Below are 72,089 nucleotides of genomic sequence, written 5' to 3'. Positions count from 1 at the left end.
TCTTGTGCTTTATTGTCTTTCTTTTTTTGTCCTTTGATGCTTTTCATTTTGTTTTTCATTCCGTCCTTTGATAGATGGTGGGAAATGAAGTTATTACTTAATTACCTCTACTTCTTCATTTTTGATTGACATTATGGTGGGTCGTGAAAACTTCTTGTCCTCTTCAAATAACTGCCACTGTTAGCCATGAATTAAATAGCTGCTCTGGAAAATCGGACAAGTATACAAATATTTAACCTGGGGGTTAACATGGCTCACAAATCTCATCTGTATTACACCCGAGTTTAATTATTCTGGACCAGTCTGTCTGCGAAGACTGTCCGTGTTGAACAAACGTCTAGAGCCAAACAATAGCAAGGCGTCCCCAAAGTGGGGTGGGAGGTCAAAGACTATTTCACGATCCTTCAAATTTGGCAATTCTGGTACTGTTTCTAATACTGACCATACAACTGTATGCGTACTGACAGTGCGGATGATCTAAAATAGCGTTACCTTTTTTGTTCTATTTTTAAAATGACCGTGAGTCCATGATACTCATGGACCATGTTTGCCACCCTCTTATTGCAGATTCATCTTTTGTTAAGACAGTTTCATACGCCCTTCTCATGCTTTACTTGTTTTGGCTAACCTGTAGGCCAAGGGTAGGTAGAAAATGTTGCTCCGACTGTATTTAAGCTTCATTACTATTTTTAAACCCTTCCTAACCTCTTACTCGATTCTATCTTGATGTCGAATTGCAGTTTTCCAAATTGTTTCATGTTTGTTGAAATGAATAAAAATAAAAGAAATACTACAATGAAATTTTTAACTTTATGCTGATTATTAACAGTGACTAGTCAACTTTTATTTAATCAAAGAATATATTTTCATTCTCATCATAAGCCGCCAGTAGTTCCCAAGGTTTACAAGGTTTTAATGCAACACCATCATTGTGTGTTTATATAATTATTTTGCAGTTATTTCACTACTATTATTCATATATTACACATAGGCAAGTATAATTATTATGCAATATATACATAACATGAAAGTTCAATATTTCATTTAAAGAAGTTTATGAAGGAAACTGCATTTTTGTCCCCAAAAATAAAAATAAAAATTTGACTTATGCTATGTTCGTAAAATAAGATGGTTTCGTTTTATAGAGAGCCTCATTATCACTTTATAATTCATTATATTATGATCTTGATTAAAGATACGCAGTATTTGTTGAACCTATACAGACATACGCAGTACTTACATATACTGTACTGTGCTGTACACACATATACAGGAATACATAAAATATGATGCTTTCGTTTCTAGAGAGCCTCATTATCACTTTGATAACTTCGAAGACCACACTGCCTTTCCATGACGAAGATAAAACAGTTCAAAATAGGGATGAAACTTACTGAACCTTTACTGAGGCCAAATAAAGTATATGTCACCTCACCTAAGAGTTATGACCTCTGTCCACGTATTATGTCAGATAAATCTAATGAACCGGAACCGGAAAGGTCAAAGAGATTTGCTTCCGCTGTTGCATTGAAAAAAATAAGAGCAATAAAATATATGTAATAAGTTTATTAGGTATAATTTTTTTTATTTTTATTCATGTCTTTTAGTTTTATTGCTGATGATGAACACTGTATATGTGTTCGAAATATCCAGTTAAATTTATATATATATATATATATATATATATATATATATATATATATATATATATATATATATATATATATATATATATATATATATATATATCACTGTCAATTAAAAGGTTTCATCCCTATTTTGAACTGTTTTACTTTCATTATCACTTTATAAATCATTATATCATGCTCTTGATTAAAGATACACAGTATTTGTTGAACCTATACAGACACACACAGTACATACATATACTGTACATTGCTCTAATACTGTACATATGCTCTTATGTCTGTACATACAGACATACACAGCACTAACATATACTGTACTGTACTGTACATACATATACAGGCTTTTCGTCATTATGCACATTGGATTCATCTTCTTTTTACATTTTGCCCGCACGAGTCAGTAGCATCAACAAATGGGGACCTACCCACCCTACATATTCTGTCCTTCACCCTTAAATCTTAAAAATTCTTGGTTTGGGGGTTTTTTCATTAAAAAATGTATACGGAGTTTGCCCCTCCCTCCCATGATATTGAAAAATATATTTTTCTCCGGCCCGTAGATGTTCGTTAATCAACACTGACATGAATGAACATATTTCAGTAGAATGAACATATTTCATGAATGAACATATTTAATGTAAAGGGACGGGGGGCTTGACCAACAGAAAAGACTGTCTCTTTAAAGTGTCAGTTTGTTTTGATAAGCATATTATTCATTCCACACATTATCTTTGGCCGCCTATTTTGTTATTTTCTTGAACTTTGCAAGAGAACCCCACACGATAATCTATTACTTCTGTTTTTTTTTTTTTTTTTAAATCATTATTCTGGTGGCTGAAATTGAAAGATGGTATAGAAAAAACCTGATATTAAAGTTAATACCAATCCACGTTTTACTTATCACTGAACCTGTTGCCATGGCTCAAAGGAGGGGATACACATACAGCTTGCCACCACTTTCCAGCTTTCAAAGGATTCACATGTTTGATGTCAAATTGGATTTAAATAAGTTAAGTATAAAAGACGTGAAAACAACAGTATCCCCCCAGAGCCCTGGGGCAAGGGCTGTAAGCTATGCCCAAGGGGCATATACGGTTTTTCTGGAATGGGTGGTCGTATAAACCTCAGAAAGGGCTCATTTGATTTGAAATTGGAAGTTATAGTGCCCTTTTTAGCAGTCAAAGTAATTTGAGAACAGTACAACATGGTTGATATTCACCTAACAATAATGTTATTGCGAAGTAGCTCGAATAAAAAATTGATGTAATAAGATGGTAAACTGGAATCAAAATAAAAAAAAATAGTTTTTTTTATTTAATTTTAATTTTCGCTGGTTTTGTCACACTTAGTCTGAGAATTGCCACAGCTAATACGACACATTACGATACCATATGCGGCAAATAACGCCATTTTTAGCAGTTTCTATTCGTCTTTCACCTGCAAGTGGAATAAAAATTGTATGGCTAATCCAGCCTCTATATTCGTTACATGCGAATGTAGCCATATTGTAAAGCAAAAACTACCCGAACTACCTTCTTCACGCTATGTCTTTGTATATTTTGTTTACAGTTTTTATTAATAAGATAACTGAGCGCTCTGCGTAGTGTATTTTAGGTATTTGAGATTTACCAGTGATTGGAATGATATGTAAAACAGAAAGAATTGTACAGAATTAAAAGTTCTAGATCTAACAGCCAGGTTTACCATGATACGTGAGGGTCTGTCTCAGTTTTTTTTTCGAATTTAGAACAATTTCGTATTTTTTCCCATGTTTCTCACTTAGTTAATTATTTGCTCTACTTGTCTTGCTCTGATTTCTAAATAAATATTATAGCCAATATTGTTGTAGGCAACTCCTAACCAAATTATTTTTTAAGGCAGTGAATTTAGCTTATTTTAGCTTAGTTTTGCGGGCAGAAAACCTTTATTGTCATGTTTATTTTTTTTCCATAGGGAATCTAAATCATGTCGGGCTTCTCAGTAGTTTTATTACCCTTTTTAATAACGATACTTTATCTGGTCTTTTACTCTGAATTAAATAAAAAAAAAACAAGTTTTTTAAATTGCAAGTAAAGAGCGACATTAAAACTTAAAACGAACGGAAATTATTCTGCATATAAAAGGGGCTGACCCCTCCTCAACGCCTGGCTCTACGCTAAAGTTTGACTCTTTCTCAAAAGCTCTACTTTTTGAAACAATAAAAAACTAGCATAAAGAGCGAGGCGTTGAGGAGGGGTCAACCCCTTTTATATACGGAATAATTTCTGTTTGTTTTAAGTTTTAATCTCGCTCCTTACTTGCAGTTTAAGAAACATGTTTTTTTTCGATTTCTGAACGTTTTTTAATTAATGCACGTTTTGATTTTGGCTCACCGCACATACATAATTAAAACGAAATTTACATATTATTTTGTTTTTGGCTAAATGGCTTTCTCATAGTTTTGATCAGACGGTTGCTTAAAAATACAACTAGATTTTTTTTACGAACGTTTTTGAATAATAAACATTCGTACCTTACGAATTAGAACGAATAGAACAATACCTCGTTCTCTACACTAAAGCTTGAATTTTGTCCCAAATCTTTAAGAATGACCCCTGAATCCCAAAGGCCTTAGAATAAATAGTTGAAATTACTAAAAAAAAACCTTAGCGTAAAGAGCAAGGTATTGTGGAGGAGACCAACCCCCTTACATACGTAATATCTTATGTTCGTTTTAAGTTTTAATGCTGCTCATTACTTCCAGTTTAAAAAAAAATATTTAGTTTCTCATTGTTTTTTTAAATAATGCTAGAAAATCCTGTACCCCCTTCATAGAAATTCTCTTCCCTCATGAAAAATTCTTCCATGGAAAGATCAACCTATGTAACCTCCTTCCCGCAACCCACCCCAATGCAAAAAAGTCCCCGTGAAGACGTCTGTACACTTCATAATTAACAATTGCTAAATGTATACAATGGTCAAAGTTTGTAACTTGCAGCACCGTCCCCGAGGACTGGGGGTGGGATAAGTCATCCCCAAAGACATATTTATTAGGTTTTCGACTAAGCTGAACAGAATGGCTATCTCAAAATTTTGATCTGATGACTTTGGAGAAAAATATGCGTGGGAGGGGGAATAGATGCCCCCCAATTTTTGGTCACTTAAAAAGGGCACTAGAACTTTCGATTTCCGTCAGAATGAGCCCTCTCGCGACATTCTAGGACAATTGAGTCGATACAATCAGCCCTGAAAAAAAAACCAAATAAACACGCATCCCTGATTTGTCTTCTGGCAAAAAATACAAAATTCCTTGTTTTGTTGATAGAAGCTGGAAACTTCAACAGCAGGGTTGTCTGATATGCTGAATCTGATGGTGTGATTTTCATTAATATTCTGTGACTTTTAGGAGATTTTTCCGCCTATTTTTTAAAATAAGACTAATTTTCTCAGGCTTCTAACTTTTGATCGGTTCAATTAAACTTGATGAACTTACATATTTAAAATCAGCTTTAAAATGCGATTCTTTTGATGTAACTATTGGTATCAAAACTCCATATTTTAGAGTTTCGGTTACTATTGAGCCGGGTCGCTACTAAATCTTATGTGAAATTTGCTTTTGCTAGGTTTTTTTTTTCGCTCGTTCCCTATCGGCTGCAACATACACCAACTAGCCAAAACAAAAACATTATGTACCAGACGTCTTGTTTTTTCGGTCATTTAATGTTGTCTGCAACATCTACCAACCAGCTAAGATACGAGTCTTATGCACAATAAGCTTTTTTTCATTCTTTCTATGTTGGCTGCAACATTTAACAACTAACAAAGTTCGAGTCTTCTTTGAAATTTGCTTTTGTTCCAGCAATCTGGCTGGAAATTGGCCAACTAGCCAAAATACGTGTCTTACGTATAGGATGCCTTTTCTAAGTCGTTTCTTGTTTGGTGCAGAATATATCAATTAGCCAGCATACGAATATGCACAGTGAGCCTTTTTCAGTCTTTTGTTGCCCGCAACATATACCAACTAACCAAAGTACGAGTTTTCCCTTCAATTTCCTTATTTTTTTTTCCCAGTCAATTCATGTTAGGCACCTTGCCAAACTATGAGTTTTATAAGGAACCTGCCCGGTATTATGTTGCCTTCAACATTGACCAACCAGCCAAGATGCAAGTCTTCCGTACAGTGTTGCTTTTTCATTCTTTTTATGTTGGCCGCAATATATGCCAAATAACACAAATGTGAGTCTTCTTTTCCGCAACTTGCTTTTTTTCAGTCAATTTATATTGGATGCAGCATTGCCACACTGGCCAAACTACGAGTCTTTTGCAAAAATGTGCCTTTTTCTATTGGTGTCATGTTTGCTGCAACATATACCATTTTTTTTTTAATCATTCCATTTTAGTAGCAACATTGAATAACCTTCCAAAATACGACTTTTACATGGAATATTCCTTTTTTCTTGTCATCTCATGCTGGCTGCCACATAGACTGACTAGTGAATAGCGATGCTAGTCCCATAATGTGCCATATTCGAAGACTGACTTTTGGAGGAGGATATAATCCAAAAATCTGATTCAAAACATTGACAAATCCTTTTCCAGATGCTGGAACCTTTCGATATTTTTCTTACTTTTTGGAATTTTTTTTTAATATTTTATAAAATTAATATTGTTTTTAACCAGCACTTCCTACATCTCCCGCCATGTCATGGGTAAATTAATTAAATCTGAATTATTTTTTAAATGTCGACTGGTGGATATGAGCTTTGGGACTAAGTGCAGTAGTGTTAGTATTCAGCTATCAAATAGATCTGAGACCAATTAGTGTATGTGAGTCTTTCGCCAGACGTAAGAAAACACTTATAGAGGTTACATTTTTGGAATCTGTTAAACGAAAAAATAAGAGAGACAACGAGGTTAATTTAAGAGAAAACGAGTTTAATTTAAATAAAGAAGTGGAACAAAAAAATCATTAATTAATAAAAAATCCCACTATTTAGGCTCCACTTCCGGGAGCCTTGCTCAATGAAAAGAAAAAAAAGCAACAATAAAGAAAAAAGTTTTCTAAAATAAAACCATCTAAAAAAACGACAAATAAGCAGACGGGATAAAGAAAGAGAAAAATCCTAAAAAACAAAACAAATAAATACAATTTATATTCTAAACACTTCCAGAACTGCTTTTACTCACTGAACAACACAAAAACGAATGTCCTTTGTGCACGAAAGGTAACTCTCCTCTTTATAATCAGTGGATAAATGAGATCTATTAAAAATGAAGACTATATTTCTATGGAAAAAATGTCATATAACCCCGTGTCACCACCCCTGGTTAAATTCACCAGGTTAATAACATTTATACTATATATGGCAACAGGTCAAAGGAACTAATCCATGATAGATTAAATGTTTTTTTTTAGTTACTAGTTTCGCTGCAGTCTGTTGACTCTTACCAGCTTTGACCTCACCCCGACTTTCGCTTGCAGGGCTGTTACTTGTTCGGGAACTATTTTGTAACTCACTACTTTTAGAAAATTCGACCTGTCCCTTCTCAAATGAAAAATATCTGTTAAAGGAAAAATGTTTTTAATTAAACCCCCTTCACCTAAATCTAAACTTTTGAAATTAGATTTTAATAAGCTGAGCATTTTTTTTTATTAAATATTCTCATTGCAAATGAAGAAATAGATCGGCAAATAACACTGACGAAGTGGTTCTCACCCCCAGAACATCGGCAGGAATTTTTTCGGGATATCCTGAAAGAATTATAACATTTGAAAAGTAGCATATACTTGGGGAAGAGACGGCAACCGCCCCCCCCCTCGAATGTGTTCCTGTTCATCCTTCTTCATGATACAACAGAGGTAGATATAAATGCTACCTTTGCTGCTAGTAATATTTACATTTGTATCTTCTTTTTTTAAGAAAGACCCGTCAGACTACAGAGTTTAATTGGCTAAACCAGGTGCAATTAACCCTTGTTGCGACCCGTAGTGTTTTGGATGTTATAACACGATTAAATATCTTCTTTAAACTAGGATATATGAGTCTAGGTAAAAAAACAATATTATGAACTTATTTTCAAGGTAGCATTAAAATCCCTTCTTTAATCCCCCCCCCCAAAAGAAGAAAAATCCATATTTATACACCCAGGGGTGCTTAAATCTCGGCTGGCTAAAAGGGCTAGCTTGAAAAAAAGAAAGGTGGGCAAATCGAATATTCGTTAATAAAGGGCTATTAAACAAAAAAGAACAAATTTTAAAGCAAAGCATCCCTGGAGGTGCAACATACTGGTTCGAAAATTGGCAAAAATTGCCAAAGGAACATTTTTGATGGTTCGTAGTCACTAGAGTTGAATTTTCCAGATATATGGCAATATGAAACCAATTAGTTAATTATACTGACTTGCTTAGCGGATAAGACGTCTGCCAGTAAACCCAGTTTCCCAGTTGTCAACATTTTTATTTAGCAACGTCTAGACTATCGAAATATTACATTTTTAGTTTGTATTTTTAAACAGTTCAAACTTTTTAGCTCATGAATTATTGACAGCCAAGAGCATATCCAGGATATTTGTCTGAGAGGGGAGGGGGGCTATTTTACCGGGGAAGAAACAAAAAATAATTTAAACAATTGTTTATATACATTTATTTTTACTTTTTTAAGAGTCGGTAAATTCTCTGCATCCAGAGCCGGGGGGGTTCAAACCCAGCAATCCCCCCTGAATACAACCTTGTCTGCAACTGCCCGTTATTTACCCTATTTGATCAGATTCATATTCATCACTCCTTCTGGATGAGTTTCCATGAGTCCCCCCTTTCCCTTAATCTTATCACTTGTTCAGTACTAGTTACTCCTTAAGTCATTCAATTGGATACAGTTCCATTAATAACTTAAAGAGATGATGTGTTCTTAAACAATAAAGCAAAGTTTTTGTTATTGTTTGCCTAAGAGCCTAAACAAAGGTTTGGCAGGTATTGATCATTTTAAAGAAATAAGGAAATGGTCTAAGCAATTCACAAGTAGCGCTAGTCTTGTTTTGGTTAATTAATCATAAACCACTTTAAAATCAAGTTAGGTTTTGGATTATATCTATTATGGTACAGTGTCTAAAAGCTCCCTCTCTCTCATCTTAAGCCTAAGGAGGACATCTCAAGATACATTAGCGTCAGTAATCATATTAATCAAGCCATCGTCGGAAGCCAATTTAGGATTTGGTTTCTTTAATTATTTATTTCCTATTGTGTTTAAGTAAGGTATAACTTTTTCTCCGAAAATATCTGACATCTTTGTCATCAAAACCTTTCACATCTGCAATATTTGGAAAATAAATAACGTAAGAAACTAATCACAAACTTTCAACGACAATAATTAGACCATTTATTAGATGAATAACTTAGATGAAACAAGAAAAAAAAATAAGAGAATGTAAAAAAAAAACAAGTTAAATCACAGCCAGCGGAAAGACAGAGAGAAAAATTCCAATATTACGGTCAAGACCTCCGCTCAAGTGTCCTCAGGACAAGAATAGGAATAAATATATATATATATATATATATATATATATATATATATATATATATATATATATATATATATATATATATATATATATAAAACCAACGGATAATACAAAAGAAGCGAGTTTTAAAATCAAAAGCTAAAACAGAGGAAGCCATTTTTCAGTAACGGTGAAAAGGCAGCTAAATAAAAATTCCGATATTCATTGGCAGATCAGACTTTTAGTTGGAAATTTAATTAATGCATGGGCTTTTTGAATGCTGATCCCTTTCTATCAGATTACTGCGATGGTACCATGTGCCAGATTACCATCATCAGATTACAATGGTGATGGCAATCGCTTTAGCTACGTTTTATCGTTTTTGTCATTGTGGTTTCAGAAAATTATCTAGTGACTAACTATGCAAGGCTAGAGTCCCTGTACAGATTTAAGCTCTGATATATTTTACTAAAAATGTTTCTCGTAGAATTATGATGTTGATACTGTGCAGCCAAAAAACATAATTTACGCAATTTATTCGTGAAATAAACGGAACGAAGTACTAGGTACAAAGTTTTCTCTCATAAACTTGGCGGTAGGTTGATGAGTCATTGTGGAAGAATAGATTGAAGAATATAATTCAAAATAATTGATGTTATTTTTATGACGCAATAATCAGTAGTTATATGTAATAATTTACCAAAAAGTTATTCCTGATTCGTGCTAATTTCTAGCATATAAGCATGAGTACGGTAAAATATCAAAATCTTTTTCTTGCCAAAAAAAAAAAAAAAAAAAAAAATAGGTATAAGAATAAAAGTAAGAAGCTGGTTCCTATCTGTCGTAGGTATCCCCGGCTTTATAGTTTCAATCGTGTGTTAATTCCAATATTCTCCTGGTATCCGTGAAACAGCTTGGTACGTCAATACCGAAAACGGAACATAAATATAGCCAAAAGCCGTCCTACTTTCTTTTCTATACATTTGCCTCTTAGGGTCCACTGGGGGTCCAAAAATCTTTCATTAATACAATAAAACATTTAAAACTTCCATTCCATCTTTTTTAACACGAAACATCATATAGGAAGCTGAACCATGAAGGTGCTAAAGAAATGGATCCAAAGGGACAACAGGAACATAAGTTAAGCCCATACGGAAAAACATTTCTTGTTGCTCGAGGGCGACCAGGGGGGGGGTGGTCAGTTGAACTCGAGTAATACCAATAAAATGAAAAACGCAAATTTATGAAACGGAAAATATGTGTTAAAAAAATTATTTATGACCTTTGCCCCAAACTCCTTGGAAGAATCTATTGAGTATTGTTTTGATTAGTGCAAACTATTATGCAGGAGGTAGGGATGAAACTGCTAGATCCTGAAGAACAAAACATTATCATTTAGATGTATGTAATCACTTCGGTTGCTGGCCATTCAACTTAACATATACCCGACCATTCACCAAGTGATATTCGGGGGGTCTAGCCAAACGCTCATTCTTCGGTTTAGCTATGGTATTAAATAAAATCATGGTTCGGGTATTTAACCGAACTAAGGAAAAGACTATACTTCCCTTCCATTTGCTACCTGAATATTTCATAAATGGGCTTTTGTTGAAGCTACACCCTATCGAGGGGAGATCCACTATTCATTTACCCTGCCATTCTGTATTAGACATGCTTTGGAATAGTTTGACGTAAGCATGTCAGCTTTCAATTGCGTCCTGTATGGAAAGCTCTAGTACAATACTCAATGCTTTCCTTTTTACAATCAAATAAAAAGAAACAATTATTTTCAACTGATAATAAGGAGCAACATTAAAATTAACAACAGCAGAAGTGACTCCGTATATGAGAATAATATGAAAAAAACTTCGTTTTCTTAAAGAGTTAAAGAGGCTGCGTCCCAAAGTCGAACCTTAAAACGTACAGGAATTAGAAGAGGCAGTTGGGGGGCTGCCGCCCCCCAAACCCCCAGCTTTTAAAGACTCTTTTGTACAGGTTTTTTGTTTTTTTGCTAACCCCCAGCTCTTGGCTTCGGAAAGGCCCTCTTTTAATTAACAAAAAATTGAAATGAATGAATAATGGAATAACTTCGAAAAATGTTAAACACAAGAGGACAGGAGAACCATTGCGCCGAAACTAGTAATTAGTAACAATGAAGTCCCCCCCCAAAAAAAACCTGTACAAAAGAGTCTTTAAAAGCTGGGGGTTTGGGGGGCGGCAGCCCCCCAACTGCCTCTTCTAATTCCTGTACGTTTTAAGGTTCGACTTTGGGACGCAGCCTCTTTAACTCTTTAAGAAAACGAAGTTTTTTTCATATTATTTCTGTACGTTTTTCTACAATCCATGGTGGATGTAATTTAATAATTCCTGTACTCCTCGTACAGGAATTAGGAGAGGAACTTGGGTGGCTGCCGCCCCCCCCGCTTTTAAATCATTGTATAAAATAGAAAAAAAAATAGATAGAATGACCGAAATGTTTCTTTTGCTCATAAGAAGCTAATATTCTGTTATCTCTCAAATGATAAGCTGTCCAGGTGTTATCAAAAATTTTTTGATGTTGTGAAAAAAAACCGCCCGTAAGGGACTTGAACCCTTGACCCGAGGATTAAAAGTCTCACGCTCTACCAACTGAGCTAATAACTTGCATGTGTGTAAATATAACTTCTCAATAGCTTTTAAAAATTATAAATTAACATGGGCTCTTATGGAGAGAAATCCGTTAATTAAATAGCTAATGGGTGGTTTCTGGAAAACAAGGAAGGAGTTATCGGATCGAGCTGAAGTTTCGCGGATAAGCTCCTGGGCCGTAGGGGACCTTAACTTGTGAATTTCAGCCCGATCGGACAACGTTAAAAGGGGTGGGGGGGGGGGGGGGTTGGAGGGTCGAAACTTTCGGGGGGTTAAGATTTTCCTACGAAACTTTCCAGGAAAATTACTCGGAGAATTCCGCATCGAATGAGTCTTCGTACACCCAGATCCGATGTCGGATGTGACCTGTAGGCGTCTAGGAAAAAAAAGTAAATGAATTTTAAGTGGCTATGCGTGGTTTCTGGAAAACAGGGAAGGAGTTATCGGATCAAGCTGAAATTTCGCGGATAAGCTCCTGGGCCCTAGGGGACCTTAACTTGTGAATTTCAGCCCGATCGGACAACGTTAAAGGGGGGCTTGGGTTGACAGGTCGAAACTTTCGGCCATATTTTCCCCATGAAGGAAAAGTTGGAGGGGGATGAAATTTTGCAGGTTTATTAGTTGGAGCTCGGGCTACGAAATGCATCCCTCCCCATCCGTCTGCGACCACTGGAACCGAAGATCGCTTAACATTGTCGTGTGTCGCCTCTTTATAGAGGCACGAGTGTGCCTCCTTGATTCCTGTACTCCTCGTACAGGAATTAGGAGAGGAACCCCCCCCGCTTTTAAATCATTGTATAAAATAGAAAAAAAAATAGATAGAATGACCGAAATGTTTCTTTTGCTCATAAGAAGCTAATATTCTGTTATCTCTCAAATGATAAGCTGTCCAGGTGTTATCAAAATTTTTTTGATGTTGTGAAAAAAAACCGCCCGTAAGCGACTTGAACCCTTGACCCGAGGATTAAAAGTCTCCCGCTCTACCAACTGAGCTAATAACTTGCATGAGTGTAAATATAACTTCTCAATATCTTTTAAAAATTTCAAATTAACATGGGCTCTTATGGAGAGAAATCCGTTAATTAAATAGCTAATGGGTGGTTTCTGGAAAACAGGGAAGGAGTTATCGGATCGAGCTGAAATTTCACGGATAAGCTCCTGGGCCGTAGGGGACCTTAACTTGTGAATTTCAGCCCGATCGGACAACGTTAAAAGGGGTGGAGGGGTTGGAGGGTCGAAACTTTCGGGGGGTTAAGATTTTCCTACGAAACTTTCCAGGAAAATTACTCGGAGAATTCCGCATCGAATGAGTCTTCGTACACCCAGATCCGATGTCGGATGTGACCTGTAGGCGTCTAGGAAAAAAAAGTAAATGAATTTTAAGCGGCTATGCGTGGTTTCTGGAAAACAGGGAAGGAGTTATCGGATCAAGCTGAAATTTCGCGGATAAGCTCCTGGGCCCTAGGGGACCTTAACTTGTGAATTTCAGCCCGATCGGACAACGTTAAAGGGGGGCTTGGGTTGACAGGTCGAAACTTTCGGCCAGATTTTCCCCATGAAGAAAAAGTTGGAGGGGGATGAAATTTTGCAGGTTTCTTAGTTGGAGCTCGGGCTACGAAATGCATCCCTCTCCATCCGTCTGCGACCACTGGAACCGAAGATCGCTTAACATTGTCGTGTGTCGCCTCTTTATAGAGGCACGAGTGTGCCTCCTTGATGACTGCCCCTTCCTCAACCATCGATCTTTACGTTGAAGCATTAAAGTTCTTTAAAAATACTTATAAAAATACTCGAAATGCATCCCTCTGCAATTACTCGGAATTCTCCGAGTAATTTTCCTGGAAAGTTTCGTAGGAAAATCTTAACCCCCCGAAAGTTTCGACCCTCCAACCCCCCCCCACCCCTTTTAACGTTGTCCGATCGGGCTGAAATTCACAAGTTAAGGTCCCCTACGGCCCAGGAGCTTATCCGCGAAATTTCAGCTCGATCCGATAACTCCTTCCCTGTTTTCCAGAAACCACCCATTAGCTATTTAATTAACGGATTTCTCTCCATAAGAGCCCATGTTAATTTGAAATTTTTAAAAGATATTGAGAAGTTATATTTACACTCATGCAAGTTATTAGCTCAGTTTGTAGAGCGTGAGACTTTTAATCCTCGGGTCAAGGGTTCAAGTCGCTTATGGGCGGTTTTTTTTCACAACATCAAAAAAATTTTGATAACACCTGGACAGCTTATCATTTGAGAGATAACAGAATATTAGCTTCTTATGAGCAAAAGAAACATTTCGGTCATTCTATCTATTTTTTTTCTATTTTATACAATGATTCAAAAGCGGGGGGGAGTTCCTCTCCTAATTCCTGTACGAGGAGTACAGGAATCAAGGAGGCACACTCGTGCCTCTATAAAGAGGCGACACACGACAATGTCAAGCGATCTTCGGTTCCAGTGGTCGCAGACGGATGGAGAGGGATGCATTTCGTATTTAAGCTCCTGGGCCGTAGGGGACCTTAACTTGTGAATTTCAGCCCGATCGGACAACGTTAAAAGGGGTGGGGGGGGGGGGGTTGGAGGGTCGAAACTTTCGGGGGGTTAAGATTTTCCTACGAAACTTTCATGGGCACTTACTCGGAGAATTCCGCATCGAATGAGTCTTCGTACACCCAGATCCGATGTCGGATGTGACCTGTAGGCGTCTAGGAAAAAAAAGTAAATGAATTTTAAGTGGCTATGCGTGGTTTCTGGAAAACAGGGAAGGAGTTATCGGATCAAGCTGAAATTTCGCGGATAAGCTCCTGGGCCCTAGGGGACCTTAACTTGTGAATTTCAGCCCGATCGGACAACGTTAAAGGGGGGCTTGGGTTGACAGGTCGAAACTTTCGGCCAGATTTTCCCCATGAAGAAAAAGTTGGAGGGGGATGAAATTTTGCAGGTTTCTTAGTTGGAGCTCGGGCTACGAAATGCATCCCTCTCCATCCGTCTGCGACCACTGGAACCGAAGATCGCTTAACATTGTCGTGTGTCGCCTCTTTATAGAGGCACGAGTGTGCCTCCTTGATGACTGCCCCTTCCTCAACCATCGATCTTTACGATGAAGTATTAAAGTTCTTTAAAAATACTTATAAAAATACTCTTGTGTTTGGGAAGTATTTCTTAATGAATTGTGACAAAAAGTCGAACTTCAGCGTAAACAGTGATGGTTGAGGAAGGTGCAGCCCCCTCAAATGTGGAATAATTTCTGTTCGTTTCAAGCCTTATTGTTGCTCCTTTATTTCAGCTGAAATAAAGAAAAATTATTTAATGTCTGGCCCTTTTTTAAATCATGCTAGGACATCCCCTCACTTCCGTGCAAAATTTCACATGAAAACTCCCCTGGGAAACTTTCCTCCCCAGTAAGGTGCAACCTCCCTCAAATGCGGAATAATTTCTGTTCGTTTTAAGCCTTATTGTTGCTCCTTTATTTCAGCTGAAATAAAGAAAAATTATTTAATGTCTGGCCCTTTTTTAAATCATGCTAGGACATCCCCTCACTTCCGTGCAAAATTTCACATGAAAACTCCCCTGGGAAACTTTCCTCTCCAGTAAGGTGCAACCTCCCTCAAATGCGGAATAATTTCTGTTCGTTTTAAGCCTTATTGTTGCTCCTTTATTTCAGTTGAAATAGAAAACTTTATTTATTTATTTTACGTCTGGCCGATTTTAAATCATGGTAGGACATTCCTTCCCCTCCGTGCAAATTTCACATGAAAACTCCCCCGGGAAACTTTCCTTCCCAATGAAAATTTATCCTTAGAACATCCCCTCCAAAAAATAAAATTACAAAAATTGCTATGTGTAAATAACTGTCATATTGCATAGCTTAGCAACCCTTTCCCCAGGGGCTGTGGGATGCCATGTCATTACCAGAGGCATAGTTATTGGACTTTTCAACTATGCTAAACAAAATGGCTATCTTAAACAATGGTTAGTTGCTCTCCGATCTTTTAGGTCACTTAAAAATAGCACTAGAACTTTTGATTTGGTTCGAATGAACCCTCTTCTGATCTTCTATAGCCATTTTTTCAATACGACCATCCATAGTAAAAAACGAATATTTCTATAATAATAAATAATTATCCATAGTAAAAGGCGAATCAAATATTTCTTCTGGCAGAAAGATACAATTCTACATTTTCATAGATAGGAGGTTAAAACCTCTACAGCAAGGTGCTCGTATATGCTGAATTTGGTGGTGGGATTTCCTTAAGATTACCTGACATTTTGGGGATGTTTCCCCCTTTTTTATAAGGCAAATTTTCCTATGCTCTTAGCTTTTGATGGGGAACATTAAACTTAATTAAGTTTTATATTTGGAATCAGAATAAATAGTTCGATACTTTTTATACATCCGTGGCTATCAAATTTCTGTCTTTTAGAGTTTAGGTTAATATTGGGCCTAATCATTCTTTACTCAAAGTTCAATTCCACGATCTATTTTAAAATGAAAGAAATAGATTATAATGCGTTTACTAAAAAAAAGGAACAGGAAATTTGGGTGATTTTGAGCTCTTAAAGGCTTAATAGTAACCGAAACTCTAAAAAACAGAACTTTGATACTAATATATACATCAAAAGAATTGGATTTTAATACTGATGTTAAATATATAATTTGGGTGATTTTGAGCTCTTAAAGGCTTAATAGTAACCGAAACTCTAAAAAACAGAACTTTGATACTAATATATACATCAAAAGAATTGGATTTTAATACTGATGTTAAATATATAAGTTTCATCAAGTTTAGTCTTACCCATCAAAAGTTGCGAGCCTGAGAAAATTTGTCTTATTTTGAAAAAAGGGGATAACACCCCCTAAAAGTAAAAGAATCTTAATGAAAATCACGCCATCAGATCCAGCGTATCAGCGAACCCTGCTGTGGAGGTTTCAAGCTCCTATCAGCAAAATGTGGAATTTTGTATTTTTTGCCAGAAGAAAGATCACGGATGAGTGTTTATTTGTTTGTCTTTACGGTACTTGGTATTAACCAAGTGACATACAGCGATGGCAAATTCTGTCGGTCTGTCGGTCTGTCTGTCTGTCCCGGTTTTGCTACTTTAGGCACTTCCAGGTAAGCTAGGACGATGAAATTTGGCAGGCGTATCAGCGACGGGCCAGATTAAATTAGAAATAGTCGTTTCCCCGATTTGATCTGGGGGGGAGGAGCCGGGGGCCGGTTACTTCGGAAAAAAGAAAAACTAAAGTATTTTTAACTTACGAACGGGTGATGGGATTTTGATGAAATTTAATGTTTGGAAGGATATCGTGTCTAAGAGCGGATATTTTAAGTCCCGACCAGATCCGGTGACGTTGGGGGAGTTAGAGAGGGGAACCTAAAATCTTGGAAAACGCTTAAAGTAGAGGGATCGAGATGAAACTTGGTGGGAAAAATAAGCAGAAGTCCTAGATACGTTATGACATAACTGGAAATGATCTTCTCAGTTTGGGGGACTTGAGAGCGGGTTAATTCTGAAAAAGTAGAAAAAATGAGGCATTTTTAACTTAAGAAAGAGAGATCGGATCTTAACAAAATTTGAGGTTTGGAAGGATATCGTGTCTCAGAGCTCTAATTTTAAATCCCGACTTGATCCGGTGACATTGGGGGTATTGAGGGGGTGGGAGGGAACCTAAAATCTTGGAAAGCACTTAGAATGGAGGGATCGGGATGAAACTTGGTGGGAAAAATGAACACAAGTCCTAGATACGTGATTGACATATCTGGAAGGGATCTGCTCTCTTTGGGGGAGCTGGGGAGGGGAGGGTTAATTCTGAAAATTAGAAAAATGAGGTATTTTTCACTTACGAAGGAGTGATCGGATCTTAATGAAATTTGATGTTTGGAAGGCTATCATGTCTCAGAGCTCTTGTATTAAATCCCGAGCGGATCTGGCAAAGGGGAAGTTGGGGGGCTGAACCTAAAATCTTGGAAAATGCTTAGAGTGGAGGGATCGGGATGAAACTTGGTGGGAAAAATAGGCACAAGTCCTAGATACGGGATTGACATAACTGGAATGGATCTGCTCTCTTTGGGGGAGTTGGGGGGGAGGCAGGATTAATTCTAAAAAATTAGAAAAAATGAGGTATTTTTAACTTACGAAAGAGTGATCGTATCTTAGTGAAATTTCATATTTAGAAGGACCTCCAAACTCAGATCTCTTATTTTAAATCCCGACCGGAACCAGTGTCATTAGGGGGGGGGGGTGGAAATCTTGGAAAACGCTTAAAGCGGAGAGATCAGGATGAAACTTGGTGCAAAGAATAAGCACAAGTCCAAGATAGGTGACTGACATAACCAGATCGGATCTGCTCTCTCTGGTGCAGTTGGGGGAGGGGAGTAAGTCGAAAAAATTAGAAAAAAGAGGTATTTGTAAATTACGAACGGGTGATCAGATCTTAATGCAGTTTGATATCTAGAAGGATCTTGTGCTTTAGAACTCTCATTTTAAATCCTGACGGGATCTGGTGACATTGAAGAGAGTTGGAGGGGGAAGCTGGAATTCTTGAAAAACTTGAAAATCAAGGTATCTTACGAACGGGTGATCGAATCTTAATGAAACTTGATATATAGAAGAATCTTGTGTCTCAGATGCTCCATTTTCTATTCGAATCAGATCTGGGGACATAGAGAGTTGGATGGGGAAACAGAAATCTTGGAAACCGGAAATCATGGAAAACGCTTAGAGTGGAGAGATCGGGATGAAACTTGATGGGAAGAATAAGCACAAGTTATAGATACGAGATTGACACAATTGGTACAGATCCGTTCTCTTTTGGGGAACTTGGGGTTGTTGATTTGGAAAAATTTGAAAAATTTAGGTATTTTTAATTTAAGAAAGGGTGACCGGATTTAATGAAATTTGACATTTAGAAGGAACTCATGTCTCAGAGCTCTTATTTCAAATCACGACCAAATTTGTTGACATTGGGGAGAGTGGAGGGGAAAACCGGAAATCTTGGAAAACGCTTATAAATGTCGTAGATACGTGATTGACGTAACCGGGCTGGATCCGCTCTCTTTGGGGGAGTTAGGTGGTGGGGTTCATTGCCTTGGCGAGTTTGGTGCTTCTGGACGTGCTAAGACGATGGAAATTCGTAGGCGTGTCAGGGAGTTGTACGAAATGACTTGATAAAGTCGTTTTCCCCGATTCGACCATCTGGGGGGCTGAAGGGAGAGGAAAAATCAGAAAAATAGAGGTGTTTTTAACTTACGAATGGGTGATCGGATCTTAATGAATTTTGATATTTCGAAGGGCCTTGTGAATCAGAGTTCTTATTTTAAATCCCGACCCGCATTAAGCCTCTGATTTTCCTTTTAAAGCAGTCTATTGATTCTTAGAATTTTGCTAGAGATCATACCATATGAGCTCTTGGCTCTTAGCTCTTCCGATCTCGTCACAAGTGCCATATGAGCTCTTAGCTCTTGTTTTTTTTCCACAGGGGTGATCGTATCTACCCAATGGTCCTAGAATGTCGCGAGAGGACACATTCTGTTGGAAATTAAAAGTTCTAGTGCACTTTTAAGTGATCAAAAATATTGGAGGGCAACTAGTCCTCTTCCCACCCTCATTTTTCCCCGAAGTCACCGGATCAAAATTTTAAGATAGCCATTTTGCTCAGCATAGTTGAAAAATCTAATAACTTTGTCTTTGAGGACGACATAATCCCCCTGAGTCCCCCGTTGTAAGGGTTGCAAGTTCTTGAACTTGCCCATTGTTTGCATATGGTATTGGTTATTGGGAAGTATACAGTCGTTTTCGTATAGGTATAAGGACGGTGCTAATAATATTCCTGAGATGAAACTGTGACAGTAATTACTGAGATAGTATTGACTGAAAAATCAAACAAAGCATTTCTTTGATTTTGCTATCAGATTTGTGTATTACAAGAGATTACTATCCAACGACTTTCTATACTATTCTTGTCCACAAGACATTTTTGGTCTAAATTCACGACGAACAGATAAAATAAGAAAGACAAAAGCAAATGAGAATAATTTCCAGATATTTTGTAAAATGCCTCCGACGAGGAGTTCTCAAAGATTATATACGCCTAAAAGAAAATATATGTATACGCTATAAAAGTAACACATGAGGGGGTCTCAGTGTTCTCCCCCTTCCCTCCGAAATCCTGAATTTTCTTAAATTTCTGGACACTTCCTTTTTAAATTATCAGATAAATTTGTTTTAGTATTGAATTCCCCTGCAGAAAATTTTACCATCACCCCCCTCCCCCACCCAAAAAAAACTTTTTTACGTGAATGTTTAGAAGTAATCTTACCAGAATTCGGCTTGTATAAAAGAAGACTAGATAATCATTTTTATACGTGTATTTGTTGTCTTTCTTTTTTCGTTTATCCACACGGCATAGACAATGTGCTCTGAGAAAATATAAGGAGTTAATAAATGACTAGAAATACAACCAGCTAATGACAACCATCTGAGAGGTCTTGTTTCTAGTTCATTGAAAAAAAAAGTTCAAAAGTTTGTCCTTTTTTGTGCTCAAGAATGTATGCCTATCATCACGCACATGCTACATAGTACACAAAAACAGCACAAATGTTGCATGAACTACTGTTTAATATTCATACCAGTTGATGAGAACCAGGCTTAAAATCTCCTCATTTTTTAGGTTCTGTCTCTCAGCTTATGGATGTTTTATCTCCAAATGGATTAATGCTCTGTTCTCATTGTTTTAAAAATTTGGCATTCTATACAAAAACATCAAAATCCAAGGTTTGCAAAAAAGGTATGAACTTTCTTTTTTTTAAACAATTATTCTTGAAAATTTGTTGGGTGTATGAATGAGTACTATTTATCTGTTATAACCTATGCTTTAAAAAAAAAGAAAACAGACAGTTATAATATAGGCTGCTATTTTTAAGTTCTGGAAGCATTTCAATGTTTAATTTTGTTTCAAGAGTAGGGGAAGGTTGTGTATTTGGTTAATGATTTGAGAATGTTATGCTCCTCTAGAGATGTGAGGTGGTATATTGAGCCACACAAAAGGGAAATCCTTACGTAGAAAGGCCACCGGAAAACAGGCGAACCAATTTTTTGCCTATTTGTAGAGTTTTGTGATCAATTCCTTAAAAAAAAGAAAGGTACTTGTGCATTATTCAGAACACACTCAATAAGTGAAGTTAGGTTCTTTCGTGAAACAAACTACGATGCAGGTACATTTTATGGGAAAATCCGGTTTCATAGCCACAAAGACAAAACTAATTTAGTTTGCTATGTATAGTGATAGAAGATAGTGTCTGAACATGCATTTTGAAATAGATTTGGAATTTGCCAAAGACTGACAAAGAGGCAATTATGTTTTTCCAGGATAAGGGGTTATTGCCAACAACAAAACAGTACGTCAATGGACACAACGAGACTTTATACTCTTACAAGAAGGAACATTTAGGTTAGGTTAGGTTTACCTAATTAGAATGTACCTGCGTCGTAGTTTGTTTCACGAAAGAACCTAACTTCGTTTATTGAGTGTGTTCTGAATAATACGCAAGTACCAAAAGAAATTTCATTATCGCATATTAGAAGTAAAACGCGGAATATCAATAAAATCCAAAATCTTTTGAGATAGACACTAACACCGAGTATGTCATTAGCTGAAACCATGAACAACCCAATTTCTAATATCAAAAACTGTTGCCAGGTACTGGGCCACAATTATGATTATCCACAATGCTTCTCTAACGATGTCGCAATTCTCTGGATTCCTACATCTGACCACATTTTATTCATTGAATTCCGGATAGGAACAATGGTATCCAGGCACTCTCCCCCTGTTATTGCTGGATTACTCGTATTTAAGTACGTTTGTTACGCTTCCCACGGGTCTCGGAGCGGAAGTATAAAAGAATGCATGTTGCCAGTTGTTTTTTAAATGCTGTATATTATCTGATAAATTCTAAAAGAAAAGATTAATGTGCCTTCACGCTAAAGGCAGCTAGGGTGTAGCCTGAAAAGATTCTGAAACTTCAACCATATCCTTATGTATTAGTGAAAAAGTGGGGAAACGCCAGAGTTTAGTAGTTAATTAATAAAGAGAGTTCATTCTTAAGGTCTGATCACTATAAAATGATACTTGTAACTTCATTAAACTGCTGACTGTTTAATGATCTTAAAATTTTGTGTTTCAAGCTATGAAAATGGGAATTCACTATGAGAAATCTTCCATCGTTAAAAATCGAACCTAAAACCTCCAAATTAATCGTACTGTGCAGGTGTCCGACCACTAGACTAGGATGACACCTTCAGAGAAAGTTGCATTCAGCCAAGAGGTTAAAACGAATTATTTGTCAAATAGATCATATTTTTTTTTCATTGGAACTTTGTCACTGAAGATGAAATGAAATTTGATACTATGATCATTTAAGACTGTAACTTTAGGGCCAAATGAAGCCAACTTTAGATCAAAACACTTTAATTTTTTTTTTTTTTTTTTAGAGCATCTAAGTTTTTGCAGTACATCGTTGGCTATTTCACTCTACCAATGTCTTTAGACTGTTATAAAGAATAAGGCGAAAAAAATTAACAAAAAAATCTTTCAAATTACTAGCATGACTTTTACCCCCTTCCCCCAGATTTTGAAAAAGTTTCTTTTGGTTAGGTGTCGTTAAAGCGGTGGGTCTTGATACAGCATTCCCTTTGTTGTAAATATTCCTTGCAGTTAAACCCTATCAAGTTATTCCTGCCTAAATTAAAAAAAAAATGTTCTTGAGTTTGTGGAACAGGCAAGTATCTTCGATCCCATAAATCTCCTAAAATCGCGGAGGCATTTAATATTTCTTGCTGAATTTCTTACATTGTTTCTGTATGACTTGCCTTTTCTAATTTGGATGCTCCCCTCCAAAATATTGGAATTAGCCCCTGCCCACGTATGTGATGCAGATTCTGGAAACGACGACGGTTAAATGAGGGCTTTTTATTTTAAAACTATATGTTAGTACCTTTCTACAATTTTAAATAAATCTTATTGCTTGGAGGCATTTTTGGTCCCAAAATACTAAATTTGTTCTCAAAGCACTCTAAGGTGGTATAAAGAAAAGCTTTAGAGCCTCCTTTAAAATCTCTGCAACATAGAGGTGCCAGACATGGCATTTTAGTCCCAAACCATATGTTGCCAAACGGCGACATTTTTCACAGGGAAGACATGCAATCATAAGTGAACACAGATTGTCTTTAAGGGAGATAAAAACCTGTTCGCAAGAGGGTTAAATGTCCCAAAAGTCAATGTTTTCCAGAAATAATGAATTTCTCATCAAAGCACTTTGCAAATGCCGTATTTGGATTATAGGGTATGACACATCATACATGTTAAGCGTTCCGCCATCTTTTACCTCTGATCAGAATAATTATAATCTTCGTAATACAAAAAATTATATTTGAATTCCTTTTACTCATTGTGTAAGGTCAGATTTTAATCCTTTAATGGTGAGTTATATTGTGTGCAATAAGTTGTCTGAATCAGCTCGAAGGTGCCACTGTTCAAAATTTTTCTTACATATTTTTTATTATTTTATTGAATTCTATTTAATTTACATGATTAATTTAGTCTGTTTAATCTATTTAGTTATGTTTTCTATAGTTGTTATTTTATTTATATTTTCTTTTCTTCTCCTTTTTGCTCTTCTTTATCTGAGTAACTCATTATTTAATTTTTTTCTTCTCTGAGTAAGTGATCCGCAGTGTATGCCTTGTTTCTGAGTTAACCTTAGCCATTCATTAGCCATTTTTTTAATTTTCCTAGCTCTCTCAGCCTTGCTAGTGGTTTTCAGCGGTTTCATTTTTCCCCATTTGTATGAATCATTTTATTGGACTTGATCCTAAGGAGTACGGCAAAGTCTATGAGAGAGTGTAGAATCAAATAGGAAAGTAAAAATATCCAAAACTTAGTATATACCAGTGATTCGAGTCTCTAATGAAAGTTTTAACAGAATGAATGACTCATTTGGATGTTTGATAGCCCAGGGCGGATGACTAAGTTTAAAAATGAATATTAAAAAGACGAAATCGCTTAGACTGGGATTAAGTGAAGGTGAAGAGGTGATATTTGGTAACAAGAATATCGATCAAATGCATAGCTTCACAAGTATTAACTGACACAGGTATTAGCAAAGACGGTGAATGCAATAAAGAAGTTAAAAGTAGACTAGTAAAGGCAAAGGTTGTTTTTTTCACAGTTGAAAAAAGGTTGGAAGAATAGATATAATTACGACAGCGGTCAAGTATGATACTAAGACGTGGGCGCTCCAAAAGCCAGCGGAAAATTTGGTATATGTTTTCCGGAGGGACTGCCTCCGGATTCTTTTGGATACCTGTCAGACTGATCGTATTTCAAGCAGTAAGTAGTACGAAAAATGTGTTTCTATCCCGCTTTCTAGAGCTATAGTGATAGAAAGGTTGAAAGGGCTAGGACACTTTTTGCAGATGAAGGATGGAAGATTGCCAAAGATCATCCTTTTCTGATCATCCTTTATGGCGAAACGAGGAGGCGATCGTTCCCGAATGGGGCGGGAAGAGGTCGTAAGGAAGGATTTAAAGGAAATTCAAACTTCTTGGGAGGGTGTTAAGATAGAGGCTATGAATAGACTGGAATGAAGGAAAAATGTTTTAATGTATGTTTTACTGAATTATCTTTTAAGCAAATTAAAAAACGAAAAAAGAACCTACTGCTCCCTTACATGCGGGAACAGAGACACCATTCTTCGGGATACGAAATACTTCGGGATACTAAAGGAATACGAGTATCCCCTGCTTTCCATATTGTTATAGGGACAGTTTCATACCACACTCCTTGGTGTCTTGGCATTTTGTCAACTTACTTCGCTTTTTTATAGAATTAAATAAAACAAAGTTTTTTAACTGAAAGTAAGGAGCAACATTAAAACTTAAAACGAACAGAAATTACCCCATATATGAAAGGGGCTGTTCCCTCTTCAACGCCCTGCTCTTTACGCTAAAGTTTTTACTGTTTTAAAAATTAGAGTTGAGAGAAAGAGTCAAACTTTAGCGCAAAGAGCAGGGTTTTGAAGAGGGAACAGCCAATTTTTTTTTACCGTAGCAAAAAACGTGTTTTTGCCGTAGCAAAAAACAGAAAATTTGCAGTCTCCGGTATTCGTCGTCATTACCTCTAGGATTCGAATTGGCCAGAGGGGATAGCCCACAAATTTGGCTAGGAATAAATCACCGATTTTAATATTCGCAGGATTTATGCCTAGTAAATGAAAGATTATAAAGTGAAAAAACTTATCTTTCTGTGAGGGCCGAGCCTCACTAATGTATCCAAGTGAACAATCAGTCCAAACTGTGCGAGTTCGGCCCAACTGCTAATCCTTCTCTACACTAAAAAGTGCAATTAACGAGCAGGCAAATTATATCCAATTTTCTCTACACGCCACACTTGGCTATCGTATCTAATTTTCTCAATTCAAAACGCCAAAAATCTGATTGTGTGATAAATTCAAGTATCAGATTGCACAATTTCTGTAGTCACTGAATTAATTCATGGCTAAGGAATCAAGTTCAAACAATTCAAAAGTTCAAACAGGTGTAATCCCTTTGAGAGCTAGTTCAATACTGCAGGGTATCAGTATACTGCAGGCATCTTCTTTGAATTGAATTCATTTTTTTCGGTAATATCGGTTATAACGTTTTTTTTCTGATATTATGAGAAATAGAAACATTCGGATCGAAACGAAGATTTTTAATTATAGGAATGGCTTAAGAATATTAAGTGGAAACTTTCAGGGCATGATGAGAGGGATGTTCAACTGACGAAAAGGCAATATGTGCATACTTCCTTATATGAAATTATATGAAAGGGGCTTATTCCTCTTCAATAAGAGGAATTCCTTTCAATCCGTATATGACCTCTTCAACGCCCCGCTCTTTACGCTAAAGTTTGACTCTTTCTCTTAACTCTACCTTCTAAAACAGTAAAAACCTCAACCCCCTCCCAACCAAAAAATCCTCCTGAAAACATCTGTACACTCCCTAAAAACCATTACTATATGCAAACACTGGTCAAAATTTGTAACTTGCAGCCCCTCCCACGGGGACCGTGGGGGAGTAGGTTGTCCCTAAAGACATAGTAATATAGTTTATCGACTATTCTGAATAAAATGGCTATCTCAGAATTTTGATCCGACGACTTTGGAAAAAAATGAGCGTGGGAGGGGGCCTTGGTGCCCTCCAATTTTTTTGGTCACTTAAAAAGGGCACTAAAACTTTTCATTTCCGTTCGAATCAGCCCTCTCGCAATATTATAGGACCACTGGGTCGATACGATCACCCCTGGAAAAGAAAAAAAAAATACAAAATTCCACATTTTTGTAGATAAGAGCTTGGAACTTGCACAGTAGTGTTCTCTTATACGCTGAACCTGATGATATGATTTTCGTTAAGATTCTATGACTTTTAGGGGGTGTTTCCTCCTATTTTCTAAAAGAGGGCAGAATTTCTCAGGCTCGTAACTTCTGATGGGTAGGACTAAAACTGATGAAACTTATATATTTGAAATCAGTATTAAAATGCGATTCTTTTGGTGTAACTATTGGTATCAAGATTCCGTTTTTTAGAGTTTTGGTTACTATTGAGCCGGGTCGCTCCTTACTACAGTTCGTTATCACGAACTGTTTGATGAAAACAGTAACCTAGTCCAGGAGGTGGGCTCAGGATCTAGATCTTCCCATTTATTTGAAACATTGTGTATAGGTATATTCTGATTGATTACTTAATTTAGAATTTATTAATACAAATTCTTTTAATTTACTCTTCTTCTTCAAACCCTAAACAATTTATGTAAAAATGGAATGTTTGAAATAGTCCTAACGCAATTCCTGCATTAAACAAAATCTGAAAACTTTAGAGTTGAAGTCAAATGGTCAAAGTAGTATGAAAGGGGTCTTCGGAAACAAGTCCCCCCAAATCTGAAGTTTTCCCAAATTTCTGTAAATTTTCCCAAATTTCTTTATCCCACAAAAAGTACCTTCATACGTGTCTATCACAGAAAGATTATTTTAGCATAGATCAATTTAATGCAGATAAGACGGCATGCATCTCTACAATTATAAATCTTGTTTTTAATAAATATTGAGGTCCATATATTGGGACTGTCTCTAAATTCTCATGCTTAGTCAGCTTGGCTACCTAGGGAGTTTCACTTCCTCATAATTAGACTATGCCGGGTGTTACTGTAACTAATAATATTTTAAGCAGCCCTTCGAGATTCAAACTATATCTCAGCAGCTTCAAGGTACGGATAATTTGTATCAATAATTTGAAAAATAATTCAGTAATTATTGATTTGGACACAAATCAATAATTTGTGTCCAAGGGTGTTGAATTTATCGATACAAAAATCGTGTTTCGAAAAAGATAGATCCAATGGAAACTATAGTAATTCGCTGGTTCCACCTATTGTCATAGTAGGAGGTATAACCAACCATAGACGTAGATTGTGAATCGTACTAAAAACCGGTTTTTATACTCTGACCTTTTGCATCGAACTTTTCGATGCAAAATTGTGTTTTGAAAAAGATAGTTCAATTAGAAACTATAGTGACTTCGTTGGTTTCACCTATCGACATAGTAGGGTGACTAACTAACCCATAGACATAGATTGTGCTAAAACAGGTTCTTGTGAAGGGAATGTGATCCGATTTGGGTAGTCTGGGTTTGGGTGTACTGATTTGGGTACATTTTTGTTCTACCAATGAAATGATTTCGCACTTTATGATCAGTTACCTTGTGACCAATTAATTCTTGTTTTACCTTCGACTAAAAAGTACAAGCTGGGCTGCAAAATTGTCAACGTTTTATTACTCTTGACGATGTAGAGTAGCACTATTTTTATTAATGATATTTAAATGTGTCGATGTGTGGAGGTGGTGAGGATGATTTAGTTCCTTTTTTGGTTTTATGAGTGTTTTTCTTTGGGGTTTATTAGTTCTTTTTTGGTCAGTTGCATGACTCAGCCAGAGTCGACCCAGCTATAATTAGGTACGAGGAGAAATCTGGGGACGGTAAGCTGGAAGGATGTGCGAAATCACAGGATGGCTGGCTCCCAGACCCCCATTGCTATATACGGCTGCAGGGCCACGAAGTGGAGATCAGCACTGCCGGTTTGAATCTTGAGGGTCTAGTGCCGTCATACTTACTTTAACTTACTTATTTGGGTTTTATGAGGAATTAAAAGGATTCCAGGAGACATTTTTTCAGAAGGTGGTGGGCAGGTTGATTGGTTCATGTAAGCATATGGTAACCATTTTCTTTAACTTATTCATCTAGTTTGGAATTAAGGGTATGCTTTTGTTTTAAATACTATTTTCGTGAGAAATGGAGGAAACACACCTTCATGCTTTGAGCCTCTGCTCAGTTCGGTGAGTCACCATACAGAATATATGATATAGCGCGTAAAGCCTTTTAATGTTAGTATACACAATACCATATGATTAGCTTAAGCTAAGCAACAGTTTCAAAAAAATTAAGTGGCCATTATTAAGTACTATAAATTAAGTGGCCATTCAAATAATATTCTGTGGCCATTATTTCTTCTCGCTTTCCTTTCCAAATGAAAATTTCCCCTCAATATGAAAATTTTAAGCAATTGACCTAATTCAAACTCAGTACTAATATACAGATTAATTCTATTGTTTCCTCTTTTCCTTACTTTCGGCATTAATTTATATGGTCAGAAACAAATTTTGTTTAATAAACTTTAAGAATGAGTCTTTCTTCAAAGACAAATTTGCCCACTGGCTAAATTAGAAAAAAAATTCCAAAGATTTCAAATCCGTTTGATTATTGTGAAGAAGTGGCACTGAACTCTACTGTTAGAGGATTCTCAAAACCGGCCTCAATCAGGGTGAGGAGGAGGGTATATTTTCCGTCTGCTCCTCTATTTTTCTCCTCACCCTTGATTTAAACCACTTTTTCAGGGGTGGGGTCATTTTATATAAAAATATCTTTTTTTGTATGTTCACTGAGAAAAACTTAAAAAAAAATGCAAAATCATCTGTTCTCTAGATTTAGAAAGATAAAATTGCTTCTTCGGTGTTTCCGTAAATTGACCCCACTGATTTTCACTTTCCCGTTGTTCTTATGTGTTTTAGTATGGTATTTAATGACGTTTAATGGAATCCTCTTTAATCACAACATGATAATTTTTCAGAATTGAAACCCACATAAAAACCTTGAAGCAGTGCTTACCAAACAGAGAGCTTTTTTTTGTAAAAATAGTCAGACTCAATTTTTTTTCTGGCTTTAAATTTCTTACAAAACAGCCAATCAGGTTTTCTTGTTTTTACCTGGTTCAATATTTGACGTAACAACAACGGACAAAAAATATGGGAATATTAGTAATCCCTCCTTATCTCTTTTAGGCACATACACAAAATATCACTTGTATTACAACATAATCAGGTAAACTTAACATAACAAGCACTATCCCTCTCTGAAAAGTTCATTATACAGACTGTTAGCCAATGTTTACAAGAAATAATTAAATACAACTTTCCAAAAAATTCGTTTCAAAGAAAATAAAAAGCCATATAAGACTAGCATAAAAAAATTCAAATTATAATTCAAATTCAAAAATAACAAGAAATTATTATTATAGAATAAATTAAATTCAAACCGCAAATAAATTAAATAAACAATCGTAGGGAACATACAAATAATAAGCACTAATATAAATGAGTAAATAAATCTTAAAACGAATAAAAATTAAATTGAATGTTCATTGTTATTCCATGATAGCTAGTGTTTACAAGAATTAATTAAAGAAAATAAAGAGCCAAATAAGAATAGCATAAATAAATTCAAATTATAATTCAAATTAAAAATGACCAAAAATTACTATTAAAGAATAAATGAAGTTCAAACCGCAAATAAATTAAATAAACAATCATAGGAAACATACAAATAATAAGTACTAATATAAATGAATAAATAAATCTTAAAACGAATAAAAATTAAATTGAATGTTCAAGTCAAATTCAAAACAAACAAAAATTGCTACAAACAGGAGTTAGACCATTGCCCCCTTCCCCCTCCCGTAACTGTAAAAGTCTAAAGCCTACTGTCATTTGTGTTTTATTGAAAACTGTGTGTATCTTGAAGAGTCCTTGGAAAGAACTAATGAAAATAAACTGAATATTTAATATACCCTAAAACTAAGTTAATTTTTTTTTCGAAAATATATTCTCTTCGAAACCGTTTTGTCACTTACAACATCTCTTTTAGCATAGTTAGATATCATTCATATTACATTTAAAATAACAAATTTTCTGCTTAATCAAGAACTTATTCAATTATGCAGTTTGCAATTTCAAACACAGAAGTTGTTGAAGAGTCTATTGTTGGTTGAATTTGTTGTTTTGCTAATGATTTATAGCAATTTTCTGCTACTGGGCTGTAGCAGAAAGTGTGGAACTTAGAAAAGGGTGAATAAAAAGGAGACAAGAAAAATTGGAAAGGACATTCCGGATAGGTAACTTTTCATAAATTTACATGATTAAGATTAGGAGGATTAAAATTCATTCATCATGAAATACACATATAATGTTACATTTTACTATCCCCATAAAGGCTCATTGGACTGTAAAGAATGGGGAAAACAAACGAGTCACTTACTCAGAGGGAAAAAAAAATCACTTTCCCACAGAGAGAGGAGCAAAAAAGAGAAGAAAAAAAATAGAAGAAAATGAAAACTATAGAACATAAAACTAGATAAATTGAAGAGACTATGTTAATTAAGTAGACTAAATAGACTCCAATAAAATAAAAACATATAAGAGAAATAAATGAATAGACAAAAATAGCTTCTAAGAAGCCAAAGAATTTTTAATAATTTTCTCAACAAACTGAATGAGTGGCATCTTTGAGCTGATTCAGGCAACTTATTCCATACAATATGACTCGCCGTTAAAGAATTAAAATCTGATTTGAAATTTGTATGCAAAAACCGTTGTTGAATTCTTGAAAGCTTGATTAATTATTGTTCTTCCTCAGGAACAATCAAGAACGATAAAGACTTCAACGTTACTGTCCAAAGTTTCTATTGACAATTTTGTTGAAAGAAAGGAGGCGTGTCAATATAATGACAGAAACATTACAACAAAGACAATTTACTGAAGAAAACAAATTCTTATAGTGTGGTTATTGACGGATCCCACGAAAATTATGTACAAGCTCATTGTCTCCGAAATTTGGGGCTCTCATAGTTTCAGGTCAGACAAGTTCAAGGAATTGCTCAGTAATCATTCAACGCTACTAATTAGTGCTTTCAAATCATTGCTTTAAACGAAATGAAATTTATTAACAATTCTGTGGCACAGTAGTTCGTGAGTTTCTCAATGTCCACCCAATTAGAAAGTTATGGAAAGCAGCTATTAAATATATTTTATAATGATAGAAAATTTAAAATCTACCGTCTTTATGTGACCCTTCGGGTGATAAAAAAAAATTGAGTTTGTAAAATTATAGCGAAATATCGACTGTTGAAACATCGATCTATGTTATATATCGATATTGTCGATCGATCTTTAATAGTAATAGAAAATTGAAAATCTACCCTCTTTATGTGACCCTTCGGTTGATAAAAAAAAAACAAGTTTGTAAAATTATGGCGAAATATCGACTATCGAAATATCAATCTATGTTTGGTAAAACTAGCCGCTAGTGGTATTCAATCCTTGGCTGTCAAATCCTAAGACAGTTTATCTGCATTTATAAAAAGTTAAAGCCTCGACAATTTTGTGTAAAGGCCACACTTGCGTTTCGAAAAAAGTTAAATGAATAGTACTAACCGATCAGTTTTTCAAACTGAGCTATGGCTCAAGATTGACTAGATTCCAAAGAAAATGGTCTTTTCTGAATGTCCCAAAATCCTTTACGCTAATCTTGCTCTTTACGCTAAAGCTTAAATGTTTGTTCCAATTTTTTAGCAGCATCTACTGAAACAAGGGGGGCGTTTGATTAGAATAGGAAGTTATTTTTTTAAGTGCTAACAGCTACAGCGTAAAGAGCAAAGTATTGAGGAGGGGGCAACCTTTTATATAAGGAAAAAATCTGCCAAAATTAATAGGCAAATTGTGTTTTAAATTTCCATGTACGGTGAGCCAAATTCAAACCTGCAGTAGTTAAAAAACATTCAGAAATTAAATAAAAAAACAAGTTTTTTGAACTGAAAGTAAGGAGTGATATTAAAAATTAAAACGAACAGAAATTATTCCGTATACGAAATGGGCTATCCCTCCTCAATGCCTCGCTCTTTATGCTAAAGTTTTTTTTTAAGTAGAGTAGTTACAAAGAGTCAAACTTTAGCGTAAAGAGTGAGACGTCGAGGAAGGGATAGCCACTTTCATATACGGAATAATTTCTATTCGTTTTAAGTTTTAATGTTTCTCCTTGCTTTCAGTTTAAAAAAAAACATGTTCTATTATTTAGTTTATGAAATAAAACAACATTTATTGCACATACAAATCTTCTATTCTTTCAACTCCCCAAACATTGGGTTAAGCGATGCATGTTTCTATGACGGATGTGAACATCTCAAAACCGAACCCTTATTAACAGTGATGATAATGGTCAACTGAAAAGATATTGCAGATTATACCAAACTCTCAATCTTTTTTCAACTATTTATGACTCTCGTTGGATTGATATGGTTACATATGGTTTCACATGGGGAAAAATAATAGTTGCTTCCAAGGATATGATTTTATTCTTATTTGAAGCCGGCCACTAGAAAGCAGATCATTGAGCTTATAACGTTCTGAAATTCTATGCAAGACTTTATAGACAGGTTCCTTCTACTAGTTTGGTATGTTAATGTCCTGCTTTTTTAAAGTTTTAATAAACATCAGGAGAGGACAATTTTAGCATTGCTCCATAGCTGAGATTCTGTTCTATCCATCTACCAAATCAAATTAAAAAATCTGGTACGTGTGGATTTTTGATTAAAAATACGTTGAAAATTGGTTGTAAATCGTTGAAAAAAGGACAATTGCCCTATTTTTTACGCAAGTTTTGATCCTTTCTTTAAGAAAAAGACAAAAAAATATAATAATTCTGTCTCGGTGAACGAACAAATCTGAGGCTAATGAATGTAATGATATAATTATCTTTTCATTTTGCGGCAGATTGTAGCTGCAGGCTTGTCACAAAATTGCTTGTTTCAGAGAGAGCATATACCTTAAGAATCAACGTAATTTGTCAACCCTCAATTCTTGTTCTAGCTCACTGCAGGACAAGGCTCTTAAGTATTTCAGGTTGTTACTAACGTGAATTCCATTGCATGATTCATTTTATTAGGCTTACAAGGGATTTCAAATATTTCAAAGAACAGAACCAGAAAATAATTGCTTGAACGAAATCTAAGAATCCGTTTGTAATGCCAAGAGGTGAGAAGCCCATTATTCATATACAGAGTTTTAAGTTTTTGCCTGCCTTTTAGATACAAACATGATACAAACATTCTAACGAGAAGAAACTTTGCATATAGATTAAGCCTCCAAGTGAAGCAATATAAAAGCTCGCATAAACACAGTCTTTTAATGGTAAAAAAAGATAATAAGTTGTTAAAATATGTGGATGTTTAGGAACCGGAATAAATCTCATGTTTTTTTTGGGCGACACTGCAGGATTTCTGTCACTTTTTTTCTTTTATTATATGAAAGGTTCTCCTTCCATTGCGCTGGGATAAAGGCACTCAGTGACGTCAGTTGACTAAAATTTTTGGGAGGGGACAACATATATTTTAAAAATCCAGACGAGGGCATTTTTTTTAGCTGAAATGCATAAATAAAAACTTTATTTCAGTGAGAATACCACAAGAACAACTGGAAAGCATGTTAAAATGGAGGTCAGGAATCTCAATTAGGCAAAAAAAAAAAAAAAAAAAATGCTTGCCGCGTTTCATTTACGTTAGACGCTGGCTTCACTTTTTCTTGTTTTTTTTTTCCAGAATGGTAGTTTATAGTTATGTCAATTGTTTCACAACTTATTTATGTGATGCCTTTAAACAAATTAAATAAAAAATAACAAGTTTTTTTTAACTGCAAGTAAGGAACGACATTAAAACTTAAAACGAACAGAAATTACTTCGCATATCAAAGGGGTTTTCCCCTCCTCAACGCCTCACTCTTTACGCTAAATTTTGACTCTTTGTCACAACTCTACTTTTTCAAACAATAAAAACTTTAGCGTAAAGAGCGAGGCGTTGAGGAGGGGACAACCCGTTTCATATACGAAACAATTTCTGTTCGTTTTAAGCTTTAATGTTGCTTCTTACTTGCAGTTAAAAAAAAACTTTTTTTTATTTAATTTCTGGACGTTTTCGAGTTAATGCATGTTTTGATTTTGGCTCACCGCACATGAATAATTAAAACAAAAATTGCACTTTAATTTTTTTGCTAAATAGCTTTTTCATAGTCTTGATCTGAAGATTTTGATAAGACAAAGGCGTGGGGGAAGAGGTTTTTTTCCCCTCCAATTGGTGGTTACATAAAAATGCAATTAGAATTTTTATTTTTTTAACAAACGTTTTGTTGGTAATAAATATACATAACTTGCGAATTAACTTACGTAATGAACCTCTATATTTGTGTATTTTTATTACGTATCTCAGGGGGTTCGCCCCCTCATCAATACCTCGCTCTTTACACTAGACCTTCAATTTTGTACCAATTCTTTGTGAATGACCCCTGAATCACAAAGGCCGTAGAATAAATAGTTGGAATTACTATAAATACTTTAGCATAAATAGCAAGGTATTGTGGAGGAGGCGAACCCTCTTATATACGTAATATTTTCAGTTCGTTTCAAGTTTTAATGCTGCTCGTTACTTCCAGGTTAAAATTTTTTTTTTAAATAATACTAGAGAATCCTGCACCCCTTTATGGAAATTCTCTTCCCTCATGATAAATTCCTTCATGGAAAGATCCACCCATGTAACCACCTCCCCCAACCCACCCCCACCCCAACGCAAAAAAGTCCCCCTGAAAACGTCTGTATACTTCATAATAACCATTACTGTATGTAAACAATGGTCAAAGCTTTTAACTTGCAGCCCCTCCCCAGGGAACTGTGGGGGATGAAGTCGTCCCCAAAGACATAGTTATTGAGTTTTATACTAAGCTCAACAGAATGGCTATCTCAAAATTTTGATCCAGTTACTTTGGTGAAAAATGTGCGTGGGAAACTAGAACTTAAGAACACTAGAACTTTCAGTTCCCGTTAGATTGAGCCCTCTTGCGATGTTCTAGGACTACTGGGTCGATACGATCACCCCTGGGAAAAAAAAAACAAATAAATAAATAAACAAGCATCCGTGATCTGTCTTCTGGCACAAAAAATGCAAAATTCCACATTTTTGTAGATAGGAACTTGAAACTTCTACAGAAGGGTTCTCTGATACGCTGAAGATGATGGGATTTTCGTTAAGATTCCATGACTTTTAGGGGGTGTTTTCCCGTATTTTCTAAAATAAGGCAAATTTTCTCAGGCTCGTAACTTTTGATGGGTAAGACTAAACTTGATAAGACTATACTTATAAAAATCAGAATTAAAATATGATTCTTTTGATGTAACTATTGGTATTAAAATTTTGTTTTTTAAAGTTTCGGTTACTATTGAACCGGGTCGCTCCTTACTACAGTTCGTTCCACAAACTGTTTGATTATGAGCACGACCTCGTAAAGGAGATAAAAAAAATTAAGCATTTGCTCCCAATACGATTGAATGTCTGTCATTTCGTATCGTTTCTAGTGTGACATTACATTAAAAAAAACTAATTTTTTTAAATGAAAGTAAGGAGCGACATTAAAACTTAAAACGAACAGAAATTACTCCGTATGTGAAATGGGTTGTCCCCTCCACAATCCCTCGCTCTTTACGCAAAAGCTTTTAATTGTTTTAAAAAGCAGAATTGTGGCAAAGAGTCAAACTTTAGCGTAAAGAGCGAGGGATTGCGGAGGGGAAAACCCATTTCATATACGGAGTAATTTCTGTTCGTTTTAAGTTTTAATGTCGCTCCTTACTTTCAGTTAAAAAAACTAGTTCTTTTATGTAATTTCTGAACGTTTTTGAATTAATGCATGTTTGATTTTGGCTCTCCACACATAAATTATTAAAATGAAATTTGCATATTAATTCCTTTTTTGGTTAAATGGCTTTCTCTTAGTTTTGATCAGACGATTTTGAGAAATAAGGGATGGGGAAGGAGGCCTAGTTGCCATGCAATTTTTTTCGGTTACATAAAAAGGCAACTATAAATTTTAATTTTTAACGAATTTTTTTATTAGTAAAAAATATACGTAACTTAAGAATTAACTTACGTAACAAACTTTTATATTCTTTAATTTTTATTATGTATATGAGGGGGTTTGTACCCTCGTTAATACCTCGTTCTTTACACTAAATCGTAAGTTTTTTCCCTTTCTTTAAGAATGACCCCTGAATCAGAAAGGCCGTAGAATAAATAGTTGAAATTACTAAAAATACTATAGCATAAAGAGCGAGGTATTTATCTCCTCCTAAATACCTAACTCTTTATGCTAAAGTATTTTTAGAACCCCTCATATGCGTAATAATCTATGTTCGTTTTAAGTTTCAATGCTACTCTTTACTTTCAATTGAAAAAACCTTTCCATGTTTATTTTTTCATTGTTTTTTATAGTAATTTTAGAAAATTTTGCACCCTTTTCATTGAATTTCTGTTCCCTCATGACATATTTCTCCAAGGAAAGATACTCTCACATAGCCCCCGTCAACCTCACCCCCAAAACCAAAAAAAAATCCCCTGAAAACGACTGTACACATGCCAATAACCATTATTATATGTAAACACTGGTCGAAGTTTGTAACTTGCAGCCCCTCCCCCAGGGACTGTGGGGGAGTAAGTCATTCCCAAAGACATAGTTATTATGATTTTTGACTATGCGGAACAAAATGGCTATCTCAAAATTTTGATCTGTTGACTTTGGAGAAAAAATGAGCGTGGGAGGGGGTGTAGGTGCCCTCCAATTTTTTTGGTCACTTAAAAAGCGCACTAGAACTTTTCATTTCCGTTAGAATGAGCCCTCTTGCGACATTCTAGGACCACTTGGTCGATACGATAACCCCTGGGGAAAAAAAACAAAAAACAAACAAATAAATACGCACCCGTGATTTGTCTTCTGGCAAAAAATACGAAATTCCACATTTTTGTAGATAGGATTTTCGTTAAGATTCTGTGACTTTTAGGGGGTGTTTTCCCCTATTTTCTAAAATAAGGCAAATTTTTCCAGGCTCGTAACTTTTGATGACAAAGACTAAATTTGATGAAACTTATATATTTAAAATCAACATGAAAATCTGATTCTTTTGATGTATATTTTAGCATCAAAATCCCGTTTTTTAGAGTTTCGTTTACTATTGAACCGGGTCGCTCCTTACTACAGTTCGTTACCACGAACTGTTTGAAAAAAATAATGGATATGCCTTCAAAGTGGATGGATTTAAGTTTTCCTTAAAAGAAATAATACTGTATATTCTTTTGTGTTTTACTCTGTGCCATTAAGCAATGGAAACTCATTTTAAGGAGAAAAATACGCCCCATTTCTAATTTATGTATTCTTTCTCCTCTTAATCTACTAGACGAAAACAAATGAACTCAACAGCTAAACTAAGTTTGGATGCGAGACTCGGCTCCTTAATACATTGCACCCCTTTCCCCGACACTAAAACCTAAAAATTGAACAATTAAGACCCATTTTAAGTTTTAGATGCACCATCCTCCAATTCTTGCATTTTAGTCTCATTAATTCAAATGATTGGCTATGGCCAATTAAAAACTAAGACCCATTTATTAGGTGCAAAGTGCACCCTTTTTAGGGGGTCTTTAGTTTTGCACCGTTCATACTCACTAATTAGCACCCTTCAGTCATATGCTAAAATCTTAGTTTGTGCCAAAGTGGCCTTGAAAGATTAATCAGCGGAGGAGAGGCTGTGATTGGATCCATGACCAAGATGACTACCATGACTAAGAGTAATCACGGTGGCAACAGTCATTATGTGATTATTTTTGCTTGGGATGGTTGTGGTGGAAGTTATCATAGTAGGAGTAGTTTCCTAGGAGAAATTTGCTGACAAGAGTGGTACGGTTAGCCCTTATGTTATTTGTTGCCTCATTCACTACTCTAATGTCTCCGCTCACACAGATGCAAGGAATCATTATTTGAGTGGGGAGCTTGTACTTAAGAAGGGTTATTTATCAAAATTCAAAACCAGATTAATTAAATGAAAATAGAGAGTAATCAAGAAAGAACGCAATTACCATGGGATATGTGTAGATTAGCTTCGAGTTGCCCCCGCCTCCTGAAATATGGGGTAAATTTCGTTACCCCATAATGAACGCGGTAATGAACCGGAACCGAAAAGATCAAGGAGATTCGCTTCCGCTGTTGCATTGAAAAAAATAAGAACAATAAAATATATGTAATTAGTTTATTAGGTATAAATTTTGTTTGTTTTTATTAATGTCTTTTTGTTTTACTGCTGATGATGAACGCTGTATATGTGTTCGAAATATCCAGTTAAAGGTTTTTATATCTGTTCACTGTCGATTAAAATGTTTCATCCCCATTTTGAACTGTTAAACTTTCAAAATTTCTTACCTATATTATTTTTTATATTTTACTTACATTGTGCCGACTTTTGTGGGTTCTGCACCCCACCCCTAGCCACTAATTCAAAGTAGGGTATGAGAAGGACAATACACAAGCTTACAAAAAGCAGGTTTTCCCCCTTTCAAGTTTCGGTCATAGTAGTTATGTAGCCTATATGTAGCCTATGTAGTTATGTAGTTATGTAGCCAGGAGGAGGGTTTTGATCTGCCGGACCCCGTTTTGAAATGGTACAATCCATTAAGAAGCATTCTATAAAGGCAAAGAGATAAAAAGGCTAAAGATGCTATTCGCTGGTACCCCCACCCCCTGCTCTCAAGATGGTTAGACTCCTTCCAAGCTAAAGTCCTGGCTATTCTCTAAAAACTAAGCGTTTGACTGTCATTGATGGATTCTCTGTTTTTTGTTAAATAGATAAATTTTCAGTACATATTACCTTTTCTTTAAAGCCGTTTTATTTCCGTTGGAAGATGGCTCCACTTAAAAAGTATATTTTTTTAAGCCTAAAATTTATTGATGCCTATGTACCAAAGCACATGAAAAAATGCCCCTGGACCCATCTTATATCTATTGATAACTGAAACCCAAGATTCACTAAGTTGTTTTGGTTTTTCAATAATTCGAAGTTTTTAGGGCAGCATCAGGTTTTAGTCATTGCGACAATGCTGAACCGAGAAAACAACCAAATAAAACCAACTAGTCAAATTTGAAGACGTTATTCGTCAACAAAAATCAAAACATTGACAATCTACTGATTCCGAAATACAACTACATCTTCAAATGAAATCGACCTCTTCTTAAGCACATTAGTAGTATTTATTTCTAGCTTATTTTTGGTCACGTTTATATCTTTTTTTAATTCGGTGCCCGGCGTAACTGCATATAGCGTTATTGTTTTTAAAACTTTTATTCATTCAGATTTCATTTTCATTCCGCTTGGTACCGTTTGGCACTTCAAAGGTTTTCGAAATACCTTTCTACAAAATCTCTTATATCTTCAACCCAGCTTACAAAAGGGATTTCCTCTATCTCCCATGTATGTACATTTGATTTAAGGTGTGATTATGATTTAATAAGGGATGACTTGTTTTTTTTGTTTTAATTAGATGCATTTTGCCTCCTTTATTTCTTGCCAATGGATATCCCTTGGAGTTTGAAATGAACAAATTGTAAAATGACGATGTGAACAATTCGTCATGCAAAAATTCAGCCTAAAGATTGAAATCTTCGTTCTTCATCCCAATCGACATGTTTTTATATTGTTTCATGACTGGCAATAAATTTGGGGTCATTTAATTGGATGTGAATCACTTCTGCTAACAATCAACGTCCTTTGAATATGGGGGTCACTACCCGAGACAGCAGCTGGAAGACATTCTCTTGACACAATTACCACGTGGCTTTCTTTTCAGTCCTGTATCCGAGGCAGGGTTGCCAACTAGACGTATTTTATGTCAAAAGGACACATTCCTGTGTGCCAGCACACGATCAAATAAAAAGGCAAAAAATGCCACATTTTAGAAATTCGAGACATAAAAGGGTGAAAACGGACACATTTTGTAGATTTGTGAAATAAAACGGAACGTTTCTCAACCACAAATATATTTTGGAAAAAAAAATGTCACTTCACCAAAGTATGGCTATTTCTCGACTTTTTTTTTTTTTTTTTTTTATGAGCATCCCAGTTTTGCCAGAAATGTACTTAGTAAAGAATTTTCTCAAAAATAAGGAATTTGCATGTTTATATAAGCTTCGTGCTTTAACACTAAGTCATTTTATATGAATGTTTTTTACATTTTTTTTTCGTTTTCATTATATTTGATGCTAACTGGCTGCTATGAATGAGGTTTATAAAGCCTCTTTTGGCCAACAAGAAAACTGGTAAAAACTATTCCTATGTTTTTGAGATTTCAAGATTGACACATTTTAGCTAAAAATGACACATTTTCAAACACCCAGAGGACATATTCATGAAACAAAAAGTTGGCAACCCTGATCGAACGGCGGAAAGAGACCGTCAAGAATTTCTTAAATACAAACAACAAGTAGAAACAACAGGGAATTTTTTCTTAAGACAGCGAAACTTTAAACCTAAATGAATGTTTCGATCCTATATCCAAGGATAAAATATAAATATGAAAAATTGTAAAGTATTAGAATATTTTAAAATATAGAAAAGTATATTAAAATACGACCATTAAAACTAAAATATTTATAAAACAGTCCTAGGATCCTTTCTTCAGGGAGGTTCAACCAGGGCAGTTACATCAAGTGAAGTAAAAAAAAGGTAATTCATTCGTGTAAAATGAAAATAATTAAAAACACCCTTTCAATGGTAATCTATCTTTTTTGGCAGACTAGCACATACTTGAAATTTGTGAAAGCACACCATTTGAAATTGGTGTGACTGTAAGCCCTTATATAACATCATTTAGTGTCCATTTTTCATGCTAAATTCAAGAGAATTTAGGGGAAGTCACTGCTCAGCCTCGATAAGTTGAGATGACTCGTGGGTCGACCTGAGTCAGGGGTCAAGCTCTAGGCCAGGTGCAAACTCATATCTTAAGCCATAAGATACAGTGAAGTAAACAGTTCCACTGGAAGGCAACACAAATGAATTTATTTTTACATATAAAGAGGAAGCAGAGATTTCTAAATCAATAAAACCCCGATTAATTTTAAGAAAAATATTTTTTACTGTTTGTCTTAGAAACTAATTTTAATTTGTTTGAAAAAATAATAATAACAAGATACATTCCGACCACTAGGGATCCAAAAATTGGCCAGGCTACTTCACGAATCTGAGACTTGAATGAATCTCATCGGTGAGCTTCATCAAATGAGGCGAATATGGCATAAAACTGTTGCAGTCAATTCGGGTCAGAATATGTTTGTAGCCTGAGAGCTACATTTATCAGGTCAAAATATACAACGCTTGCTTCAGCTTTGGGTGAACTGCTTACAGAGTCAGCGGTGCAAAATTTTTCACTGAATTAAAAAAAAATACAATTCCTATTCTTGTCACTACCCTAAAACAGATCACTGATCGAAGCCAAGAAAAAGTAGGCGGCTAGATTCCTGCCAGTTAGTTACCAACTGGTTCCTAACCAGTTGGCAAGCACAGGAGCAATGAGAGCAGTTTGAAAGGTAGATATGTTCGTTTTCTGTGAAATTATCTCGACGATGACCTGAACACTTTTCCCCATTTTTGCAAGCCTTCCAGACTTAAGGAATAATAGACTGAATCATGTAAATCTGATAATTTAAGGCGTATCTTCGTAAGCAAATTCTTAGATAACTAAATAGATATTTGCACTTGTTTATAAGACTCTAAATAAAATCAATAGATCATGGTGCTATTAAAGTGTTTGCTTGGAGTGTTATACGTATCAAAATTTTTTTTTTATTATTTTTATGGCCTGTAGTCTTTGATAAGCTCATCTGAGTGTAGTCTGTAAGCAGCATTGAAATCCCCTTGTTTACAACTAAGATTTTTTCATGTTTTTATTTCTTTTTGCAAAGAAGAAAATCAAGGGACCGGCAGCTATTCTTCACTGGCCAGAAAATGTCATCGATCCGATCTTTCTCCTTAATAACGGTAATCTTTTTATTTTCTGCTGTGTTATTTCATGCTTGTGGAAAATTCCATACAAGAAAAATATGATATCCTTTGTTCTTTTATCGTCATCATAATTACCTTTTAATAAAATTTTCTGGTGAACCTGACTGTAATATAATTGCCTATTTTTCTTCTTTTAATCTCTGAACTATAAGCTGGAAGTGAACGACATCGAATTAAAAGAATGAAGTGGAGGGGGAAGAATTACAATTTTGTTTGATTATCTAAATAAGAAGTACCCTAAAATTCCGAAAAATCCTGGATTTCGAGGGGCCCCCTCCTACGCTTGCCCCTGCTTTGTTTGTTTCTTGAGGAAATTAAAACTTTGTTTTTACCTCCAGATATTTTAGTGATAGATTTGACAAAAACGTTTTTATTATATGAACTATTATAGCAAATTTACCTCTTTCAAACCTTTTTTACTTGTTCCATTTTATTTTTAATCATGGAATTCTTCACTCAATAGTCAATTAATTGCCACAAAAGCCTTTTAGACAATCTGTTGGGATTTTTTCTCTTATTTATAACTGTAGGATTGGATCTTGAAAAATGACCTTTTCGAGGATCTTAAAAAAATAGTTGGGTTCGTAAAATCTCGATTTCTTGACACCCTAAATAGTTGAGTCAATTTCAAAAATTTCAATGCCGGGCTTCAATTGCATGCCTGAGGTTTAGCTTTTTGAGGTTTAGCTGAGGTTTTTTAGCTTTTTTAGTTTTTTTCTTTTTAGTTTTTTTTGTAGTTTTTACCTTTTTTAGTTTTTTTTCTTCTTTTGTATTAGTGTGAAATAATTCAGACGTCATATGCGGACAAACACGACGTCACTCGACAGACAGACAGACAGACATAACCCACAAACAACTTATTTTTATATATATTTATTCATATTTTATTAGTTTTCTTTTTCTCTTTTATTTTTCAGTTTTTTCCTTTTTTTTAGTTTTTTTCTTTTTTAGTTTTAGTTTTTTTTAGTTTTTTACCTTTTTTTAGTTTTTTTTTATAGTTTTTTTAGTTTTTTAGCTTTTTTAGTTTTTTTATTAGTTTTTATTTTTTTTGTAGTTTTTGCCTTTTTTTAATTTTTTCAGTTTTTTTTAGTTATTAGATTTTTACCTTTTTTTAGTTTTTTTTAGTTTTTTAGCTTTTTTAGTTTTTTTTTCTTTTTAGTTTTTTTTGTAGTTTTTACCTTTTTTAGTTTTTTTCTTCTTTTGTATTAGTGTGAAATAATTCAGACGTCATATGCGAACAAACATGACGTCACCTGATCCATCCACAGATCCACACACAGACAACTTATTTTTATATATATAGTTTTTATTTTTTTTGTAGTTTTTGCCTTTTTTTTATTTTTTTTAGTTTTTTTTTAGTTATTAGATTTTTACCTTTTTTTAGTTTTTTTTTAGTTTTTTAGCTTTTTTAGTTTTTTTTTCTTTTTAGTTTTTTTTTGTAGTTTTTACCTTTTTTAGTTTTTTTCTTCTTTTGTATTAGTGTGAAATAATTCAGACGTCATATGCGAACAAACATGACGTCACCTGATCCATCCACAGATCCACACACAGACAACTTATTTTTATATATATAGATATATATATATATATATATATATATATATATATATATATATATATATCCATATATATATATATATATATATATATATATATATATATATATACTAGCTGTTGGGGTGGCGCTTCGCGCCACCCCAACACCTAGTTGGTGGGGGCGCTTCGCGCCCCCCCCCAAGCCCCCCCGCGCGCGTAAGTCGTTACGCGCCATATTAGTTACGCGCCATTGTAGTTGTGTCCCTATGTCCCACCTGTGAATATAGATAGATATATTAGATATATGTTTTTAACTACGTAAAACTTGCGAATATACAACATTCTTTGCTGTCCCATTGTCTGTGCATATAAATAGATTGTCAGGTTTACCGACTCTTGAACATGCAACATATAATGGTCCATGGGAAAACAATCCGTATTCAGATCTATACCTCATGATTCTAATGATTGCCCTTGAGCTTTGTTGATGGTGATTGCTAATCGACCATTCCCTGTCCCGGTGTCCTGATCGTCATTTATATCCCCCTGTGCCCCTCGGCGTCCCCGTTGTAGTTGTGTCCCTGTGTCCCGGTCGCCATTTATATTTTTTACTTATGTCCTGGTCATTATGGCTTATGTATGGTCATTTATATTCCCTGTGTCCCGGTCGTCATTTGTATCCCGGTGTTCCGGTCTGTATATACATTCGTTTTTTAGTTTTGTTTTTCTCCTTTATTTTTTTCCTTTTTTATTTTTTTTCTTTTTTAGTTTATTTAGATTTTTAGATTTTTAGTTTTTTTATTAGTTTTTGTTTTTTTTTTCTTTTTAGTTTTTTTCGTAGTTTTTACCTTCTTTTTAGTTTTTTTAGTTTTTTTTTTTACTTATGTCCTGGTCGTCATTTATACTCCCTGTGTCCCAGTGCTTTGTTGATTGCTAATCGAACATTCCTTTTGTCCCGGTCGCTTTCTCTTTGAGTGTCGTCATTTATTTTTTTCTTTTTTAGTTCTTACCTTTTTTTAGTTTTTTTTAGTTTTTTAGATGAAATTTTTTTTTAGTTTTTTTCCTTTTTTTCTTTTTAGTTTTTTATTGGTTTTTACCTTTTTTTTTTTAGCTTTTTTAGTTTTTTTTCGTTTTTTCTTTTTACTTTTTTTTTAGTTTTTATCTTTTTTATTTTTTTTTATTTTTATTCTTAATTTTATTAGTTTTCTTTTTCTCTTCTATTTTTCAGTTTTTTCCTTTTTTTTAGTTTTTTTTTTTAGTTTTTAGTTTTTTTATTTTTTTACCTTTTTTTAGTTTTTTTTAGTTTTTTAGCTTTTTTATTTTTTTTTTATTAGTTTTTAGTTTTTTTTGTAGTTTGTGCCTTTTTTTAGTTTTTTCAGTTTTTTGTTTAGTTTTTAGTTTTTTACCTTTTTTAGCCTAACCAGGATTTGAACCTGGGACCTTCATTCTCCGTTCTGACACCCTCTCTCACCGAGTGACTACTCCAGCATGTTCATTTTGGTGTTTTAAATGGTATATTATTAACCAAATTAATGTGTTTTACAATATACTAAGCATCGTCATAACAAAAATGATGGCAACTAATTTCATGACGTCAGCCGAAACATGACGTCACCTGATCCACAGATCCACAGATCCACACACAGACAACTTATTTTTATATATATAGATAGATATATCTATTCACAGGTGGGACACAAGGACACAACTATAATGGCGCGTAACTAATATGGCGCGTAACGACTTACGCGCGTGGGGGGGCTTGGGGGGCGCAAAGCGCCCCACCAACAGCTAGTATCCATATATATATATATATATATACATATATATATATATATATATATATATATATATATATATATATATATATATATATATATATATATATATATATATATATATATATATATATATATATATATATATATATCTATATATATAAAAATAAGTTGTCTGTGTGTGGATCTGTGGATGGATCAGGTGACGTCACCTGAAAAAACTGGATCAGGTGACAAAACTGAAAACTGAAAAAACTAAAAAAAGGCAAAAACTACAAAAAAAACTAAAAACTAATAAAAAAAATAAAAAAGCTAAAAAACTAAAAAAACTAAAAAAACTAAAAAAAGGTAAAAAACTAAAAAAAACTAAAAACTAAAAAAAACTAAAAAAAAGGAAAAAACTGAAAAATAAGCTAAAATAAAGGTAAAAACCAATAAAAAACTAAAAAAAAAACTGAGAAAACTAAAAAAAGGCAAAAACTACAAAAAAAACTAAAAACTAATAAAAAAAAGTAAAAAAGCTAAAAAACTAAAAAAACTAAAAAAACTAAAAAAAGGTAAAAAACTAAAAAAAATAAAAAATAAAAAAAAAATAAAAAAAAGGAAAAAACTGAAAAATAAGCTAAAATAAAGGTAAAAACCAATAAAAAACTAAAAAGAAAAAAAGGAAAAAACTAAAAAAAATTTTCATCTAAAAAACTAAAAAAAACTAAAAAAGGTAAAAACTAAAAGAACTAAAAAAGAAAAAAATAAATGACGACACTCAAAGAGAAAGCGACCAGGACAAAAGGAATGTTCGATTAGCAATCAACAAAGCACCGGGACACAGGGAGTATAAATGACGACCAGGACATAAGTAAAAAAAAAAAACTAACAAAACTAAAAAGAAGGTAAAAACTACAAAAAAACTAAAAAGAAAAAAACTAAAAAAAGGCAAAAACTACAAAAAAAACTAAAAACTAATAAAAAAGCTAAAAAACTAAAAGAACTAAAAAAAGGCAAAAACTACAAAAAAAAACTAAAAACTAATAAAAAAAATAAAAAAGCTAAAAAACTAAAAAAACTAAAAAAACTAAAAAAAGGTAAAAAACTAAAAAAACTAAAAACTAAAAAAAAACTAAAAAAAAGGAAAAAACTGAAAAATAAGCTAAAATAAAGGTAAAAACCAATAAAAAACTAAAAAAAAAAACTGAAAAAACTAAAAAAAGGCAAAAACTACAAAAAAAACTAAAAACTAATAAAAAAAAGTAAAAAAGCTAAAAAACTAAAAAAACTAAAAAAACTAAAAAAAGGTAAAAAACTAAAAAAAATAAAAAATAAAAAAAAACTAAAAAAAAGGAAAAAACTGAAAAATAAGCTAAAATAAAGGTAAAAACCAATAAAAAACTAAAAAGAAAAAAAGGAAAAAACTAAAAAAAATTTTCATCTATAAAACTAAAAAAAACTAAAAAAGGTAAAAACTAAAAGAACTAAAAAAGAAAAAAATAAATGACGACACTCAAAGAGAAAGCGACCAGGACAAAAGGAATGTTCGATTAGCAATCAACAAAGCACCGGGACACAGGGAGTATAAATGACGACCAGGACATAAGTAAAAAAAAAAATTAACAAAACTAAAAAGAAGGTAAAAACTACAAAAAAACTAAAAAGAAAAAAAACTAAAAACTAATAAAAAAACTAAAAAATCTAAAAATCTAAATAAACTAAAAAAGAAAAAAAAAGGAAAAAAATAAAGGAGAAAAACAAAACTAAAAAACGAATGTATATACAGACCGGGACACCGGGATACAAATGACGACCGGGACACAGGGAATATAAATGACGACCGGGACACAGGGACACAACTACAACGGGGACACCGGGGGAAACAGGGGGATATAAATGACGACCGGGACACCGGGACAGGGAATGGTCGATTAGCAATCACCATCAACAAAGCTCAAGGGCAATCATTAGAATCATGAGGTATAGATCTGAATACAGATTGTTTTCCCATGGACCATTATATGTTGCATGTTCAAGAGTCGGTAAACCTGACAATCTATTTATATGCAAAGACAATGGGACAGCAAAGAATGTTGTATATTCGCAAGTTTTATATATATATATATATATATATCTATCTATATTCACAGGTGGGACATAGGGACACAACTACAATGGCGCGTAACTATTATGGCGCGTAACGACTTACGCGCGCGGGGGGGCTTGGGGGGGGGGCGCGAAGCGCCCCCACCAACTAGGTGTACGGGCCACCCCAACAGCTAGTATATATATATATCAGTTAACTTTCAATGTGTAGAATTTGGGAGGAGGCGTGGCGTCAAATATTCTCAGGAACCCTTCTTACTTCTAGGCTTTTGAGGGTCAAACGCAAACTAAGCCTAATAATAAATCATGAACAAGGACTAAAAATAAATCGCTAATCTAAACCAAGCAAATATGACAATGTCATCAAATAGTTCGTGGTAACGAACTGTAGTAAAGAGCGACCCTGCTCAATAGTAACCAAAACTCTAAAAAATGGTACTTTGATATAAATAGCTACATCAAAAGAATCGCATTTTAATGCTGATTTTAGATATATAAGTTTCATCAAGTTTAGTCTTACCTATTAAAAGTTACGAGCCTGAGAAAATTTGCCTTATCTAAGAAAATAGGGGAAACACCCCCTAAAAGTAATAGAATCTTAACTAAAATCATACCATCATATTCAGCGTATCAGAGAACCCTATTGTAGAGGTTTCAAGCTCCTATCTACAAAAATGTGGAATTTTGTATTTTTTGCCAGAAGGCAGATCACGGATGCGTGTTTATTTGTTTGTTTGTTTGTTGTTTTTTTTTTTTTTTCAGGGGTGATCGTATCGACCAAGTGGTCCTAGAATGTTTGCGAAAGGGCTCATTCTAACGGAAATGAAAAGTTATAGTGCCCTTTTTAAGTGACCAAAAAATTGGAGGGCACCTAGGCCCCCTCCCACGCTAATTATTTTCCAAAGGTCAACGGATCAAAATTCTGAGATAGCCCTTTTATTCAGCGTAGTTAAAAAATCCTATTACTATGTCTTTGGGGACGACTTACTCCCCCACAGTTTCCGTGGGAGGGGCTACAAGTTACAAACTTTGACCAGTGCTTACATATAGTAATGGTTACTGGGAAGTGTACAGACGTTTTCAGGGGGAATTTTTTTGATTTGGGGAGGGGTTGAGAAGAGAGGGATATGTTGGGGGACTTTCCATCGAGGAATATGTCGTAGGGAAGAAAATTTCCATGAAGGCAGCACAGGATTTTCTAGCATTATTTAAAAAAAACAATGAACAAATGAATATGAAGACGTCTTTTCAACTGGAAGTAAGGAACAGCATTAAAACTTAAAACGAACAGAAATTATTACGCATATGAGGGGCTCACCTCCTCCTAATACCTCGCTCTTTACGCTAAAGTATTTTTAGTAATTCCAACTATTTATTCTACGACTTTTGTGATTCAGGTGTCATTTTAATGAATTGGGACAAAATTTAAGCTTTAGTGTAAAGAGCGAGGTACTGACGAGGGGGTGAACCCCCTCATATATGTAATAAAACATGAGAATACAAAAGTTTGTTACGTAAGCTAATTTATAAGTTATGTATATCTCTCACTAATAAAAACATTCATAAAAAATTAAAAGCTCTAGTTGCCTTTTCAAGTAACTAAGAAATCGGAGGGCAATTAGGCTTCCTCCCCCGCTCCTTTTTTCTCGAAATCATTCGATCAAAACTATGAGAAAGCCATTTAGCCAAAAAAATAAATATGCAAATTTTGTTTTAATTATTCCTCTGCGGAAAGCCAAAATAAAAACATGCATTGATTCAAAAACTTTCAGAAATTAAATAAAAAAAACAATTTTTTTTAACTGAAAGTAAGGAGCGACATTAAAACTTAAAACGAACAGAAACTAGACCTCCGTTGCCTGTGCAACGGGAAGTGTTGCAGCAACTGTGCCCAGTTCCTTAGGGCACAGTTGCGGAGCAACACGTGCAACTGTGCCCTACGGGACACAGTTGCGGAGCAACAGTCTCCATTATGTCCTTCAGAGGACATTTTTCTAATGCGGCTTCGATTGTTATCTTGAAGCATCTTTGATATGGTTTTATTTCGAGCTCCTACTAAACTGAGTTTGGTAAAATGTTTAGCTGGTCCAGAAATAAACGAGAATAACACAATAACACAGTTGACAATTCTGAATATTTATACGATAGACAATTACAATTTCAAGATAAACCAGAATTTCTTTAAATAATTGAAACTAGAAATCAAATTTTATGGCCATGACATCAAAAATCACACTTAATTCAATTCATTACAGTTATAACGGTAACAACTAAAATACCGCTGTTCAACTAATGTCGATATCATATAACTGGACCCCCCTCCGCCCACAGAGATAAGGTCAAGTTTGGACTCCAAAAGGATAACTAGGCCCGTCAGACTTACTTTCTGTGAAGTTTGATTGAGATCCGACAACTCGTACTGGTACTTCTGGAGTGTATTGGAAATGATACGCGATAAAAAAACGGTTTTTATTTTTTATCTGGAAAACTATTAGGAATTTTTACACACTTTCTGAGGAACTTTTTAATCCATTTCACGTTATAAAAATAAAATAGACATCAAAATCGAAAATTTAAGAAAATTTCAAAAAATCGGAACGAGATTGACTTTTCCGGAATTATTTCCGGGAAATCTGTAAGAGCTACGGAATTTCATGCTTCAGTTCTCGAAAACATCAATAAAAGTTCTATATGAGTTCATAATTATTTTATCTCTAAAACGTTTACTTCCGAAACTAGGGCCGTCTTAACTTGACGCCAATTCGAAGTATTATGTTTCGAGACGCACATTTCGGGAATTATTTCCGGGAAATCTGAAAGAGATACGGAAATAACGTCTTATAGTTTTTTGCTTAACTTTTGATGGTCTAAGCTAGGAAAATATAAAACAAACCAAATTCACCAAAAAATTTAAATTGCCCCGAGGGCATGACAAAACTTCCAAATAGAAAAACCCAAAGAAGGAATTTTATTTCGGAGAAACTATTGTAAGCCCCAGTTGTTAGGAGATCGAGACCTGTCGAACCGCGTTGGAAAAAAAATTCTAGCTGGTCCAGAACAGAAGTTACCTCTAGAACGTCGAAACTTCGGAAATTATTTCTTAGAGAACGAAGCAACTTGGTATATAGAACACTTCACTTCTTCTTGCATACTTTTCATAGCACTACTCGATAAAATTATAAGAAATATCAAAATAGAAAATTTGAGAAAATTCCAAAAAAAAATCGAAACGAGATGGACTTTTCCGGAATTATTTCCGGGAAATCTGTAAGAGCTACGGAATTTTGTGCTCCGGTTCTCGAAGAGACAAATGAAAGTTCTACATGAGTTCAGCATAACTGTATTTCTAACAAGTTTATTTCCGAAGCTAGGGTCGTCTTAACTTGACGCCAAACATCGAACGCAGAGTTTCTAAGAAAAAAACGGTTTTATTTTTTTTTATGGAAAACTGTTAGAAATTTTAGGAACTTCTTTGGAACTTTTTTACTCTGTTTCACGTTTCCCTTCCCTCTGAAAAATCTCAAATTTTTAACTCTTACCACTTCGGAGCTACAGGTCGCTGATCACGGTGAAAAAAAAACAACAAAAAAACAAAAAAAAACTACGAAAGCAGTAGTGTTGCTCGGCAACACAATTACTTCGTATATGAAAGGGGCTGCTTCCTCATCAACGCCCCGCTCTTTACGCCAAAGTTTTTTTACTGTTTTAAAAAGAAGAGTTGAGGGAAAGAGTATACGTTTGACTTTATGGTACTATATGGCTTATTTTTCAATTTCTATTGTCATTTCCATTTGACTTGGGAAAACTGGCTCCAATTCCCTCCTTCCCCTTACGATTTTGACGAAATTACGCCACTGTTTTTAGATCAGATTCAGCATTTTTGATTAAAGAGACTTCAAATTTATGGAAGAAGTGTTGAAGCTGATTATTTTGATTTTTCATTACAAAAAAATTATGAAAATATTGTTGTAAATTTCAATTTTGAAAATTACAGCCAAACAAAAAAAGGATGTGACCCTCACCTTAAATTGACAAAAACACCAAAATTAAAATATTTTTGCCTGCTGGGTCCTTCAAATCATGTCTGAAAACTGCAATTTTCTAAAATATTTCTTTTGCTGTGAAGTTTTCAGGCCAATAGAATATTTTCATCAGTGTTGCCACGTTGAATAATGAAAACAAATCAGCAAAACTGATTACTTAAATTTGACAAAGTTGTCTTCCTTAAAAATTCAAACACTAAGATTCTATTGATTCTCGAATAGAACTACTCATTCGAAGTAAAATTAAGCCTTCTTAAACTTTTTGGTGCCATTTGTTTCACCGGTACTTACGTATTACAGCGACCACATATAAGAAGCGAAGTTAGGTTAATCCTAATGAAACATACCGAAATATCATGAAAACATAATACTTTAGTGACAATATTATGAAAATTACAACAGAGAATTACGGAAAGCGGGTCACCCAGAACGTATTATATTAACCGAACCTAGCCAACTCTATACATAAATATAAAATATACCTGGTATAAATATATTGCAGGTATAAAATATACCTGCATTGTAGTTTATCTGACTGAAATTACGATAATTATCTCCACATGCAGACAGGGAAACCGGTTTCACCCAGATCAAAAACAACAAAGTGGTCGCTATAACATGTAAGCACCTTTTCAGCTTATTATTTACTGATTTTCACCCAAGTTTCTTTTTTTCAATACCAAAAACTACGAACTGTATAGGGATCATTTAACTAAAATTGAATTCCAAATTTTGGTAAAATTCTAGTTAATTGATTTCTTGCTATATAGGAAAGGGTTTAGGTTAGGAAAATGAAACTTTCAGGGATGGGTCTACAGACTAAAGTATGTCCCGGGAAGGTATTTCAAAGTACCCACCTCCACTCCTTTTCCCTCTAGAGGGCCCTGAAATTTGCCTTACATGACCTATTGAAATTTTGATAAAATAACATTTTACCTTGATTTTCAGTTACTAGTTGCTTTTTCTCTGCCTTTAGTTCTGAAAACACAATTCCTGTTATTTGATTAGAATTCTGAGCCATATCAATGTTTTTTTCTTCTTCAAAATTTAGTAAATGTATTTGCATATCTTTAAAATCTTATAAAATGGAATTGAGCAAAATTATGAAGCTGAATACAATTTTGTTGTACTTCAATTAAGCAGAGGATCTATTTTGCAAGGTTTCACTTTTATAACACACATATTTTTAAAGGTCATCAAAGATCAAGGGCCTCTAGAGGGAGAAGGAGTGGAGGTAGTTGCTTCAAAATATCTTCCCAGGACATACTTTATTCATCCCTGTAGATTCATCCCTGAAAGTTTCATTTTCCTAACCTTTTTGACCCTTTCTGAGTAAACCCCTTCTGAGATAGCAAGAAGTCAATTAACTAGAATTTCACCCAAATTTTTCCTAATTGCTTAAAATATATATGGTTTGCATAAGTTCTCTCTTAACCAACTTAAGCTACCAGATTCAATTTTCACTGTCCGTTGTGCTTTAACTTCACGGGGCATCCCGTTGTCAATTTGTTCTAAATGTTATGATGATACTTGTATTTCAAAAATGACAGAGTTGTTACATAAAAAAAATGGTTTGAATAGGAGATATTCCTTGAAAAACAGGAATAACTTAACCTACAAAACAACTTAAACTTTAAAAGTTTTTCACCTTCAAGCCCATGAATTTTTATAGTACGAACTATAATATACTATCACCGGACTGTATTTGAAACAACAGATGCCCTGCTGGCTTCGGTTTGTAAAATAATGGGGTGGTCATTCGCCATAAAAGATCCTAATTATTTCTCAGGAGAATTATCCTATTTGAAAAAATCATTTATATCTTGAAAACTGTCAAAATTTTACAGACTTTCGTGTCCTTACCCTGTACTTAAGCGTCTAAATTTGGAATAATTTTACTTCCAGGATCCCGGGTAGTAAGGAGCAATTTGGCAATTATACAAACAATTTAGTTGTTACAGTACATTTAGGGTAGGTACCTTACATAAAAACAAATAATGTTAACGTAATTTCATATGTCGTTTAGGTACATCTAATTATCAGTTTTTGGTCCTCCCATTTCGACCAACTACGTAGAAACTTCAAATTTTGTATAACAAAACTACAATGATAAAAGCAATTCCGTAGTAAAGGAGTTAGAGCTTTTATTTTCAGTAAGAGAAGAATCCAAACATTGAACGAATTACTTCCTTTAATGATGTTACAATAAACATCAACTTGATAGAGAGCATACCCTTTTGTAATTATCCAGCTCTAAGAAAAAGCTGTTGAAAGGGGGGGGGGGGCTAGAGAACATAGAAGGTACCTGTCACATTTAGGCTTTGTAGGGAGATCAGCAACCACCTTTCTAGCTAAGCAAAGCCAACCGCAGTACCACAGTGGTTCGATTAGGATAGCTGGATACTAACCAAAAAAAGAAAAAAGAAAAAAAAAAAAACACGAATACAAAACGCACACAAGTAATTAAAAGGCTTAAATTGGATTTGTATTTTGCCTTTTAAAACCGTCCATCAGATTGGCAACTTTCTTACGCTTTAAAATTACTATTTTAGTTTTTTCATCTCTTCAAACGATGATGACTTTAGTATGCAAAAACTAGATCTAAAAAAAAATATTCAGGAAAATTATATGCATGATTTTTCCTCAGTTATAAAAATTATTCGAGATAAAAAAAAGAAGGAGAAGACGCTTATATTTTACATGGGCCGTTTGTGTTCGCAACTCTCGGCAAATCACTAATCTGAAAACAATAATATAACATTATACAATATGTACCTCAACCTGAAGCGACTATTCCTCCTTTCTATAATCAGGGTCAGATTGTTTTACAATGCTCACAAGAGTATATATATATATATATATATATATATATATATATATATATATATATATATATATATATTAAGTCTGCCATCTGACATGATCTTCAGGTGGTATTTTGTATATCCAGTGATGATGTCACTAAGGACAAGCTGAGCTACCTGAATATCAGTTCCGGCTTGTGTCGCAACGACTAAAAAACAACCCACTTCCTCCGGCTGCGTGGAAGACTGCTTGAGCCTTTGGGTGTATACAAATTTTGAATAAGTATATCCAAACCGTGAATTGAGGGGATTCATTAAATGAACCAGAAAGGGGTACAACTAAAACGCCACCACTATTCTGCTTCTCTACTTGGATCTTGTCGTTTAACCCCCCAGAAAATACCCCCCCGCGTGGGGTACTCTCAACCTTTGGGCCCCCACAAGGCGCATAGCAAAAGGGCTGTAAGCTTTGCAATTTGTTCATTGCTTACAGATAGCATTTGTTATTGGGAAACATATGGACATTTTTTTTTGAGAATTCTAGTCCCTTTTTTTTACAAGTCAAAAGTGATTGGAGACCAACCAGCCCATGTTCAAAACTGTTTTTGATATCTGGTCTTTTTGCTACCCCTTAGGACATCTCATATAAATTTTGAGGTACCTGTTTTGTACTTTGTCTTTTGCTGCACAATTTCGTGTTTGGGGGAATCTTCCGTCGGGGATATTTTCCAGAGATATTTTTCCACGAAAGGAGGAGGGGGTTTCCAAGGGACATTTTTTGAAGAAGTTGTTTTACAAGGGGGGTTGTGTAGGATATTTTTTGCATGGGGGTATTTTCCAGGGAGGGGGTAAGGGCCAGCTTCCACATATTTAGATAATGACTGAAAAAAGAAAGTTTGGTTTCACAAATGCGATAAATAACGTTCACTTGCAAAATTTAGGCTGCTAAAGTTGTCAAGAGGTGGTCGACAAGATGAAGACAATCTGAAAACAATCACTTGCCATTATGCAACGTACAACGTGTATGTGAAGTGAAGGTTTCTCCTTTATAAATAGGGTTAGTTTTTCTTATAATCAGGGTCACATGGTTTTGCACAGCTCACAAGAGAGTATATGCTTTTTCAAAGTCTGCCACTTGAGTCCCATTTCTTGGTTGCGCTTGTTCAACTGCAAAAACAACCCACGTCTTTCGGCTGTGTGGTAGGCTGCATGAGGCGTTAGGTTTTTGCAAATTCTGGATAACGATTTCTGAACTGTGAATGGAGGGGGTTCATACGCTGAGCCACAAGGGGGTGTAACTAAGACAACATCACTGGCCTGCCGACCCTCTACTTATCAAAATATTGACTGAAAGAAAAAAGTTTGGTTTTAAGAAAAACGATAAATAACATCCAATTGCTAAACTTAGGTTGGTAAAGCTATCAAGAAGTGGTTGACAAAATGAATAAGATTTCACAGTTAACAAAAACCCATCAATTTTCAAGCACAATCCATAAACTTTTAAATTTAAGTCATTCTTCCGTGAAAATTGCCAACAGCCATTAATTCCAGGACAATGGTAACCTTTGCTACTGACCCGAGAATGATAAACTGCCTATAAATTACAGAAAATTATAATGATAAAACCAGTAAAATTTAGCGGGCAAAGACCTTGATGCTCTTTTTTCTTTCTGAAAAATAATTTTGAAATCACGCTCCTGATTATAAAAAGAATGAAAACAATTAGCGTTTCAACAGGATTTAATTGTTTGCATTCTAAATTTAACAAACTTTTTTCCATTGTATTAATACCTCGAGTAATAGTACAAACATTACAAGTTCCATTGAGCTGAAAATAAATTTGTTCCCGTCCATCTTGGATTTTCCGAAATTTCGTTAAGTGGCTCCTTAAGATGTTCATAAGAATACGTTTATTGAAAGTTTTTCAAGTAACATGTAGTATATATCTATATATATACAAATAAGCTGTCTGTGTGTCGAATGACGTCATGTTTGTGTGTCGACTGACGTCATGTTTGTCGACTGACGAAATTACAGACCGGGACATCGGGACACAAATGACGACCGGGACACCGGGACATCTATATATATAAAAATAAGTTGTTTGTCTGTGTGTCTGTCTACTGACGTCATGTTTGTGTGTCGACTGACTTCATGTTTGTCGACTGACGAAATTACAGACCGGGACATCGGGACACAAATGACGACCGGGACACCGGGACATAGGGAATATAAATGATGACCGGGACACTCAAAGAGAAAGCGACCGGGACACAAGGAATGTTCGATTAGCAATCACCATCAACAAAGCACCGGGACACAAATGACGACCGGGACACAGGGAATATAAATGACGACCAGGACATAAGTAAAAAAAAACTAACAAAACTAAAAAAAAGGTAAAAACTACAAAAAAACTAAAAAGAAAAAAAACTAAAAACTAATAAAAAAACTAAAAAAGCTAAAAAACTAAAAAAAAACTAAAAAAGAAAAAAAAATAAAAAAACGAAAAAAATAAAAATAAAGGAGAAAACCAAAACTAAAAAATAAAAATAAAAATAAAAAAAAACTAAAAAGGTAAAAACAAAAAAAAACTAAAAAGAAAAAAAGGGGAAAAACACAAAAATTTATTTCATCATATACCAATTCAAAAACGAATGTGTATACAGACCGGGACACCGGGGCACAAATGACGACCGGGACACAGGGAATATAAATGACGACCGGGACACAGGGACACAACTACAACGGGGACACCGGGGGGCACAGGGGGATATATAAATGACGATGGGGACACAGGGAATGTTCGATTAGCAATCACCATCAACAAAGCTCAAGGGCAATCATTAGAATCATGAGGTATAACTAAAAAAAACTAAAAAAGGTAAAAAACTAAAAAAAAGACCAATTCAAAAACGAATGTATATACACACCGGGACACAAATGACGACCGGGACGCCGGGACACAAGGAATATGAATGACGACCGGGACACTCAAAGAGAAATTACAGACTGGGACACCGGGACACAAATGACGACCGGGACACAGAGAATATAAATGACGACCGGGACACAGGGACACAACTACAACGGGGACGCCGGGGGCACAGGGGGATATATAAATGACGACGGCGACACAGGGAATGGTCGATTAGCAATCACCATCAACAAAGCTCAAGGGCAATCATTAGAATCATGAGATATAGATACCGATTGTTTTCCCATGGACAATTATATGTTGCATGTTCAAGAGTCGGTAAACCTGACAATCTATTTATATGCACAGACAATGGGACAGCGAAGAATGTTGTATACTCGCAAGTTTTATGTAGTTAAAAACATATATATATATATATATATATATATATATATATATATATATATATATATATATATATATATATACATATATATATATATATCAAAATAAGTTGTCTGTCTGTCAGGTGACGTCATGTTTCTGTGTCGACTGACGTCATGAAGTTAGTTGTCGTCATTTTTGCTATGACGGTGACGTCATTAAAGATATTTAAGACATATATGTTCACGTAGAAATCTATTAATGTTTAAGTTTAAAATGACTGATGAACTTACAATGGCAAAAGCCAATGAAGACGCTCAAAGAGTCTATGCCAAAAAACTTGCTGCTGATAGAGAAAGTCAGAAAAGAAAGCGTGCCGAGGAATCAAAAGAACAGCAAGGAAACAGGCTTGAGGCTAAAGAAAGCAAAACCGTGCAGTTAGATGAAGATCCACCTGGACAGCGAGAGTCAAAACGGATCAAAACTGAAAATGATAGCGATGATGATTGGGTTTGGGATTTTGACTTGGATAAGGTCATCAATGCCTACCAGATTTTAGTTAAAAAAACAAAGGTTCGGCGATATGTATTTCATAGTGAAGCTGAAAAATAAAGAAGAAAAAGAAAACTGAAAAAAGAAAAAATGTAAAAAACTAAAAAATACTAAAAAGAAAAAACACTCAAAGAGAAATACAGACCGGGACACAAATGACGACCGGGACAGGGGGAATATAAATAACGACCGGGACACTCAAAGAGGAATTACAGACTGGGATACCGGGACACAAATGACGACCGGGACACAGGGAATATAAATGACGACCAGGACACAGGTATTTAAGAATATCGTTAAAATGACTGATGAATAAACAATGGCAAAAGCCGATGAAGATGCTCAAAGAGTCTATGCCAAAAAACTTGCTGCTGATAGAGAAAGTCAGAAAAGAAAGCGTGCCGAGGAATCAAAAGAACAGCAAGGAAACAGGCTGTCAGGTGACGTCATGTTTCTGTGTTGACTGACGTCATGAAGTTAGTTGTCGTCATTTTTGCTATGACGGTGACGTCATTAAAGATATTTAAGACATATATGTTCACGTAGAAATCTATTAATGTTTAAGTTTAAAATGACTGATGAACTTACAATGGCAAAAGCCGATGAAGATGCTCAAAGAGTCTATGCCAAAAAACTTGCCGCTGATAGAGAAAGTCAGAAAAGAAAGCGTGCCGAGGAATCAAAAGAACAGCAAGGAAACAGGCTTGAGGCTAAAGAACGTAAAACCGCGCAGTTAGATGAAGATCCACCTGGACAGCGAGAGTCAAAACATGTCAAAACTGAAAATGATAGCGATGACGATTGGGTTTGGGATTTTGACTTGGATAAGGTCATCAATGCCTACCAGATTTTAGTTAAAAAAACAAAGGTTCGGCGATATGTATTTCATAGTGAAGCTGAAAAATAAAGAAGAAAAAGAAAACTGAAAAAAGAAAAAATGTAAAAATGTAAAACTAAAAAATACTAAAAAGAAAAAACACTCAAAGAGAAATTACAGACCGGGACACAAATGACGACCGGGACAGAGGGAATATACATAACGACCGGGACACTCAAAGAGAAATTACAGACTGGGATACCGGGACACAAATGACGACCGGGACACAGGGAATATAAATGACGACCAGGACACAGGTATTTAAGAATATCGTTCAAAGACAAATTTTTAATTGTAAGAAGACCGTTGAAAGAGAAATTTCTAATTGTAAAATGACTGAAGAACCTACAATGGCCACACCCGAGGAAGCTGCTCAAAACGAATGTATTCAAGCCGAAGTAGCTGAGTTGGTAAAGTGTTATGTTTCAGGTTCTAGGTCCGAGAGGCTCCAGGTTTGAACCTTGGCTTTAGCATTAATATAAAAGAAGAAAAAAACTAAAAAAGTTAAAAACTACAAAAAAACTAATATGGCGCGTAACGACTTACGCGCGCGGGGGGACTTGGGGGGGCACAAAGCGCCCCACCAACTAGGTGTTGGGGTGGACAGGGACACAACTCGACCAGGACACTCAAAGAGAAATTACAGACCGGGACACCGGAAAACAAATGACGACCGGGACAAAAATGACGACCGGGACACAGGGAATATAAATGACGACCACGACACTCAAAGAGAAATTACAGACTGGGACACCGGGACACAAATGACGACCGGGACACAGGGAAACAACTACAACGGGGACGCCGGGGGGCACAGGGGGATATATAAATGACGACGGGGACACAGGGAATGTTCGATTAGCAATCACCATCAACAAAGCTCAAGGGCAATCATTAGAATAATGTGGTATAGATCTGAATACAGATTGTTTTTCCTATGGACAATTATGTGTTGCATGTTCAAGAGTCGGTAAACCTGACAATCTATTTATATGCACAGACAATGGGACAGCCAAGAATGTTGTATATTCGCAAGTTTTACGTAGTTAAAAATATATATGTATCTATCTATATTCACAGGTGGGACACAACTACAATGGTGCGTAACTAATATGGCGCGTAACGACTTACGCGCGGGGGGGGGCTTGTGGGGGGCACGAAGCGCCCCCACCAACAAGGTGTTGGGGTGGCGCAATAATCAAATATTTTTTTTGATAGACGGTTGTATGTTCAGACATTGAATTGCTTAAAGAGCAAAAAACTGGAAATTGCAAAAAAAATTGTATATGTTTTAACAAGGGAATACAACAAGTAACAACCTTAAAAAAGAATGCCAAAAGTTAGAAGCTTAGTTGATAATCGGTGTTAGAAATCGGACCTGCTTCAATAATCAAATATCTTCGAAAAGACTTTAGTACGAAAAGATATATCAGTATGAAAAACTTATCTAAGGAAAACCCCAAAAACGAAAATTTACAAGTTTTATAAATGATAATTCGTCGGAAGAAAAATAAGTTTTTGTCCCACCACCTGAACAATTAAGGAATCTACAACCTGGCCAAAATGTAAGACTAGACCAATAAAGGTAGCTAAAGCAAAGGGCATTGGCAGTAAATTCACAATGGATGAAAATCAACAGTCGGGACTATCAAATGAGACAAAACCCAGAAAAGAAAAATTTACAAGTGTTATAAATGATAATTTGTTGGAAGAAAAATAAGTTTTTGTCCCACCACCTGAACAATTAACAAATCTACAACCTGGACAATCATGTGAGACCAGACCAATAAGGGCACTGGTAAATTGTCTGAAGTAATGAAAATCCAAAATGAAGAAAAAAAGATTAGTAGATAAGCGAGAGCGAGAATCAAATCGTGCCAAAATTGGAAATGATAGCGATGGGAGTACAAATGATGACTTTTTGGGAACGACATGAACTGTCAAACGTAGTAAGACCAAGACAACAGCCCAAACAAAATAAATTTAAAATGGGCGAAAATCAACAACCTGGACTATCAAATGAGACAAGACCAAGAAAAAGAAAATTTAAAAGTGTTATAAATGATAATTCGTTGGAAAAAGAATGTTTTTGTCTCACTACCTGAACAATTAACAAATCTATAACCTGGACCAGCATGCGAGACTAGACCAATAAGAGCAGCTAAAGCAAAGGGCATTGGTAAATTGTCTCAAGTAACGAAAATCCAAAATGAAGAAAAAAGGATTAGAAGATAAGCGAGAGCGAGAATCAAAACGTGTCAAAACTGAAAATGATAGCAGCTGAGAATACAAATGACGACCCTTTGGAACCACCTGAACTGTCAAATGTAATAAGACCAAGAGAACAGCCAAAACAAAATAAATTTAAAATGGGTGGAAATCAACAACCTGGACTATCAAACGAGACAAGACCCAGAAAAAGAAAATTTGAAAGTGTTATAAATGATAATTCGTTGGAAGAAAAATAAGTATTTGTTCCACCACCTGAACAATTAACAAATCTACAATCTGGACCATCATGTAAAACTAAACCAACTAGGGCAGCTAAAGATAAGGGCATTGACAAAATGTCTGAATTAATTAAAATCCTAAATGAAGAAGAAAGAAAAATGTGATTAGAAGATAAGCGACAGCGAGAATCAAAAATGTGCCAGAATTAAAAATGATAGTTATGATGATTGGGTTAGAGATTTTGACATGGATATTATTCGGCGTTATATTTTTCATAATGACAAAAGACAAGCCAAGACAAAAGTTAAATGTCAAATAAAAAAAAATGTATGTTTACAAAGGAGCGAATTCTAATATAAGGTCATTTAAAATGTTTAAGGGTTTGATCGATGAAAATGAAGCAGAGATAAATTTGCCTAGAAAACGAGTGAATGTGAGAATCCCAACAAGGCAAGGAATAAACGAGAGCGAGAATCACATTGAATTGTAAACAAAACTTTGAACAGTGATTTGTGGTTGGAAACTGGAAAAATCTTATTTGTTATCTTTAACGTCTTAGAAACTAAATGAAGCGATGTGAGAATCTAAACTGCTGAAATAAAAGGCGAGGAAAAGCTTTTTTGAGGTAAAGATGAACAGAAATGGACAACGAATTACACAGTTCGAAAACGAGGATTGTTTACTTTTTCTCGAAAACGGCTCCATATTTTTTGGAAAATTTTTACCTTATTCTTGAGGTTTTCTGGCCTAAAAATCTATTTAGATAGGTCAGAAGTTTGAGAAAATTTGTTAAGAGCCGTAATTTTGGAAAAAAGTTTCATTTCAGTCACGTCATTCTTATATACATCATTGCAATATTGCTGTGACGTTGTCACACTTACTGGAAAAAGTTGAAGATTTTCATACATTGAAAAGCTTACATTAAATTGCTTAAAGAGCAAGAAACTGGTAACTGCAAAATCTTTGTATATATTTTGACAAGGAATTGCAAAAATTCAAAAATCTTGAAAAAGAAAACCAAAAGTTTGAAGCTTAGTAGAAATGGTTGTCAGAAATCAGGCTTGCTTAAATAATCAAGTATCTTTGAGAGTTTAAAAGATGATTGTTTGGAACCACCTGAACTATGGAAATGAGATAAGAACAGGAGAGCACCCCGAACAAACTAAATTCACAACGGGTGAAATTATACAACCTGGACAAGTTTACAAAGTGGATAATTTACAATTGTTATACATGATAATTCGTTCGAAGAAAAAGAAGGTTTTTGTCCCACCACCTGAACAGTTAACAAATCTACAACTTGGGCTGTCATCCAGGTTGACCGTAAGACCAATAAAGGCAGCTAAAGTAAACAGCATTGGCAAATTGTCTGAAGTGATGAAAATCTAAAATGAAGAAGAAAGAAAAATGGGTTTCGAAGAAAAGCGACAACGGAGTCAAAACGTGCCAAAACCGAAAATGATAGTAATGATAATTGGGCTTGGGATTTTGACATGGATAGGATCGCAAATGCATACATTGCCTTTGTTAAGAAAATTAAGTTCCTGCGATATAAATTTCATAATGACAAAAGACAAGCCGGGCCAAAAGTTGACGTTAAACATTTTATACAAGCTACAAGCAATGAAATAGCTATAAATAACGAGATTAGAGTTGATAAGGACATTAGCCAAGAACCTGGTAATGCATCAGTCTTTGTTAAAATCAAAAGTTAGGTGTTGTGTTTTTCATAATGGCAAAATACAAGACAAGGCAAAAGTTAAAGGTCCAATAACAAAGGAAAGTCATTTTAAAAATACGCTAATTTTAATTTAGGGTCATTTAGAGTTTTAAGGGGCTGGTTGATAAAAATGAAGCACATATAAATGTAACTAAACTGAAAGTGAGAGTCACGACAGCTAAAGAAAAAGGCATGGAACAAACGAAAGCGAGAATCACATTGAATTGTAAGCCAAATTTTGGACAGTGATCTGTGGTTGGAAACTGGAAAAGACGTATATGTCATCTATAATCCATTAAGAAATTAAATGGGATGATCTGTGAATTTTGACTGCTAAAGCAAAAGGCGTGGGAAAAGGCTAGTATCTTCACAAAAGTATTAATAACATTTATTTTGTATTATACCAAAAGAACAATATACTTCAAATCCATAAGCAAATGGCATTTCCTCTGCTACTTCCATTGTCTTTTTACCTTTCTTTTCATTAAATTCTTCATTATACGACTCAAAATCAGCTAATATGCAATATGGTGCTTTTATTTGTTTAGTTATATTTTTGAACTTAATTTTAGGTTTGGCATAATGATGTCAGGATCTTCTCGACATCAGAAAAATATTTTCTTGTTCATTAAAGTGTCTTCCATAGTTTGTACATAGACAAATTTTATGCCTATTTTTAGTTATTTGATATGCAAGTAATGTACTTCAATCTTCAATTAATACATAATGATGATCAAAATAGAATATGTTAATCAAATATGTAGCAGTTTTTCCAATGATCTTAGTCTTAGGAATATGGGCTCTAACCACTTTATTTTCACTTATTTCAAATAAAAAATTCATACCATTGTGTTTTTTTTTTCAAATTTATAAATACCTTGAATATCCGTAAGAAAGTTAGTAATCTTGTGAAGTTTAATTAGTTTAGGTTTATATTTCGATAGTCTATCAACATTTCTATAATTTGCTGGAGAAGATAATCGAGTTTTGACCAAAGAAAGCATTTACTATCATAATTTTCTTATATTAATGCAAGTTTTTTATTTCTTACCAATTCAGTTAGTTCTTTATAAGTAGCTCCTACATAATTTGGTAATCTTGTCATTCTATAATCTATTCCATCGACCCTTTCAAATTTTAAGCCTAGTCTTGGTGTGTTCTCTATGACTAATGTATATATATTCCTGTGATTGCTATTTCGATGGCTTTGTTCGATGCCACTATTCTTATTAAAAATCCAGGAATAGGATAGGTTAGGTTGGATAGGTTAGAGCTCTTCATTATCCTTCGGAGAATAAAATATTACACATTTTATAAATTGAACTCTGTAACTATCTCTATCATTCATTCAATTTTTTAAATATCTAATAACAGTGTCGAAAAATGGTCCGTAAGTCAACACCATTTGCATTTATTGAAATCCTGGCCGAGTGGGTTGGTGCGCTGAATTCGGGATCCCTTGTCTGATAGGACGCGGGTTCGAATCCCAGTGTACCCAATTCTTCAGTTTGGGACGGGGGTCAGTGGCGTGACTCTGTAAGCTTAGCCAGACTTGACCCGGCTCTAAATGGGTATCTGGAGAAATCTGGGGAAGGTAAACAGGAAGGGTGTGCAAAAGCACAGGATGGCTGGCCCCCAACCCCCCATTGCACTTCCTGGCTGAAGGGCCAAGAAACGGAGATCAGCACCGCCGGTACGGACTGTAAAGTCTAATGCCGTATCCTTTACCTTTTTATTGAAATATTAACTGTAAGGGAATTTTCTCTAATCCATTGAATACTTGGATTATTATTGTGTTCTTCTTCTTTAAGCATATAAAATGGACTATGTGGAACTTCTCTTGTTTTTTTCTTATTTTTAAATATATTCAGATGTCAACATTCCGTTCTTTTTCTACACTTTCTCTGCCAGTTATATCTCGAATGGATTGTCGATTTTTATCAACATCCTTTTTATGAATTTTTATTTGATTATTAAAATCACTTTTTACTTTATTATTCCATTCATTATAATTTCCAGCAGTCAAAATCTATTTTGATTTTCGAAAAAATTTAAGTTCAGTAATATCTTTATTTCGTACACTATTAAATTGAAGTTTTGAATCTGAAATGATTTTATTCTTTTGTTTGATTTTGTTTTCTAATTTTACTTTTAATTCAGGTTCAATTTTGTAGTAATACTGCTTTTTGTCTTTTTCACTTTTTATATTTTTTGACCATAGAATATAGTGATCACATATTGATATTTTATTATTAGGATCATTGATGGTATTGAATATTTTAATTTTTTTGCCGATAATTTTTCAATTATGGTGTTTGGCAAATGACCGCAATTCATTAATTGTATAATGCAGTAATTGATTTCTTATCTTGATTTATTTTGATTTTCGTAAAACCAACTTTTAATCACTTCTGCAATCCCAGATATTTATTAAGAGTTAATTTTATTAAAAAAATTTAAAATATTAAGAATAGTCAAGCCTTGAGGAATTCTTGCGACTTGGAATATGGAAATCTGTTTATTAGTATGTTTAATAATTTGAATTTGCTTAATAATTTAAATGTGAAATAAATGGAGATTTATTGTAGGCGATGTACAAAGGTTACTGCAACCGAGTCTTTAACTCAGGTAGTTTCAAAAAGAAATGAAGCACCAACGATTAAAGATCTTCGTACATTTTGTGGTTGCGAGGAAAATCGCTTTTTTTTTTTTAAAGGAATCAATCAGCAAAAATCCTGGATAAAAGGAAGTAACATTTATACTGACAATAGTAGCGTAGAAAAAAAACTTTTAGAAATCTATTATTCAGAGTTTTCAGGGATTGATGATTTAAATAGGAAATTGAAAGAACATGGTTTTACTGTATCAAAAACTATAATCAAAGAAGTGTTTCAAAATAAAAATATTTACTCTTTACAACATCCAGCTTATCATACATTTTGCAGAAGGCACGTTTACATTCATAGGATCGTTGACCAGTGGCGAGAAGATTTGGTTAATATGCAGCAGTATAAAAGTGAAAATAATTATTTTAACTATATACTTACAGTCATCGATTGTTTTAGTAAATATGCTTGGTGTATTCCTTTGAATGATAAAACGGGTAAGGAAATTATTAATGCTTTTACTGATTTATTTAAAAATAGAAAAGCTAAGAAATTTCAAACAGAAAATTGTAAAGAATTTGTTATGAAAAACGTTCAGGCGTTTTTTAAGAATCATGAAGTTCATTGGTTCTCATCTGAAAGTGAAGTGAAAGCAGTGAAATATACAACCCCTATAGCGTACGAACTATCGGATAAAACTGGTGAGCTCATTATTGGTGGTTCTTATGAAAGAAAACTCTCAAAATTTATCATAAAATTTCATTCTATAATTGGATCCTATAAAGTTGAACAAATTATTTCAAAGTATAGGAAAAAGTAGAGAAATACAAAGAAATATAATTCAAGAACGTTCCTTAGAGTAAGCTGGATTTCTTAACTATGCTGTAACGTTGGGTGTTCCAATCGTTGAAGGAGAAGATAAAAATACAAATATGATTACTGACATATTGCATAAAATTGACACTAATTTAAGAAGACGATTTCGACGACTGGATCAATCTTTAAGCGACGCAGCAAGATTACAAGCAAGCAAGCAATCAAACTCACTAAAGTCAAGCTATTTTACCCCCGAATAAACCAAATTTCATTGCTAATGTCGATTCTAGGATAGATGAAGAACTTTTGAGAGAAACTAATAAGGACTGTGATCCTAAAGGATGCTTTTTTGAAGTGCCTAGTTTCTATTTAGACAGTTATCAATATTTAAAAGATTATTTACATGAATTCAAGTGATATGATTGGAAAATTGTATAGTTTTCTAGGTAGCGGAGCTGCTGGAAATCAACTGATGAAGTGACAAATGAAGCTATTGACCTGCTCGATTCATTATTCAAAAATAAAATTATTAAGAAAAATGACTATAATACTATTTACAACAACTATATAAGAATTTGAATTTTATGAAGAACTTTTCTAATAAATAGTTTTGATTATTGTTCAGTGGTAGCAAAAGTGAAATCAAACAGTCTTATACAAGTAATACGATCAAGTTAGATCGAAACTCTAGTTATGAAATAGGTTTAACTCAATATACACTGTGGTTTTCATGGTACAATATTAGTGATTAATTTAGAAACAATACGTTTGAGTACAGGGAAAATATAAGGACGAATGGGTTGACATTGTTATACCCAATGGGTTGTATGATGAAGACGGAATAAATTATTTTTTTTTAACTCGTTAGTTCAATTCATCCCTGGATCGATGACCAATCAGTATCTTTGAATCTAGCAACAATGAAATTTGCTATTATTTTTAAAGAGAATTATAAATTTCGGTATAATAGTGATTTATGTTTTATTTTAGGATTTGAAAATGAAGCTGTACTGAATATTAGATATAATGAAGGTACTAAAGTTTCTAATATTACAAGAAATTCAGATAAAATACATATTCAATGCTCATTAGCGGATAGTTCCATTGTGAATGGGAACACAACCTCTGATGTGATATGGAGTTACATCGCCATTATGTAGGGACGCATCAGAGTTGCCACCTCTTGTGATTGATCACTATTTCTAATGATTCTTCATATTGACTAAATCACTAAATCAGCCCACACATCACTAGGTTATGGAAGAATATCACTAAATAAACCAAAAAACCCTGGTCAGGATTAGTGATTCATCAAAAAATTTGGAATTAAACAATATTTTTCATTGATGTTTTCTCCATTTTTTAACTTTCTTTCACGTTTATGAACTTTGAAAATAAACGAAATTTGAATATTTATTTGCTTGTGTTTTTAGAATGACAAAAGACCAATCAAAAGACGGGTCTGTACTTTACAGCAATAATGCAGAATTATAACCAAAATTCTGTTAATCAAACATTAGCAGAGTATTTCCATTTTCATAACAGCTAGATAATTTGTTTCTTTTTCTAATTATTTTCCAAGTTTTTAAAAAAATTATCAGTTTAACAAGAACTTAAAAAGAAGTATTTGCTTTCTGGAAAGTAATTCCAATTAATAAAAAGTACACATTAAATTATGCGCCCATTGTGTCGCAATATGAAATAGAATGGCAACTTCTCATGGCACAGCTCAGTTGAGACAAAGCCAGAGAGTTACACGTGTTGATAACTTTGAAAGAAAACTTATTGCCAGAGACACAGCTAAAATGAAGCATTTTGCAAATATAAGTTGCAAGAACCTCCAAAAAGAGATATCGCTGAATTCCTTTAAAAGGAGTCGTAACTGTCTGATACACAAAAGAAACAATACTTTTTAAGATTAGCAGGAAACAATTAGGCTATTGAGATCAAGCACATCAATTCAAAAATTAAGAAAAAGGAGGAAATCCCCAGTAAGCCTAATCAAGAACTTTAAAGCTAAGATTTTTATTCCTACCAAATGCAGTGAGAATCAGGATAATGTCTGTGTACAACAAACATTAAAACTCTTAAATGTTTCTACTTTTAACTTTTTATTTATTCAACTTAAAAGATAAAAAAAGCAATATTATGTCCCAACAGAGAGCAGAGCTCATAAGGCTGGGACAGTGCAAAAACAGAAAAAACATCAACACCTCATCATACTAATAATTCCAAAATTTAACACGGCAAGAAACGAACAAAATAGGAAAAAACACAAAAAGGAAGTAACAAGAATAAGTAAACAACTAAAATCAGGCAGGAGGGGCGTGGGAGGCCATTCCAAACACAGGGACACAAAAACAAAACACATGGAGAAGAAGATTAAATGATGTAATGTTCCATCATCAATAGTGAATAATCAAAGCTTTATCAGTTTTTTTTAACACTCATTGCCCCTACTATATCCCACTTGCAGCCGAGATCAAATATATTGCAAAGGCAAAAGCAAAACCGAATACTCTACTGAGCTGAAGTATTTCTTGTAGCAAGCGAAAAGCGAGGTAATTTTATTCAGTGAAGTTGAAATACCCACGGTTCTAACTTAAAGTCATGTTGATGAAGCAAACCGGATAAACTAAGTTTAACCATCTTCAAGTATCGTTACATTATGCCAACTGATAATTGTGGTTTTAAAACCAAGGGGTTACACATAATATGCCACAGATGTACCGATGTACCTATTTCTGCGTCTCTGAATATAACCCGAGTCTTTTCAACTGGAACTACGAATGTACCTTTCTTAATCTTTGTACTTTTGTTCGGTTTTGCACCCCAGCCTCGATGCTCCGATGCTTCCGGTGTAAACGACTTTTGCAGGAATCCTTTTGTTGAACAGACTGAACTTCATAGTATTCCAGAGAATTTGAGCATAAAAATCAGGGATGCACTCAGGGGGCTGGAGCCCCGCCCCTCCCCCAGATCCTAATTTTTTGTGAATTTCGGTGCACTTTTCATTATCAGATAAAACTTGATATTTAATATTGCCCCCAAAATAAAAGTTTTTATTGCACCCTTCCCTGGAATTGTTTTTTTTTCTGAGAATGTGCCTGGTTAAACTAGCACTTACGAAATGCTAAGTTTCGTCAAGGTGAGCGATATCGGAATGCTTTCTTTCTCATATAGAATTTAACAAATTTTAATTTTGAATAAAACCGGAAACTGTGATGTTTGCAAACACTAATTTGCTATTAAAGCTTCCAGGAAGTAGTTTTTTTTTCTAAGTTAAAATCTCACTATATCAGTTATGAAAAAACAACTAAAAAGTGCTTGGAATATACAAATTGACCATGACCTTAGAATATTTTTATTAAATTCGTTGACAAGGGAATAAAAAAAAAATCAGGTTATAATGTGTTCTTAAGTTAATCAACACTTTCAAGAATTCTCTTTGTGTTGATAAATCAGAAGCTTTAGGAAGCCTTGAGTCTGCAATGCAAATAAATAGCTGGTACTTATTCACAACATGGTTAAGAAGCCTTATTCACAATGCCAGTTGAACACCCCCCCCCCGTAGGGGAATTTTATTGTATTCGATCCATTTTCTATAAATTTTCTCCCAGTCTTCCCCCCCCAAATATAATGAGAGAAAGGTTGAGATGACTAGGGCACGTTCTGCGGATGAAGGATGAATGATGGCCAAAGATTATCCTTTTTGGCCAACCGTCTATGGCCAAACGGAAAGAAGGTCATCCTCGGTTGGGGTGGGAGGAAGTCATAAGGAAAGATTTAAAGGCAATGGGAACTTCCTGGGATAGTGTAAAGAGGGGGGCTTTGAATAGAATGGGATGGAGGATCAGCGTGCGTTGCTATGTTTGCCTCATGTGGCTTGACACTACGGTAAGTTGTTAGAAGTAGCAGTAATAGTACAAGAACTTGGCTCTTTACTGTTGTCTAAAGACCTGGTTCAATTACAGCCATAGGCCTACTTTTTTGTGACAGTTTCGGACAATCTGTTTTCATTTCCTCCCTCCCTGTTGGTTATCCGTAAAACGAATAAACTTCCATAGAAAATTCATAGGCTTTGAAGAGAATGGGATGGAGTATCAGCGTGTGGTGCTATGTTTGCCTCATGTGGCTTGACACTACGGTAAGTTGTTAGCAGTAGCAGTAATAGTGGAAGAGGTTGGCTCTTAACTGTTGTCCAAAGACGTGGTTCAATTCCAGCCATAGGCCTATTTTTTTGTGACAGTGTCAGACAATCTGTTTCCATTTCCTCCCTCCCTGCTGGTTATCCGTAAAACGAGTAAACTTCCATAGAAAATTCATAGATAGATTTTCAGATTTAGTAGAATATTCGTAGGCTTTGTGGTGGAACCATTAGTGAAAAAGCAAGGAATGTTTGCCACAAAAATACTACAGAACAATTGGTAACATGTTCTTCTGCTGACAATTACTAGAAGAGTTTTCTGTGGAAACCCATCATAAGATGAGAAAAAAAAGACACTGATTCTGGGTTCCAACATTGATATGAAGTCAGAAAAAGGCAAATTTTTCGAAATCTCAAAGCGCCGCTTCAACCAAGATGCCATAACCCAAACTTCTATCTGATTTTGTTACATTGTGTTGCCTTTTTGCAGTCGGAAACACCACAAGTGTGGCCCTCTTTCTAGCTGTGCAAGGACTGTTGTCATAAGGACTAAATTTAGGAATGTTATTCCAACATCTTCAGCAATTCAGTTAAAGAACTTCATTTCAGCTTCCAAAATGCCTTGAAGACGGCTTGCTTTGCATTGTTCTTTTATTTATAGTTACATCCTATTCCCTTTAAAAAAAAAAAATCGTGGTAACAAGCTGTAAAAAAAGAAGCGATGCGGCTCAATACTAACCGAAACTCTAAAAAAAGAATTTTGATATTAATACACATATTAAAACAATCGGCTTATTATGCTGATTCCAAATACATAAGATTAACTAAGTTTAGTGTTACCTATTGGGACCGTCCGTCTGGAATCCATTCCCACAGCAAGTTAAGGAATCAGAAAGTCTGCCTCAGCTGAAACGACGCCTCAAGGCCCATCTTCTGAACAATTAGTAATGTTGAGTATTTTAGATTGAGAGAGGGGTATCTCCCCCCATTTTGTTAAATTGACCATTAGTTTTTGTTTTGTTTTCTTTTTTTGTGTTTTTTTCTTTTTTGTAGTTTATTTATCTTATTTATTTATTTTTTGATGTAAGTGAAATATGTTAAAGAAATGGATCGTATTTGATGTCAGCTATGCTTACAGGCCAATGCGGCCTATTTTTTTTAGCTGATGAATGAAAGTTTATTGTATTGTTTTTTGAATAAAATTACCTACCTACCTACCTATTAAAACCTACGAGCCTGGAAAATTTTTCCGATTTTCTAAAAAGGGGGGAAACGATCCCTAAG

The 72,089-nt window shown here is 34.7% G+C and overlaps 1 long non-coding RNA gene across 3 annotated transcripts; it reads left to right on the top strand.

The window, feature by feature from the left end:
- The first annotated feature begins 30,816 nt into the window (after window positions 1-30,816).
- LOC136033618 (uncharacterized) lies at window positions 30,817-67,282 on the top strand. 3 transcript variants are annotated; one of them, XR_010618974.1, is made up of 3 exons: window positions 30,817-31,024; window positions 41,984-42,059; window positions 67,105-67,282. It is a non-coding gene; the product is annotated as an uncharacterized LOC136033618 (long non-coding RNA). The 3 variants fall into 3 exon arrangements; XR_010618973.1 differs by lacking the exon at window positions 30,817-31,024 and adding an exon at window positions 33,058-33,199; XR_010618975.1 differs by lacking the exon at window positions 30,817-31,024 and adding an exon at window positions 41,569-41,608.
- The last annotated feature ends 4,807 nt before the right edge of the window (window positions 67,283-72,089 follow it).

Source organism: Artemia franciscana, chromosome 12 (genome assembly GCF_032884065.1).
Source record: "Artemia franciscana chromosome 12, ASM3288406v1, whole genome shotgun sequence".
In the NCBI taxonomy this organism is placed as follows: Eukaryota; Metazoa; Arthropoda; class Branchiopoda; order Anostraca; family Artemiidae; genus Artemia; species Artemia franciscana.
This window is presented reverse-complemented; position numbering and strand designations above follow the sequence as displayed.